Source organism: Triticum urartu, chromosome 7 (genome assembly GCF_003073215.2).
Source record: "Triticum urartu cultivar G1812 chromosome 7, Tu2.1, whole genome shotgun sequence".
NCBI lineage: Eukaryota > Viridiplantae > Streptophyta > Magnoliopsida > Poales > Poaceae > Triticum > Triticum urartu.
The window spans coordinates 8,793,865-8,861,032 of record NC_053028.1 but is presented as its reverse complement, the minus strand read 5'-3'; the positions used below and the strand labels follow the sequence as shown (position 1 = coordinate 8,861,032).

At 44.3% G+C, this 67,168-nt stretch overlaps 2 protein-coding genes and 1 pseudogene across 2 annotated transcripts in view; all 3 read right to left on the bottom strand.

The window, feature by feature from the left end:
- Positions 1-7,736: 7,736 nt before the first annotated feature.
- Positions 7,737-35,722, bottom strand: LOC125518073 (annotated as a pseudogene).
- Positions 35,723-60,437: 24,715 nt separating this feature from the next.
- Positions 60,438-62,051, bottom strand: LOC125518240 (receptor-like protein 52). Its single transcript, XM_048683151.1, is given in 5 exon segments — positions 60,438-60,706; positions 60,850-61,032; positions 61,035-61,551; positions 61,656-61,700; positions 61,824-62,051. Coding segments are annotated over 5 exon segments (1,242 nt in total).
- Positions 62,052-64,531: 2,480 nt separating this feature from the next.
- LOC125525281 (G-type lectin S-receptor-like serine/threonine-protein kinase At2g19130) overlaps positions 64,532-67,168 on the bottom strand; it is a 3,295-nt gene continuing 658 nt past the window's right edge. The window contains exon 1 of the mRNA XM_048690280.1: positions 64,532-67,168. This exon is cut by the window's right edge and continues 658 nt beyond it. Coding sequence (XP_048546237.1) covers positions 65,722-67,168 — 1,447 coding nt within the window. The 3' untranslated portion in view covers positions 64,532-65,721.

The window sequence follows — 67,168 nt, the reverse complement described above, 5'->3', positions numbered from 1 at the left end:
CGAACTATCAAGGGGTTCCCATTATAACCCAACCGCGTAAGGAACGCAAAATCCGGGAACATAACACCGATATGACGGAAACTAGGACGGCAAGAGTGGAACAAAACGCTAGGCGAGAGGCCGAACCTTCCACCCTTTACCAAGTATATAGATGCATTAAGATAACAAGATAATATAATGATATCCCGACAAGTAAATAGTGTTCACTACAAGAAAACTGTTAATACGTGACGGTACTAGTCCGTCACAGGCCAGGCAAAATCCTTCATGGGTGCCCATCCTTGACGGATTTGGAATCCGTCATGTATATCGCGTCATAATTTGAGATGGTGCTGTCCATGACGATTTTCGACCGTCAAGGATCTACCCCAGGCCCGCCCGAGGCCCAAACCATTGTGACGGAACAGACCGTCATGGACCAACGCCACGTAGAGTTTTCATGGACACGATTTTTCGTCACAGAAATCATCATGAATATCCTACATGGGGTAGCCCATTAGTTCGACCCGTTAGCCTATTTCATTCAGCCCAACTTTCAACAATTACATTTTAAAGCATGATTCGTTATGCAAATGGTAATGCTAAGACAAGGTATTTCCAAAGTGCCTCACGTGCACATATGAATAAATATATGCAGTCATCTATAACATAGCAGTTTACAAAATCCTCCACGAGATGATAATTTACAACATAGATTAATAAAATATATCACTCAGCAAAGTTAGGAAACAGTACAATCCAGTTCACACAAACAGAACATTTAAACTAGTGAAGTTGTTATTCAAGTTCTTGCCATCGGCCCTCCTGATGGAAACTATCATGTCGTGCGAATTTTGATGGGCAGCACCAAGTAGCCTGGTACGCAATCATACCTAGCATATTTACAAGACCATTAGATATTTGTAGATATGCATAGATTGTAAAATATGAGAATTATCAAAGTAAAAATTAATAACTCATGCTCTCCAAAATTCTTAAATCTTGTAGTGCTACAAACGAGAATAACATAGTATCCACTACATATATAAGTTTCATGTAGATCCATATTAATTAAGACAACCAAGTTGTGGGTAAAAAATTTAAATGTTACATACTTGTGCATATCATCCAAACAAGAAAAAGAAAAAAAACTGGTCTAACAAAGGGGGACAATACATACAACAGTGCACAAGATTTGTTCAATTATCATATGTCCAGTGATCCTTGATGATAATAAAAGAAGGGATAGTTATGTGTTGAGAAAACAAACATCTACATACTTCTACAGTTGTGTCCAGTAATACATTTTTTTTCCAGCCTTATAAGTAGGCATGAATCAACTTGTCAATATTGACAGAATGGCACCTTTGGGTACCAACAATTTGCATAAATGAGGTTAACCAACCCCAGAACCTACCCTATTAGAGCATTAAGAAATTGGATATCCCTGAATAACAATATCCACATATTGTTAACACTTGACAGTTGAAACTTAGAACAAAAAAAGGTATATAGTGAAAATAATAAAACCAAAAGGCTATGAAGGAGATAGTAATGGACCTATCTAAGAATGTGGACATTTTGCCCAAGGATACATTTCACTTGTAACGCTAAGAGATCATCAACAATTATCAAGCGTACAGCTGAAGAATTAGTATTTGACAGTAACAATAATAAAAGAAAATAAGTGGCGATGCAAAATTACCACCATCAGTGAGGTAACGTGATGGTGTTGAGAAAATTGCGTACAAAATCTGGGTGTCCATGAGATAGACCTGGGCAAAGCATTAGCATACTGTTAAACAACTTTTGGCAGAGAATTAGGATTGACACGTACAAGAATTTCATTGGAGCCCAAAGTCAATGATAACAGTAATATTATTATTTGCTACAAACCAAGATCAAATAAGAACACCAACATTTTCAAAGCTGTAGATTGTTACACTATTTCATTATTTGTGTGTGGCTCTAAATCTCTAAAGCTGCAGATTGTTAAACTTTCATTTTAGGGCCTCAATCATGTTGAATGGAGCAGCGTATTTAGTGGTAAATGTTGTGCCCCTCACTCTAGCTCAGGGAGTAGCTTATTCAATGGTAAAACTATGTGCCCCTCCCTCTGCCTCTCAGCTTTTGTATATGGAAGAAAGTTACTTCTGAAGCTTTAGAGAGTAGCTTATTCAATGGTAAAACTATGTGCCCCTCCCTCTGCCTCTCAGCTTTTGTAGATGGAAGAAAGTTACTTCTGAAGCTTGCCATGGTATGTTCAATCGTATAAGTTTCATAGCACCATATACTAACATATATTGCAAAAATGTGCCTCGAATGTCACATGCACACACCAAAATACATCCAACATTAATTCAGATAGGAAAATGTATGAACATATGCAGGATTTTTTTTCAAGAATACCGATCAGTCCTTAAGCTAGGCATGGTCAGAACTAACAAGTACTACCTCAGTCTCAAAATATATATACGTTTTTGTAGGCTAGTTTAGCCTATAAAAACATTTTATATTTCAAGATGGCAGGTAGTATGTCTGAACTAGCATTGATATTTGATCCTAATAGCAACAAACATGAGTACATCTAACTTAGACAACTTCTGCTACAAATAAAAATGCACGCTGGTATACTATACCAAACAACCACTTCTCGGTGTAGAAGTAGTTTGCAACTATGCCAGGGAGTAAAGTGGTAGATAATATAAAAATATAGGGATATGCCAGACTAATAATAATAGAAAGGAAAAGAACAGTAATATGGGCATGGCCTAATTTTTGGTTAGGGACTAAACGTGAACCACCACACAGCTTGTCTAACTAGTACGGTAGTTACTTAATTAACTAGCAGATTACACAAACTCTACACTGCAAATGCTCGCACGGTGAGAGAAGAAAAGGAAATAGCCAACAGTGCTAGTATATTGTTGGCTGTAACTTGCGAGTATCAGGAAATAAAGCGGCCACGTTTTCTGCATCAGGTTCAGTCCAAGAAAATTGGAGAGTCCCTGGAGAACTATACTAAAGAAGAGCAGCAGTCACTTGGAAAGAAAAGAAAAAACCAGAGTGAGAGGGTCGACCTTCTTGTTCTCTGGGGAATCATGGTTGTCGGGGCTGCTAGCCATCGAGCTCATCTAGCTCGAGCTTGGGGTCCCGGTCGTTCCCATCCATCAAACTGGAGAGGCAGAGAGCTCCTGCTGTTCTGAATCAAAGCAAAACAAAAATTTGATTGGGGATGGGAGAGAAGAGGAAGTAATGGATAGAGGAGACGACCGGGGGGGGGGGGGGGGGGGGGGGGGGGGGGCAGGGATGGACCTTGTGAGGGGTGTCGACGTTGCCGGCAAGGTCGAGCTCGGGCCTGCCGCAGGTCACGGTCGTCGTCCTCTCCTCATCCGTCCCTTGCTGCTCCAAATCTCCAGATGGCGAGGCAGTTGTGCGGCCTGTGAGACGGAGGAGGGAGGTCCCTGCCGTAGATCCATGGCCCAGGTCATGGGTTGTGAGCAGTTGAGGCACGCCACGGCGGCTAGGGTTGGCCGCGACTTCCATCGGGCCGCTGCAGCCGCTGTCGCCATGGATCTCAGGCCGTCATCATCGCTTGGAGGCAGGGAGGTTGAGACAGAGGACGGGGGCGAGGAGAGGAGAGGAGAGGCGAGGCGTGGTGGCGGCGGATGTAGAAAGGGATTGGGGACGGGATTCTCTTAGGGTTTGCTTTTATACGGGGAAAGGTTTAGGGCTTTAGGCGGGCTTTGGTGGGCTTGCGGGTCTGTACTAGGCCGTTCATGACGAATTTCGAAACTGTCATCAGAAATCCGTCATGTATTAACAAGTTTCTTGTAGTGTTCAAGGATAGCAATGGGGTGCTCACGATAGGAGAGATCTTCTTGGAGCTCAATGTCCTCGAAGTTGACGGTGCGGTCAGGCGTCTTGAAGCACTTTCAGAGCTAAGAGACATGGAACACATCATGAACATTTGCAAAGTTTGAAGGAAGCTCGAGTTGATAGGCGAGGTCGCCTCTCTTGCTGACAATCTTGAAAGGTCCCACGTATCTAGGGGCAAGCTTCCCTTTGATACCGAAGCGACGAGTCCCTTTCATAGGAGAGACGCGGAGGTAAACATGATCTCCGATCTCGAAAGCCAAATCACGGTGCTTACTATCATAGTAGCTCTTCTGGCGGGATTAGGCTGCTTTGAGGTTATCTCGAATGATTTTGCACATTTCTTCTGCCTCTGTGATTAAGTCATTACCCAGCAGCTGACGTTCACCGGTTTCAGACCAGTTGAGAGGGGTACGGCACTTCCTGCCATACAGAATTTCAAATGGGGCCTTGCCCGAACTTGCTTGAAAACTATTGTTGTAGGAGAATTCAGCATAAGGAAGACAATCCCCCCACTTCATGCCGAAGGAGATCACACAAGCCCTGAGCATATCTTCAAGAATCTGGTTGACACGCTCGACTTGACCGCTTGTTTGAGGATGGAAAGCTGTGCTGAAGCGGATGTTGGTGCCCATGGCCTTCTGAAAAGAATCCCAAAACTTGGAGGTAAAGATGCTGCCACGGTCTGAAGAGATCACTTGTGGAATACCATGCAGAGAGACAATTCGAGAGGTATAGAGTTCCGCCAATTGAGCTGCAGTGATCGACTCTTTGATAGGCAGAAAGTGAGCCACTTTGGTGAGTTTGTCAATGACAACGAATATAGCATCATTGCCACGCTTGGACTTCGGAAACCCAGTCACGAAGTCCATTTCAATGTGGTCAAACTTCCATTCTGGAATGGCAAGAGGTTGGAGGAGACCAGCTGGCCTTTGGTGTTCTGCCTTCACTCTTCTGCAGACATCACATTCATTCACGAATTGAGCAATCTCGCACTTCATATGAGTCCACCAATAAGTCTGCTTGAGGTCCTGATACATCTTCGTACTCCCAGGGTGGATGGAGAGGAGAGAATTGTGAGCCTCGTTCATGATCACTTTACGAAGTTCACCTTTGGGCACAACAATACGATCCTCGAAGAAGAGAATGTCCTTGTCATCAAGGCGGTAGCACTTGTACTTGGGTTGACTCTTGGCAATCCCAATCTTCACCTTCTTCACCATAGCATCAAGAAGCTGGGCTAGGCGAATCTGGTCTTCCAAGGTAGGAGAGACTTGAAGGTTGGCGAGGAAACCTTGAGGAACAACTTGCAGATTAAGTTTGCGGAAAGCTTCACAAAGCTCGGGTTGATAAGGCTTAAGAATCAGACTGTTGCAGTAGGCCTTTCTGCTCAATGCGTCAGCAATCACATTGTCCTTGCCAGGAGTATACTCGATACTTGGATTATACTCTTGAATCATTTCGACCCATCGAGTTTGCCTGAGGTTGAGATTAGGCTGAGTGCAGATGTACTTGAGACTCTTGTGATCAGTGAAAATGTCCACTTTTCTTCCCAATAAGAGATGTCTCCAAGTCAAAAGAGCATGCACAACTGCCGCCAACTCGAGATCATGAGTGGGGTAGTTCTTCTCATTGGGCTTCAACTGGCGAGAGGTATAAGCAACAACTTTCTTCTCTTGCATCAACACTGCACCAAGACCTTGGAGAGAGGCATCACAAAAGACCTCGTACGGCTTGGATTCATCAGGCGGAGTCAGAACTGGAGCAGTGATCAATTTCTCTTTCAAAGTGTTGAAAGCAATATCACACTCCGGAGACCAAACGTACTTGACGTGCTTCTGGAGAAGATTTGAGAGAGGCTTCGCGATCTTAGAAAAGTTTTCAACGAATCTTCGGCAGTAGCTTGCGAGACCGAGGAAGCTACGGAGTTGCTTCACGTTCTGAGGAGGTTCCCAATTCACAATTGCAGACACCTTCTCAGGATTCACGGCAATGCCCTTGGCAGAGATGATATGACCAAGATAAAGAACCTCATCGAGCCAAAATTCACACTTGGAGAACTTGGCGTAGAACTGGTGTTCCCTCAGCTTATCAAGAACCAAACGCAAGTGCTTGGCATGATCTTCCTTGTTCTTCGAGAAAACCAGAATGTCGTCGAGATAGACCAACACGAAGTCATTGGTGTAGGCGTTGAAGATGAAGTTCATCATGCGAGAGAACGTCGGAGGAGCGTTGACGAGGCCAAAAGACATGACAGTGTATTCATATGAACCATAGCTTGTCCTGAAGGCCGTCTTGGGAATATCTTGCTCACGGATTCGAATCTGATGATAACCCATACGGAGATCAAGCTTGGAGAATACTTGGGCACCTTTGAGTTGTTCGAACAGCTCATTGATGTTGGGAAGTGGGTATTTGTTCTTGATGGTCTTCTTGTTCAATGGACGGTAATCAACACAAAGTCGGTCCGTTCCATCCTTCTTCTTCACAAAAAGAAAACCACAACCCCACGGAGAAGAACTAGGACGGATGAGACCCATTCTTTCTTGAACATCGAGTTGCTTCTTCAGCTCCTTCAACTCTTCAGGTCCGAGCTTGTAAGGACGCTTGCACACAGGTTCCGTACCGGGCTCAAGATCAATAACGAATTCGACTGGCCGGTGCGGAGGCATTCCTGGAAGCTCTTCTGGAAAGACGTCTTGATATTCGCAAACGACTGGAATCTGCGAGATAGCATCCAGTTCACCCTTCTCATTGAGAGAAAACAGACGCATGGTATCATCACAAGCGGCAAAGACAATTACATCCTCAGACGAATGAGTCAATTGAATCTGCCTGGCAGCACAATCAAGATGTGCCTTGTGCTTAGAAAGCCAATCCATTCCGAGAATAAGATCAATATCCGAGTCGCCCAGAACAATAGGAGAAGCTAGAAATTTGTAGTCGCCCAACGTGATAGTAATATCCGGCAAGCAGAAATTAGTTGTCATTTGCTTGCCCGGTGACACAATTTGCAAAGAATTTTGCAGATGCTGATAATCGCACTCATACTTAGATGCAAAAGGTTTGGAAATGAAGCAATGTGATGCACCAGTGTCAAAAAGAACTTTAGCAGGAATATCATTAACAGGAAGGTTACCCATGATCACATCTGGCGAGTCCTCTGCCTGAGCTGCATTCAGCAAGTTGACCTTGGCAGACTTGGGGTTATGCTTGACCACAGCTGTACTTGCCGATCTCACAGGAGTAGGAGGAGGAAGACGCCTCTGGTTGAAACACTTGTTGGCATAGTGACCCTTCTGTTGGCACTTGTTGCACGTAACCTCTGAAAGCGGACGGTGGTACGGAGCACTCGATCTTGGAGCTTGAGACGAAGTCTTGTTCTGAAAGCCAGGGTGGGGTGGGGGGGAAGAACCACTGCCACCTTTGCTTTTCTGCTGATACGGCTGACGGAACGGAGGAGGAGGCAGCCAATACTTCTGCTGCTTGGCCACTTGAGTAGAGGAAGAAGGCGTAGTGTCTCTGACTCGCTTCTTGGAAGCATCACACCTCAACTGAGCAGCCTCTTGCTTCAGTGGCATGTTGTAGAACTCATCGTACCTCAACGGCTCAAAGAGAACAAGAGTGAGCTGAATTTCTTCTCTGAGACCACCCTTGAACTGGTATATCATGCTCTTCTCATCAGGTACGTCCTGCTTGGCAAAGCGGGCGAGCTTCTGGAACAACTTGTTGTAGTCATAGACAGACAAAGAGCCTTGCTTCAAGTTTCGGAATTCCTCACGCTTACTTTCAGTCACACTCTGAGGGATGTGATGAGCTCGAAAATCTTGACGGAATTCATCCCAAGTGATCAGACGTCCACCTCTGGAGTCCTTGTACTGCTAGAACCACTCTGTAGCTTGATCTTTGAGCTGGAAGGAAGCGAACTTGACAAAATCTTCAGGCCTGGCGTTGCTGCACTAAAAATGCTTACACAGATCCACAAGCCAATCATCAGCATCGGTTGCCTCAACACAATTGCTGAACGTCTTTGGCCCATTAGCAAGGAACTGGTTCAGTGTAGCAAAGTGGTTCTGATTGTTGCCGTGATTCCCTTGATTGTCTTGATTGCGCTCTTGGAGAATTTGCATGATCAACTGCGTGTTTGCATTGGTTGCGGCCATCACAGCTTGCCATGCCTCCGGAGGAGGTGGAGGTGGTGGCGAATCTTGATTTTGGTTCTGACTGGTGCTCTTAGCGGGAGCCATCCTGAAGAGGTTGACCACCGTTAGCACATAGACAGATAAATGAAGCTGAAACCAACGGAATGAAAATTGCAACATAAAGTCTTCACATCCGAACAAAATGAACGAATGTAATCCTCTTGAAATGGTCACATATCCATAAATTGTGAAGCCACGTAGAATTAGGTAGAAGAAAATAAATCAACAAGGTACAGATGAAGAACGAATAATTGGTAAGAAATCCCAATCTCAAACCAATATCCGTGGAGGAAGAACTAGAGCTACAAGAATTCCCACCTATGAAACTGCCGAACCTTTCCAGTTATGCAATCTGGTGTTCGGGATACAAGGGAAGCATAATATCTCACCCAAACTAGCAAATCCTACATCCAGTTGTATCCATCCTTCAACACATAACCAAGAAAAACTTCGGAAACCATCTACCTCAACCTTCGAAAAGCATCCGTTATACAAGTTATGCCGATACTCCCGAACTCCCGCCCCAGTACTGGGTGGCGTCGAGGTTATCTCACCAACGAACTGCATAAAAGAGATTTTCGATGTCGGCATACTAAACTCAGGTATTCCAGAACTACAACGATAAAATATGATGACAACACCTCAGAGCTCAACTCCCCGGCACACTTCCACTAAATCCCTGACAGGAGGCACCAAGACAATGTTCTCATCATAAAACCATCAGAACGATTTCAAGATACCCGCGTGATCCTAAAAAAAATTTAGTGAAATTTGAGAAGAGGAGAGTCAAAACTCTACGTCAGGATGCCTTACCAGAGCGATGAGGAGACTGGGAAGTAAAATGAATTTCTAAACTCTCCGATATATAATTCCTAATTGACTCAAAACATTTTTCTAGACACAACTCGGTCGCTAAAAACGATCAATCAGTGGGGGCTCCTAAGGTCGGGGAAGGCTCTAATTACCAACTTGTAACACCCTCGATGCGACTATATCTCCCACGTGTCGAGGCACGACTTAGAGGCATAATCGCATTGAAGGCATATGTCGCAAGTCAGGTAATCATCACAAACATCCCATGTAATATAGATAAATAAAAGGGGTAACATAGTTGGCTTACACTCGCCACGTCAATCAAGTACATAAATAACATGCATCATCCAAACACTCATGGCCCGACTATGGTGCAAAAATAAAAGATAACCCAACAAGCGACTTGGTCCTGATCACCCCAACTGGGCACCACTACTGATCATCAGGAAAAGAAACATAGTAACGCTGAGAGTCCTCGTCGAACTCCCACTTGAGCTCAAGCGCGCCATCTGGAGCTGTAACATCTGGTCCTGCATCTGGTGTAATAGTAATTTGTGAGCCACAGGGACTCAGTAATCTCGCACCCTCGCGATCAAGACTATTTAAGCTAAATAGGTGGGGTAAGGTAAATATATGTGGAGCTACAGCAAGCGACTAGCATATATGGTGGCTAAATTATTCGCAAAAGAGAGCGAGAAGAGGAGGCAAAGCGCGAGCGAGAAACTAGAGGACAACCTGCGCAAGCATTACTCCAACACCGTGTCCACTTCCTGGACTCCGCCGAGAAGAGGCCATCACGGTAACTCACACAGTTGATTAATTTTAATTAAGTTAATGTTTAAGTTATCTACAACCGGACATTAACAAATTCCCATCTGCCCACAACAGCGGGCACGGCTTTCGAAAGTTCAAATCCCTGCAGGGGAGTCCCAACTTAGCCCATGACAAGCTCTCGCGGTCAACGAAGGAATAGACCTCCACCCGAGACATTCCGATCAGACTCGGTATCCCGGTACAAGAAGACATTTCGACAGGTTAAAACAAGACCAGCAACACCGCCCGAATGTGCCGACAAATCCCGATAGGAGCTACACATATCTCGTTCTCAGGGCACACTCAGATGAGCTCTCCATACAACTAAAACCAAACCTCGAGTTTCCCCGAGGGGGCGCTGCACAGGACTCTAGTTTGGACCAACACTCAGAGTAGCACTGGCCCGGGGGGGTTCAAAATAAGATGACCCTCGGGCTCCGGAAACCCAAGGGAAAAAGAGGCTAGGTGGCAAATGGTAAAACTAAGGTTGGGCATTGCTGGAAAAGCTTTAATCAAGACGAACTATCAAGGGGTTCCCATTATAACCCAACCGCGTAAGGAACGCAAAATCCGGGAACATAACACCGATATGACGGAAACTAGGCAAGAGTGGAACAAAACACTAGGCGAGAGGCCGAGCCTTCCACCCTTTACCAAGTATATAGATTCATTAAGATAACATGGCAATATAATGATATCCCAACAAGTAAATAATGTTCCAACAAGGAACGGTCTCCAATCTTCACCTGCAACTAGCAACGCTATAAGAGGGGCTGAGCAAAGCGGTAACAGAGCCAATCAACGGTTTGCTAGGACAATGGTGGGTTAGAGGCTGAACATGGCAATTTGGGAGGCTTGAAAGCAAGTGGTAGGCATCGTAGCATTGGCATAGCAAAAGAGCGAGCAAACTAGCATAGCAAAGATAGTAGTGATTTCGAGGGTATGATCATCTTGCCTACAAAGTTGTCAGAGTTGACTGGATCCTCGAAAGCAAACTCAACGGGCTCCTCGTTAGCGAACTCGTCTCCCGGATCTACCCAAACAAGACAAACAAGCAACAAGAACACAATCAACCAAGTGCAAGGACCAAACAAGATGATGCAAACATGGTATGCTATGCGGGATGCATATGCAAGATATGACAGGAAATGCATGAACCTGGCCTCAACTTGGAAAACCAAGTGTGCCACTGGAAAGATGAGATGAAATCGCTTGAAAACGATATAAGATCACCGGAATCGGAGTTATGGTTTGGAAATGGCAAGCGATTTAAATATGACACGGTTCTGTGATTTACAGCAAGTAGGCATCTAAATGCAATGAGATGAACATGCTACAGCACTCAAATATGGCAACAAAATACATGGCAGGGATGCATTCAAGATGCTTAACAAAAGTCTAGCACTGAGCTACGGCCAATTCATCCATTAACAGGTTCAAACAAGCAAGGAAAAAACGCAAATGGTAAACAGATCTCAGACTTAGTGAAATTAACACTTGTCTGAAATTTCAGATCATATAGCCCTCTTCGGAGCACCAAAACAACATGCTACAGGACCTGAACATGACAAAGTAAAGCATGGCATGGAGCTACTCAAAGATCTTAACGAAAGTCCCTTAGTCACCTTGAGCCAAAGGGGATCACAAAATACATTTGCAAGCATGTGAACATGGAAAAAACATAATCAGTTTTCAGACTTAGTGAAAACTGGAGCATGCTGAAACATAACTCAAGTAGGCATGTTTACGAGATCGATGCACTCACTACGGTGCAAGTCGTGGCAAGACAAGCATACATCCATTAAGAAGGCACAAAATGCAAGCTAGACATGGCAAGAACAATGGCATATATAGCATGCACAGATCAACTACAACATCACCGGCAAAATTGCAAACAAGTTGACAATCTGCCCAGATTCACAACAAAGCAAAAGTAGAGCTCGATTGACTCAAGCTAGGGTGCTCCATATATGCAAACACAGACATGGATGGATAGAGCACTACAATATTAACAAAACTCCTTTACTGATCATCCTCAAAAGAGGCACGGATCACTAGGAAACATCATGAACATATGGCATCATGAACTATACAATCCCAGGACTTGGTGGAAATGCTAAGTCCCTGAAAACAGAATTACCAAGTGCCTCACTTTGCAAGCTTGCACTAGGCACCAAACACATCACAAAAATACAAGGGTTGCACCTCTGGAAAGATATAAAACCCTTAAAAAACCATATGTAGAGCTCATGGGCATATCATGCACACAATAATCATGGCAAAAATGACAAATGTCTAAGATGGAGTAGCAGATCTGACAATTAACTCAAGTAGCCCTCTTCTAACAGCATTTCTGGCATCAAGATGAACTCAAATGAAAATGGTGCAATGGAATGAAATGATGTACTCTCTGAGACGAACATTTTGATATGCTATATGCATGAACCGGAGCTACGGATGCGGAGATATAGGAAGTTGAACATGGGCACATGGACTGAAAATATCAGGGACTTAGACGAATTTAACCTAGGGTTTCACTGTTCACCGGATCTAGATCTCGCGCATGCAGATCGAGGATGGCCGGATCCTTCGCCGGAGTTCGTCGGGGATCGCCGGAGTTGGGACGCCGGCGAGGTGGCGGAGTCGGCATGGAGGAGGCGAGGCCGAGGCGGCGGACGGCGGGCGAGGCGGCGCGGGTGTCGGCGTGGAGGCGCGGTGGACGAGGCGGTGGAGGCGCTGGGCAGCGGCGCGCGCCGGCGTGGAGAGAGGCGGCGGCGGGCGAGGCGCGGGCGCGGCCCGGTTGGAGCGGGGAGGGGGGCCGGCGGTCCTCGGCGGCGGCGCGGGCGAGAGCCGCCACGTGGCAGCGTGGGAGTGGGCGCGGCGGCGGCGGGTGATATGTCCGGCCCGGACGGACAATGTCCGGCGCGCGCGGGGTGAATTTAGGGTTTCGGGGAGGAAGGAGATCCGAAAACGGAGGGGACCTATTTATAGGCATAGAGGGAGTTAGGAGAGTCCAAATGAGGTGCGGTTTTTGGCCACGCGATCGTGATCAAACGCTCTAGATGATGGAGAGGGTTTTGGTGGGTTTTGGGCCAAATTGGAGGGGTGTTGGGCTGCAACACACACGAGGCCTTTTCGGTCCCTCGGTTAACCATTGGAGTATCAAACGAAGTCCAAATGGTACGAAACTTGACAGGCGGTCTACCGGTAGTAAACCAAGACCGCTTGGGAAGTCTCGGTCCAATCCGGAACTGTTTAATGCCCACACACGAAAGAAAGGTAGAATTGACCACTGGAGGAGAACGAAGCGCCGGAATGTAAAACGGACAACGGGGAAATGCTCGAATGCATGAGATGAACACTTATGCAAATGCAATGCACATGATGACATGATATGGGATGCATGAAAACGATAACAACACACGGAGACACAGACCCGAACCCGAGAAAATAAATTAAACTTAAAGCCGGAAACAGCAAGAGTTGGATTACAAATTGGGAAAGTCATATCCGGGGTGTTACAGGACTGGAGTGGGGGAGAAGAGGAGCAGAGTGGGGATGAGGAGCTGCAGGATGACGATGGGCATCAGGCTGAGGATGACCTAGCGCTGGTGGTGGCTGACCAAGGGCAAGAGATGGTGGTGGCTGACCAGGTGCAAGAGATGGTGGTGGCTGACCATGGGCAAGAGATGGTGGTGGCTGACCATGGGCAAGAGATGGTGGTGGCTGAGGGTGGCCTCGCGATGGTGGTGGTGCCTGACAATTACCACGCATCGGTGGTGGCGCCGGCGATCCCACAGCTGGGCGACATGACCACGCCAATTGTGGTAGAAGACTACATCCCACAGCTGCCTCCACCGCCTCGCCGCTTTTGGCACATCAGGCTGAGGAAGGAGAAGGAGAAGAACAATGAGAACTGAACTATGTCAGGTATGTCAGATCTCCAAAATGATATATATATATATATATATATATATATACTTAGTTACCTATTTATCTCTAATATGCTTAGTTTTCTATAGGTTAGCTCCAAAATTACTTATGTTAGCACAAAATGATCAAGTTTACATAATAAGCTTATAGTCTTCTTCTTACTCTTCTTCTTATCCAAAATGACATAGGTTAGCTTCATTTTACCTAAGTTGGCTCTAATATGCTAACTTAGAGCTTATATGCTTAGTTTCCTATAGGTTAGCTCCAAAATTACTTATGTTAGCACAAAATGATCAAGTTTACATAATAAGCTTATAGTCTTCTCTTATTCTTCTTCTTATTCTTCTTCTAGTCTTCTTCTTCTTCTTCTCTTCTTCTTCTTCTTCTAACTTCTTGTTTATCATTTTGCAGATTTGATTTAATTCACGGAAGCTTGCATGGATGGAGTGCTTCTTTTCCATTTGTGTTTTTATTTTGTATCAATGTGAAACTTTTGTGAATTGATGGATAACGGTGTTGAATGAACATTGTGAAACTTTTGTAATATGTAACGATGGAACTATGTGTTGGCTATGTATGTATATATGATGAAACTTGTGTGTTGGATATGATCTGGTGGACGCAGGTAACATCGTCACATATGGCCCCCCTGTATGTAAGCTAAGCAGATCTGTGTTGTATATTATCCTTAATATTTTTTAATCTGTGAAAATATCATAAATGAAAAAAAAATCCTTAATATTCATACTAGTGGCGCACCACACAAGACACTAATGGCGCACTGTGATAATCACACTAATGGCGCATCACCCAACAGTGCGCCATTAGTATGCCAAAGCACATGGTTAAATATGGCCCCCTGGAAGGCATACTAATGGCGCATGGTGTTCTATACTAATGGCGCACTGCTTTTTGCGTCATTAGTATACCAGATACTAATGGCGCACCGATGGTGCGCCATTAGTAAGAAATACTAGTGGCGTGATACTAATGGCGCACCAGTAGTGCGCCATTAGTAGGCAAAACTAGTGCGCCATTAGTAGGCATTTTCCTAGTAGTGTCTACATCTGCCTGGCCTCCCAACCTACTGTCAAGCAGACACATAGCATCTCCTTTATTCACCTTGATTGCAGCAAGTACGGGAAAGTAAGTAAACATCACATCCTTGATTTTCTCTGCATTCCTTCGACCCGATATGACTTCAAGAAGCATCATACCATACCTGTAAACATCAGTCTTAATGTGTGATCAGTAGCCCCGATATCCAGTCCGGTGCAAGATATCCAATGGTCCCTCGCATTATTGTCAAAGCCTTGCTATTTTTTTTTTCTCGAATACGCACAAGTGTGCGTATCATTCATTATAGAAGAAGGGGGGTGGGGAGACCCAATCCACTGGTACATCCAGGTTTTATTTACATGCGGATCTTATCTGACCTACCCTCTACTTACATGGAGTGCAACTACTCATGCCCTGCCCGCTCCACCAGAGCGGACTCCTCACCTATGGTCGCTTCACTAAGTAAGCCTGCCTTCACCCAAAGCGCTCCCTCTTCTCGTAGCCTGCTCAACACCCTTGGCAATGACGGCGTGGTGCCATTGAAGACGATATCGTTCCTATGCTTCCACAGTATCCACATTGCAGCAAACAGAGTGCATGCGTGGCCTTCTGGTGCTCCCTGCTATCTTCATGTCTTTCGCACCATCCACTCAATGTCTCCTCTGGCCTAGGTATGAACTTCGCCCTCCCAGCCAGGGTGGAGCACCACTGCCAGCCAGGGTGGTCCTGAGTAAGTGTTGTATGGTCTCGTCATGTTGGTTGCATAGCGGGCAAGTGTCTTGATGAGGCAGTCCTCTTCGCGCCAATCTGTCCGAGGTCCAACATCGGTTCCTGATTGCCAGCCCGGAGAAAAAGCGGCATCCCAACAGAGCCCCCGACTTCCAGGTAAACGCCGCCGTGGGTGAGAGTTGTCGTCCCATATACTTGGCCGCGTATGCCGACCTTGCTGAAAACATACCATTTCCTTCCCAGGACCACCGAACCCTATCATCCAGCCCTTCTGCCAGACGAAACTCCTCTAGGCTCGTCGATAACCGTAAGAATTCCTCCAACTCTGGCAGAGATAGATTAGGGCCAACATCGCTAGCCCAAGTACCGTTGGATAGCGCATCTGATACCATCGTTGTCCTCCTAGTTCTTGGTGGTATTCTGCTGTATAGCGCCGGTGCAAGCTCACAAATCCTAGCTCCGTCGACCCTATGGTCCTCCCAGAACATAGTGGTTGTACCGTTTCCCACCATCGTGCGCGTTGCTGCCTGAACCAAAGCCATAGACTCTGATGGCATTATAATGGAGAATTCAGCCCATGACCGTTCCTTCTCCACACTTTGAAGCCAAGGCCAACGAGCCTGAAGTGCCTTTTTTAGCCATTGCAAATCGGGGATCCCCAGGCCACCAGCCCACTTAGGAGAACACACTTCCTCCCAAGCCACCGAGCAGTTTCCACCATTTGCCTCCTTCTTGCTGCACCAAAGGAAGCTCCGACAAATCTTGATCAGTGCGGTAATGGTTTTTGCCGGAAGGTTTAACGCAAGCTTGTCATGCACGGCTATATATAGCGCAGAGTACAAACTGTATGAGGATCAGCCGCCCACTCTTCGGCATGAGTGCCTCCTTCCAAAGCTGCAAGCAGTCCTGAACCTTATCCACGCCCGACTGTTTTCTGAGTGTTAAGGGCAGCCCCAGGTAGGTGCAAGGAAAGGCCAATGTCGAGCAACCCAGGATTGAAGTTACCATGTCCTCCTCCTCTTGCGAGCACCTGATCGGCCAAACAACACTCTTGTTCATATTCACCAGCAGCCCCGAGGCCTGCGCGAAGACACGCAAGAGCGCGGCACAAGTCGATGCCTCTATCCTCGTCGGCTTGAAGAAGACCACCACATCATCCGCGAAAATAGAAGTTCTTTGCCGCAGACCCGTCCTCGCTAGCTGTGCCAGTAGTCCTCTCCTTGTTGCATGCTCAAATAGGGCTCGTAAGGGATCCATACAGAGTATGAATAGCATTGGTGAAAGTGGGTCGCCCTGTCGGAGGCCCTGACAAGAGAGAATTGTCTTGCCCGGCGTGCCATTAACCATAATCCGCGTAGATGAAGTTGCGAGCAAACCAAAAATCCACGAGATCCATCTGTCTCCGAAACCCATCCGCTTCAAAACCTCGAGAATGAACAGCCATTGTATTGTATCGAACGCCTTGGTTATGTCCAACTTGAGCATGACCGTAGGGCTTCTTAGCGCATGCAACCTTCGAGCTGTGCACTGAACTAGCATGTAGTTATCATGTAGGGAGCGACCTCTGACAAACGCGGTTTGCTGCAGCCCCACTAGATTTGGCAGTTCGTCTGCCAGCCTAGTAGCCAGGATCTGTTCAAAGATCTTAATCGGTCCGCTTACAAGGCTGACCGGCCTGAAGTCTCTTACGTCCACCGCTCCAGTCTTCTTTGGCAACAAGGTTACTATCGCCTTGTTGATCGCAACCATGCCCCTCACATCTCCTCTATAGAATTGATCGAGTGCCCTCATAAAATCGTTCTTGATGACGTGCCAGCAGGTGGTATAGAATCTACCCGTAAAACGGTCCGGACCTGGTGCCTTGTTCATCAGCATGGCCTTGATCACTTTGTACACCTCTTCATCGAACGGCGCCTCCAAGCTAGCTAGGTCGAGGCATGGCTGATACGTCTCCAACGTATCTATAATTATTGATTGCTCCATGCTATATTATCTACTGTTTTGGACTATATTGGGCTTTATTTTCCATTTTTATATTATTTTTAGGACTAACCTATTAACCGGAGTCCCAGCCCAGAATTGTTGTTTTTTGCCTATTTCAGTGTTTCGAAGAAACAGAATATCAAACGGAGTCCAAAAAGAAAAATCCTTTTGGGAACATGATTTTCTTCTCGGATAAGACCCAGGAGACTTGGACCCTACTCCAAGAAGTACCGGAGGCGGTCACGAGGGTAGGGGGCGCCCCCCCCCTACAGGGCGCGCCCCCTGCCTCGTGGGCCCCTCGGTGCTCCACCAACGTACTCCTTCCTCCTATATATACCCACGTACCCCCAAACGATCAGAAAAGGAGCCACAAATCTAATTCCACCGCCGCAACTTTCTGTATCCACGAGATCCCATCTTGGGGCCTGTTCCGGAGCTCCGCCGGAGAGGGCCGTCATCACGGAGGGCGTCTACATCATCATAGCCCCTCCGATGAAGTGCGATTAGTTTACCTCAGACCTTCGGGTCCATAGTTATTAGCTAGATGGCTTCTTCTCTCTTTTTGGATCTCAATACAATGTTCTCCCCCTCTCTTGTGGAGATCTATTCGATGCAATCTTCTTCTTTTGTGGTTTGTTTGTTGAGACCAATAAATTGTGGGTTTAGATCAAGTCTATCTATGAACAATATTTGAATCTTCTCTGAATTCTTTTATGTATGATTGGTTATCTTTGCAAGTCTCTTCGAATTATCCGTTTGGTTTGGCCAACTAGATTTGTAGTTCCTGCCATGGGAGAAGTGCTTAGCTTTGGGTTCGATCTTGCGATGTTCTTTCCCAGTGACAGAACGGGCAGCAAGACATGTATTGTATCGTTGCCATCGAGGATAACAAGATGGGGTTTATTTCATATTGCATGAATTTATCTGTCTACATCATGTCATCTTGCTTAAAGTGTTACTCTGTTTTTAACTTAATACTCTCGATGCATGCTGGATAGCGGTCGATGAGTGGAGTAATAGTAGTAGATGCAGAATCATTTTGATCTACTTGTCACGGACGTGATGCCTATATACGTGATCATGCCTAGATATTCTCATAACTATGCTCAATTCTGTCAATTGCTCAACAGTAATTTGTTCACCCACCGTACAAAACTTATGCTCTTGAGAGAAGCCACTAGTGAAACATATGGCCCCCGGGTCTATTCTCATCATATCAATCTCCATCACTTTAATCTTGCTTTGTTTTTACTTTGCCTTTTACTTTTCACTTTGCATCTTTATATTAAAAATACCAAAAATATTATCTATCGGATCTCACTTCCATAAGTGACCGTGAAGGGATTGACAACCCCTAATCGCGTTGGTTGCGTTGAGCTCTTTGTGTTGTGTAGATACGAGGGACTTGCGCGTGGCCTCCTACTGGATTGATACCTTGGTTCTCAAAAACTAAGGGAAATACTTACGCTACTCTGCTGCATCATCCTTTCCTCTTCGGAGAAAACCAACGCAAGCTCAAGAGGTAGCAAGAAGAGTTTCTGGCGCCGTTGCCGGGGAGTCTATGCAAAAAGTCAACATACCAAGTACCCATCACAATCCCTATCTCCCGCATTACATTAGTTGCCATTTGCCTCTCGTTTTCCTCTCCCCCACTTCACCCTTGCCGTTTTATTCGCCCTCTCTTTCTCCTTCCCCTTCTCTTTCTCTGTTTGCCTTTTTCTCGCTTGCTTGTCGTTATGTCTGAAATTGGGGAAATTATTGCCGATATGGACAACAATAATATCATGGAGAACTCTGATGCTCCTACTGAAGAACCCCCTACCTTGCATACAAAAAAAATTCGTGTTGGTAGTGGTAATATTATTGCAAAAGGAGTTATCCAAGATTTCTTTACTTGTGTCGGTACTTTGCCCTCTATGGGCGGTTCTATTCTTCATAGAACTAGTAGTCTTGAGGACGCTATTGCCATGCTTATAGTTGAACTTGAAAGACAATTTATGCACATGCATCCTTGCATCCAACGAATCTTCTTAGAATTCTCTAATATTGAGCATTCTTCTGTTAAGCATGCCGCTACTATCTTTTTGGCTCATGAGCTTAGATTTATAATAAAAGAGGCCAAAGAAATCTTTGCGCATTATAGGGTGGATGCTAGTCATCCTCCCATTGAAGCTATCCTTTTTAATCAAAAAGGTTCCTGCCGATGTTCTAGTTGATAAAATTTCGAGCTTAATGATGATTTTGCTATTCAGAATAATGGACTGGGTTTTCCTCTCGAACTAAGGCTTGTAGATTTTTGCCAAAAGAATGCTCTTAATGATGAATTGATTGTGCAATACAAAGGGCCTAGGGAGGCACCCATACCTCTCGAGATTGATCTTGGGGACTTTTGTCCCATTAAATTTAGCCCTTTTGATTACTTTTGCTTTCCTCAAAGAAAACTTGCTGCTGAACGTAGAGAATATGAAAGATGTTTCCATGATTTGCCATACCACTATTATGGCAATACCTAGATCTATCCTCGCTTTTATGCCTAGCTAGGGGCGTAAAACGGTAGCGCTTATTGGGAGGCAACCCAATTTTATTATTTTTGTTTTTTTGTGTTTTTCTTCTGTTAGGGAATAAATAACCCATCTACCCTCTTTTTGGATGTGGTTTTGTGTTTTAATTAGTGTTTGTGCCAAGCTAGACCTATTGGATTTCTTGGATGATAGTTATTTGATCTTGCTGTAATTTCCAGAAACTTTGCGTTCAGAGACCGAATTACTAAAAATCATCAGAACGTGATAAAATACTGATTCCAATTGCTGCTGATCAATAGACAAATTATCTAGTTCTTCTAATTTTGGTAGATTTTTTGGAGTTCCAGGAATTTGCGTTAATTACAGATTACTACAAACTGTTCTGTTTTTGACAGATTCTGTTTTTCGTGTGTTGTTTGCTTATTTTGATGAATCTATGGTTAGTAAAATAGTTTATAATCCATAGAGAAGTTGGAATACAGTAGGCTTAACACCAAAATAAATAAAGAATGAGTTCATTACAGTACCTTGAAGTGGTTTTATGTTTTCTTTCTCTAACGGAGCTCACGAGATTTCTATTGAGTTTTGTGTTGTGAATTTTTCAAGTTTTGGGTGAGTTCTTTTGATGGATTGTGGAACAAGGAGTGGCAAGAGCCTAAGCTTGGGGATGCCCATGGCACCCCCAAGATAATCCAACGACACCAAAAAGTCAAAGCTTGGTAATGCCCCGGAAGGCATCCCCTCTTTCGTCCACTTCCATCGGTAATTTACTTGGAGCTATATTTTTATTCACCAACATGATATGTGTTTTTCTTGGAGCGTCTTGTATTATTTGTGTCTTTGTTTGTTAGTGTGCCACAATCATCCTTGCTGTACACACCTTTTGAGAGAGTCATCTATGAATTAAAATTTGATAGAATACTCTATGTGCTTCACTTATATCTTTTGAGCTATGTAGTTTTGCTCTATGTGCTTCACTTATATCTTTTGAGCGTTGAAATTTTGCTCTATGTGCTTCACTTAGATCTTTTAGAGCACGGTGGTGGTTTGTTTTAAAGAAACTATGATCTCTCATGCTTCACTTAAATTATTTTGAGAGTCGTAATAGCATGGTAATTTGCTTAATAATAACTTGCCTGGTATTCAAGATTTGTGAAACTTTCTTTTGAGTGCGTTGAATACTAAGAAAAGTTGGATGATTGATAATTGTTTTGAGATATGGAGGTAGTAATATCAAAGTCATGCTAGTAGAGTAATTGTGAGTTTGAGAAGTGCTTGAGTTAAAGTTTGCAAGTCCCGTAGCATGCACGTATGGTTAAAATTATGCAACAAATTTGAAACATGAGGTGTTATTTGATTGTCCTCCTTATGAGTGGCGGTCGGGGACGAGCGATGGTCTTTTCCTACCAATCTATCCCCCTAGGAGCATGCGCGTAATACTTTGGTTTTTGATGGCTTGTAGATTTTTGCAATAAGTATATGAGTTCTTTATGACTAATGTTGAGTCCATGGATTATACGCACTCTCACCCTTCCATCATTGCTAGACTCTACGGTACCGTGCATTGCCCTTTCTCACATTGAGAGTTGGTGCAAACTTCGCCGGTGCATCCAAACCCCGTGATATGATACGCTCTTTCACACATAAACCTCCTTATATCTTCCTCAAAATAGCCACCATACCTACCTATTATGGCATTTCCATAGCCATTCCGAGATATATTGCCATGCAACTTTCCACCATCCAGTTTATCATGACACATTCATCATTGTCATATTGCTTAGCATGATCATGTAGTTGACATAGTATTTTTGGCAAAGCCACCGTTCATAATTTTTCATACTTGTCACTCTTGATTCATTGCATATCCCGGTACACCGCCGGAGGCATTCATATAGAGTCATACTTTGTTCTAGTATCGAGTTGTAATCATTGAGTTGTAAATAAATAGAAGTGTGATGATCATCATTCAATAGAGCATTGTCCCAAAAAAAGGCCAAAGAAAAAAAGAAGGCCCAAAAAAACAAAAAGGGGCAATGTTACTATCATTTTTTCCACACTTGTGATTCAAAGTAGCACCATGATATAGCGAGTCTCATATATTGTGCTTCAAAGTAGCACCATGTTCTTCATATAGAGAGTCTCTTGAGTTATCACTTTCATATACTAGTGGGAATTTTTCATTATAGAACTTGGCTTGTATATTCCAACAATGGGCCTCCTCAAGTGCCCTAGGTCTTCATGAGCAAGCAAGTTGGATGCACACCCACTTAGTTTCTTTTGTTGAGCTTTCATACATTTATAGCTCTAGTGCATCCGTTGCATGGCAATCCCTAATCCTCGCATTAACATCAATCGATGGGCATCTCCCTAGCCCATTGATTAGCCTCGTTGATGTGAGACTTTCTCCTTTTTTGTCTTCTCCACACAACCCCCATCATTATATTCTATTCCACCCATAGTGCTATATCCTTGGCTCACGCTCATGTATTGCGTGAAATTTATGAGTTTGAAATTATTAAGGTATGAAACAATTGCTTGGCTTGTCATCGGGGTTGTGCATGATGAGAGCATTCTTGTGTGACGAAAATGGAGCATGACTAAACTATATGATTTTGTAGGGATGAACTTTCTTTGGCCATGTTACTTTGAGAAAACATAATTGCTTTGTTAGTTTGCTTGAAGTGTTATTATTCTTTATGTCAATATGAACTTTTGTCTTGAATCTTCTAATCTAAATATTCATACCACAATTAAGAAATTTTGCATTGAAATTATGCCAAGTAGCACTCCGCATCAAAAATTCTCTTTTTATCATTGACCTACTCGAGGACGAGTAGGAATTAAGCTTGGGGATGCCTGATACGTCTCCAACGTATCTATAATTTTTGATTGCTCCATGCTATATTATCTACTGTTTTGGACTATATTGGGCTTTATTTTCCACTTTTACATTACTTTTGGGACTAACCTATTAACCGGAGGCCCAGCCCAGAATTGCTGTTTTTTGCCTATTTCAGTGTTTCGAAGAAACAGAATATCAAACGGAGTCCAAACAGCAAAATCCTTTTTGGAACGTGATTTTCTTCTCAGATAAGACCCAGGAGACTTGTACCCTACTCCAAGAAGTACTGGAGGCGGTCACGAGCGTAGGGGGCGCGCCCCCCTGCCTCGTGGGCGCCTCGGTGCTCCATTGATGTACTCCTTCCTCCTATATATACCCACGTACCCCCAAACGATCAGAAAAGGAACCAAAAACCTAATTCCACCGCCGCAACTTTCTGTATCCACGAGATCCCATCTCGGGGCCTGTTCCGGAGCTCCGCCGGAGAGGGCCGTCATCACGGAGGGCTTCTACATCATCATAGCCCCTCCAATGAAGTGTGAGTAGTTTACCTCATACCTTCGGGTCCATAGTCATTAGCTAGATGGCTTCTTCTCTCTTTTTGGATCTCAATACAATGTTCTCCCCCTCTTTTGTGGAGATCTATTCGATGTAATCTTCTTCTTTTGCGGTGTGTTTGTTGAGATCGATGAATTGTGGGTTTATGATCAAGTCTATCTATGAACAATATTTGAATCTTCTCTGAATTCTTTTATGTATGATTGGTTATCTTTGCATGTCTCTTCGAATTATCCGTTTGGTTTGGCTAACTAGATTGGTAGTTCTTGCCATGGGAGAAGTGCTTAGCATTGGGTTCGATCTTGCGGTGTTCTTTCCCAGTGACAGAAGGGACAGCAAGACACGTATTGTATCGTTGCCATCGAGGATAACAAGATGGAGTTTATTTCATATTGCATGAATTTATCTCTCTACATCATGTCATCTTGCTTAAAGTGTTACTCTGTTTTTAACTTAATACTCTAGATGCATGTCGGATAGCGGTCGATGAGTGGAGTAATAGTACTAGATCCAAAATCGTCTCAATCTACTTGTCACAGACGTGATGCCTATATACATGATCATGCCTAGATATTCTCATAACTATGCTCAATTCTGTCAATTGCTCAACAGTAATTTGTTCACCCACCGTAGAAAACTTATGCTCTTGAGAGAAGCCACTAGTGAAACCTATGGCCCCCGGGTCTATTCTCATCATATCAATCTCCATCACTTTAATCTTGCTTTGTTTTTACTTTGCCTTTTACTTTTCACTTTGCATCTTCATATCAAAAATACCAAAAATATTATCTATCGGATCTCACTTCCGTAAGTGACCTGAAGGGATTGACAACCCCTAATCGCGTTGGTTGCGTTGAGCTCTTTGTGTTGTGTAGGTACGAGGGACTTGCGCGTGGCATCCTACTGAATTGATACCTAGGTTCTCAAAAACTGAGGGAAATACTTACGCTACTCTGCTGCATCATCCTTTCCTCTTCGGGGAAAACCAACGCAAGCTCAAGAGGTAGCAATGGCAGATCCAGCATGTCCATATTAATCGAAGCCTCCCGGGTCTTGGCGGAGCCAAAGAGCTGCCCATAGTATTCATCCACGACCTTGGCCACCTCCTCTTGACCCGTGTGCATCACCCCATTATGCTGCATGGACATGATAATGTTCTTGCGGGGCCTATGAGACGCCTGCCTCTAAAACAACTTTGTGTTTGCATCCCCATCTCGCAGTTGCAGCAACTTTGATCTTTGGTGTGCAATAGTCCTCTCCAACGAGCAAAGTCCCAAAAGATTCCGCTTGAGCAACTTGCGCAAAGCATGCTCCTAGTCAGACAATGCTCGCTTTTTCCATGTCACATCTAATCTTGCAATGATCTCCATGGCAATGGAAATTTGCAGTCGTGTGTTGCCATTCCACGACCGCTCCAAGCTTGCAAAGCCTTCGCGGTAGCGTGCAGTTTGTTGTCAAGTACAATGAACGTGTTGTTGGGGAATGTAGTAATTTCAAAAAATTTCCTACGCACACGCAAGATCATGGTGATGTATCGCTACGAGAGGGGAGAGTGTGATCTACGTACCCTTGTAGATCGACAACGGAAGCGTTAACTTGGTTGATGTAGTCGTACGTCTTCACGGCCCGGCCGATCAAGCACCGAAACTACGGCACCTCCGAGTTCAAGCACACGTTCAGCTCGATGACGATCCCCGTCCTCCGATCCAGCAAAGTGTCGGGGAAGAGTTCCGTCAGCACGATGGCGTGGTGACGATCTTGATGTACTAATGTCGCAGGGCTTCGCCTAAGCACTGCTACAATATTATCGAGGACTATGGTGGAAGGGGGCACCGCACACGGCTAAGAATATGATCACGTGGATCAACTTGTGTCTCTAGGGGGTGCTCCTGCCTCCATATATAAAGGCTCAAAGGGGGGGTGCGACCGGCCAGGAGAGGCGCGCCAGGAGGAGTCCTACTCCCTCTGGGAGTAGGACTCCCCCCCTTTTCCTAGTTGGAATAGGATTCACGGAGGGGGGGAAAGAGGAAGGGGGGCCGGCCCCCTCTCCTTGTCCTATTCGGACCAAGGGAGGGGAGGGGCGCGCGGCCCATCTCTGGCTACCTCTCCTCTCTTCCACTAAGGCCCATATATCTCCCGAGGGGTTCCGGTAACCTCCCGGTACTCCGGTAAAATCCCGATTTCACCCGGAACACTTCCGATATCCAAACATAGGCTTCCAATATATCAATCTTTATGTCTCGACCAATTGGAGACTCCTCGTCATGTCCGTGATCACATCCGGGACTCCGAACAACCTTCGATACATCAAAACGCATAAACTCATAATATAACTGTCATCGAAACCTTAAGCGTGCGGACCCTACGGATTCGAGAACAATGTAGACATGACCGAGACACGTCTCTGGTCAATAACCAATAGCGGGACCTGGATGCCCATATTGGTTCCTACATATTCTACGAAGATCTTTTATCGGTCAGACCGCATAACAACATACGTTGTTCCCTTTGTCATCGGTATGTTACTTGCCCGAGAATCGATCATCGGTATCCAATACCTAGTTCAATCTCGTTACCGGCAAGTCTCTTTACTCGTTCCATAATACATCATCCCGCAACTAACTCATTAGTTGCAATGCTTGCAAGGCTTAAGTGATGTGCATTACCGAGAGGGCCCAGAGATACCTCTCCGACGATCGGAGTGACAAATCCTAATCTCAAAATACGTCAACCCAACATGTACCTTTGGAGACACCTGTAGAGCACCTTTATAATCACCTAGTTACGTTGTGACGTTTGGTAGCACACAAAGTGTTCCTCCGGCACACGGGAGTTACATAATCTCATAGTCATAGGAACATGTATAAGTCATGAAGAAAGCAATAGCAACATACTAAACGATCGGGTGCTAAGCTAATGGAATGGGTCATGTCAATCAGATCATTCAACTAATGATGTGATCCCGTTAATCAAATGACAACTCTTTGTCCATGGTTAGGAAACATAACCATCTTTGATTAACGAGTTAGTCAAGTAGAGGCATACTAGTGACACTCTGTTTGTCTATGTATTCACACATGTATTATGTTTCCGGTTAATACAATTCTAGCATGAATAATAAACTTTTATCATGATATAAGGAAATAAATAATAACATTATTATTGCCTCTAGGGCATATTTCCTTCAGTCTCCCACTTTCACTAGAGTCAATAATATAGATTAAACAGTAATGATTCTAACACCCATGGAGCCTTGGTGCTGATCATGTTTTGCTCGTGCAAAAGGCTTAGTCAACGGGTCTGCTACATTCAGATCCGTATGTATCTTGCAAATCTCTATGTCTCCCACCTGGACCAGATCCCGGATGGAATTGACGCGTCTCTTGATGTGCTTGGTCCTTTTGTGAAATCTGGATTCCTTTGCCAAGGCAATTGCACCAGTATTGTCACAAAAGATTTTCATTGGACCCGATGCACTAGGTATGACACCTAGATTGGATATGAACTCCTTCATCCAGACTCCTTCGTTTGCTGCTTCCGAAGCAGCTATGTACTCCGCTTCACATGTAGGTCCCGCTACGACGCTTTGTTTAGAACTGCACCAACTGACAGCTCCACCGTTTAATGTAAACACGTATCTGGTTTGCGATTTAGAATCGTCCGGATCAGTGTCAAAGCTTGCATCAACGTAACCGTTTACGATGAGCTCTTTGTCACCTCCATATACGAGAAACATATCCTTAGTCCTTTTCAGGTACTTCAGGATGTTCTTGACCGCTGTCCAGTGATCCACTCCTGGATTACTTTGGTACCTCCCTGCTAGACTTATAGCAAGGCACACATCAGGTCTGGTACACAGCATTGCATACATGATAGAGCCTATGGATGAAGCATAGGGAACATCTTTCATTTTCTCTCTATCTTCTGCAGTGGTCGGGCATTGAGTCTGACTCAACTTCACACCTTGTAACACAGGAAAGAACCCTTTCTTTGCTTGATCCATTTTGAACTTCTTCAAAATCTTGTCAAGGTATGTGCTTTGTGAAAGTCCAATTAAGCGTCTTGATCTATCTCTATAGATCTTTATGCCTAATATGTAAGCAGCTTCACCGAGGTCTTTCATTGAAAAACTCTTATTCAAGTATCCCTTTATGCTATCCAGAAATTCTATATCATTTCCAATTAGTAATATGTCATCCACACAAAATATCAGAAATGCTACAGAGCTCCCACTCACTTTCTTGTAAATACAGGCTTCTCCGAAAGTCTGTATAAAACGAAATGCTTTGATCACACTATCAAAGCATTTATTCCAACTCCAAGAGGCTTGCACTAGTCCATAAATGGATCGCTGGAGCTTGCACACTTTATTAGCTCCCTTTGGATCGACAAAACCTTCCGGTTGCATCATATACAACTCTTCTTCCAGAAATCCATTCAGAAATGCTGTTTTGACATCCATCTGCCAAATTTCATAATCATAAAATGCGGCAATTGCTAACATGATTCGGACAGACTTAAGCATCGCTACGGGTGACAAGGTCTCATCGTTGCCAACCCCTTGAACTTGCCGAAACCCTTTTGCGACAAGTCGAGCTTTGTAGACAGTAATATTACCGTCAGCGTCAGTCTTCTTCTTGAAGATCCATTTATTCTCAATTGCTTGCCGATGATCGGGCATATCAACCAAAGTCCACACTTGGTGCTCATACATGGATCCCATCTCAGATTTCATGGCTTCAAGCCATTTTGCGGAATCTGGGCTCACCATCGCTTCTTCATAGTTCGTAGGTTCATCATGATCTAGCAGCATGACTTCCAGAACAGGATTACCGTACCACTCTGGCGCGGATCTCAATCTGGTTGATCTACGAGTTTCAGTAGTATCTTGTCCTGAAGTTTCATGATCATTATCATTAGCTTCCTCACTAATTGGTGTAGGTGTCGCAGAAACAGGTTTCTGTGATGTACTACTTTCCAATAAGGGAGCAGGTACAGTTACCTCGTCAAGTTCTACTTCCCTCCCACTCACATCTTTTGAGAGAAATTCCTTCTCCAGAAAGTTTTTGAACTTAGCAACAAAAGTCTTGCCTTCGGATCTGTGATAGAAGGTGTATCCAATAGTCTCCTTTTGATATCCTATGAAGACACATTTCTCCGATTTGGGTTCGAGCTTATCAGGTTGAAGCTTTTTCACATAAGCATCGCAGCCCCAAACTTTCAGAAACGACAACTTTGGTTGCTTGCCAAACCATAGTTCATAAGGCGTCGTCCCAGAGGATTTTGATGGTGCCCTATTTAACGTGAATGCGGCCGTCTCTAAAGCATAACCCCAAAATGATAGCGGTAAATTAGTAAGAGACATCATAGATCGCACCATATCTAGTAAAGTACGATTACGACGTTCGGACACACCATTACGCTGTGGTGTTCCGGGTGGCGTGAGTTGCGAAACTATTCCGCATTGTTTCAAATGTACACCAAACTCGTAACTCAAATATTCTCCTCCACGATCAGATCGTAGAAACTTTATTTTCTTGTTACGATGATTTTCAACTTCACTCTGAAATTCTTTGAACTTTTCAAATGTTTCAGACTTATGTTTCATTAAGTAGATATACCCATATCCGCTTAAGTCATTTGTGAAGGTGAGAAAATAACGATATCCTCCACGAGCCTCAATATTCATCGGACCACATACATCTGTATGTATGATTTCCAACAAATCTGTTGCTCTCTCCATTGTACCGGAGAACGGTGTTTTAATCATCTTGCCCATGAGGCACGGTTCGCAAGTACCAAGTGATTCATAATCAAGTGGTTCCAAAAGTCCATCAGTATGGAGTTTCTTCATGCGCTTTACACCGATATGACCTAAACGGCAGTGCCACAAATAAGTTGCACCATCATTATCAACTCTGTGTCTTTTGGCTTCAACATTATGAATATGTGTGTCACTACTATCGAGATTCAATAGAGTAGACCACTCTTCAAGGGTGCATGACCATAAAAGATATTACTCATATAAATAGAACAACCATTATTCTCTGATTTAAATGAATAACCGTCTTGCATCAAACAAGATCCAGATATAATGTTCATGCTTAACGCTGGCACCAAATAACAATTATTTAGGTCTAATATTAATCTCGAAGGTAGATGTAGAGGTAGCGTGCCGACTGCGATCACATCGACTTTGGAACCGTTTCCCACTCGCATCGTCACCTCGTCCTTAGCCAATCTTCGCTTAATCCGTAGTCCCTGTTTCGAGTTGCAGATATTAGCAACAGAACCAGTATCAAATACCCAGGTGCTACTGCGAGCATTAGTAAGGTACACATCAATAACATGTATATCACATATACCTTTGTTCACCTTGCCATCCTTCTTATCCGCCAAATACTTGGGGAAGTTCCGCTTCCAGTGACCAGTCTGCTTGCAGTAGAAGCACTCAGTTTCAGGCTTAGGTCCAGACTTGGGTTTCTTCTCTTGAGCAGCAACTTTCTTGTTTTTCTTCTTGAAGTTCCCCTTCTTCTTCCCTTTGCCCTTTTTCTTGAAACTAGTGGTCTTGTTGACCATCAACACTTGATGCTCCTTCTTGATTTCTACTTCCGCAGCTTTTAGCATTGCGAAGAGCTCGGGAATAGTCTTATTCATCCCTTGCATATTATAGTTCATCACGAAGCTCTTGTAGCTTGGTGGCAGTGATTGGAGAATTCTGTCAATGACGCAATCATCTGGAAGATTAACTCCCATTTGAATCAAGTGATTATTATACCCAGACATTTTGAGTATATGCTCACTGACAGAACTGTTCTCCTCCATCTTGCAGCTATAGAACTTATTGGAGACTTCATATCTCTCAATCCGGGCATTTGCTTGAAATATTAACTTCAACTCCTGGAACATCTCATATGCCCCATGACATTCAAAACGTCGTTGAAGTCCCGGTTCTAAGCCATAAAGCATGGCACATTGAACTATCGAGTAGTCATCAGCTTTGCTCTGCCAGACGTTCATAACATCTGGTGTTGCTCCAGCAGCAGGCCTGGCACCCAGCGGTGCTTCCAGGACGTAATTCTTCTGTGCAGCAATGAGGATAATCCTCAAGTTACAGACCCAGTCCGTGTAATTGCTACCATCATCTTTCAACTTTGCTTTCTCAAGGAACGTATTAAAATTCAACGGAACAACAACACGGGCCATCTATCTACAATCAAACATACATAAGCAAGATACTATTAGGTACTAAGTTCATGATAAATTTAGGTTCAATTAATCATATTACTTAAGAACTCCCACTTAGATAGACATTCCTCTAATCTTCTAAGTGATTACGTGATCCAAATCAACTAAACCATGTCCGATCATCACGTGAGATGGAGTAGTTTCATTGGTGAGCATCACTATGTTGATCATATCTACTATATGATTCACGCTCGACCTTTCGGTCTCTGTGTTCCGAGGCCATATCTGTATATGCTTGGCTCGTCAAGTATAACCTGAGTATTCCGCGTGTGCAACTGTTTTGCACCCGTTGTATTTGAACGTAGAACCTATCACACCCGATCATCACGTGGTGTCTCAGCACGAATAACTATCGCAATGGTGCATACTCAGGGAGAACACTTCTTGATAATTTAGTGAGAGATCATCTTATAATGCTACCGTCAATCAAAGCAAGATAAGATGCATAAAAGATAAACATCACATGCAATCAATATAAGTGATATGATATGGCCATCATCATCTTGTGCATGTGATCTCCATCTCCGAAGCACCGTCATGATCACCATCGTCACCGGCGCGACACCTTGATCTCCATCGTAGCATCGTTGTCGTCTCGCCAATCTTATGCTTCCACGACTATCGCTACCGCTTAGTGATAAAGTAAAGCATTACAGCGCGATTGCATTGCATACAATAAAGCGACAACCATATGGCTCCTGCCAGTTGCTGATAACTCGGTTACAAAACATGATCATCTCATACAATAAAATTTAGCATCATGTCTTGACCATATCACATCACAACATGCCCTGCAAAAACAAGTTAGATGTCCTCTACTTTGTTGTTGCAAGTTTTACGTGGCTGCTACGGGCTTAAGCAAGAACCAATCTTACCTACGCATCAAAACCACAACGATAGTTTGTCAAGTTGGTGTTGTTTTAACCTTCGCAAGAACCGGGCGTAGCCACACTCGGTTCAACTAAAGTTGGAGAAACTGTCACCCGCAAGCCACCTATGTGCAAAGCACGTCGGGAGAACCGGTCTCGCGTAAGCATACGCGTAATGTCGGTCCGGGCCGCTTCGTCTAACAATACCGCCAAACCAAAGTATGACATGCTGGTAAGCAGTATGACTTATATCGCCCACAACTCACTTTGTTCTACTCGTGCATATAACATCAACACATAAAACCTAGGCTCGGATGCCACTGTTGGGGAACGTAGTAATTTCAAAAAATTTCCTACGCACACGCAAGATCATGGTGATGTATCGCTACGAGAGGGGAGAGTGTGATCTACATACCCTTGTATATCGACAACGGAAGCGTTAACTTGGTTGATGTAGTCGTACGTCTTCACGGCCCGACCGATCAAGCACCGAAACTACGGCACCTCCGAGTTCAAGCACACGTTCAGCTCGATGACGATCCCCGGACTCCGATCCAGCAAAGTGTCGGGGAAGAGTTCCGTCAGCACGACGGTGTGGTGACGATCTTTATGTACTAATGTCGTAGGGCTTCGCCTAAGCACTACTACAATATTATCGAGGACTATGGTGGAAGGGGGCACCGCACACGGCTAAGAATATGATCACGTGGATCAACTTGTGTCTCTAGGTGGTGCTCCTGCCTCCGTATATAAAGGCTCAAAGGGGGGGTGCGGCCGGCCAGGAGAGGCGCGCCAGGAGGAGTCCTACTCCCTCTGGGAGTAGGACTCCCCCCTTTTCCTAGTTGGAATAGGATTCATGGAGGGGGGAAAAGAGGAAGGGGGGCCGGCCCCCTCTCCTTGTCCTATTCGGACCAAGGGAGGGGAGGGGCGTGCGGCCCATCTCTGGCTACCTATCCTCTCTTCCACTAAGGCCCACTAAGGCCCATATATCTCCCGGGGGGTTCCGGTAACCTCCCGGTACTCCGGTAAAATCCCGATTTCACCCGGAACACTTCCGATATCCAAACATAGGCTTCCAATATATCAATCTTTATGTCTCGACCATTTCGAGACTCCTTGTCATGTCCGTGATCACATCCGGGACTCTGAACAACCTTCGGTACATCAAAACGCATAAACTCATAATATAACTATCATCGAAACCTTAAGCGTGCGGACCCTACGGGTTCGAGAACAATGTAGACATGACCGAGACACGTCTCTGGTCAATAACCAATAGCGGGACCTGGATGCCCATATTGGTTCCTACATATTCTACGAAGATCTTTTATCGGTCAAACCGCATAACAACATACGTTGTTCCCTTTGTCATCGGTATGTTACTTGCCCGAGATTCGATCGTCGGTATCCAATACCTAGTTCAATCTCGTTACCGGCAAGTCTCTTTACTCGTTCCGTAATACATCATCCTGCAACTAACTCATTAGTTGCAATGCTTGCAAGGCTTAAGTGATGTGCATTACCGAGAGGGCCCAGAGATACCTCTCCGACGATCGGAGTGACAAATCCTAATCTCGAAATACGTCAACCCAACATGTACCTTTGGAGACACCTGTAGAGCACCTTTATAATCACCCAGTTACGTTGTGACGTTTGGTAGCACACAAAGTGTTCCTCCGGCACACGGGAGTTACATAATCTCATAGTCATAGGAACATGTATAAGTCATGAAGAGAAAGCAATAGCAACATACTAAACGATCGGGTGCTAAGCTAATGGAATGGGTCATGTCAATCAGATCATTCAACTAATGATGTGATCCCGTTAATCAAATGACAACTCTTTGTCCATGGTTAGGAAACATAACCATCTTTGATTAACGAGTTAGTCAAGTAGAGGCATACTAGTGACACTCTGTTTGTCTATTTATTCACACATGTATTGTGTTTCCGGTTAATACAATTCTAGCATGAATAATAAACTTTTATCATGATATAAGGAAATAAATAATAACTTTATTATTGCCTCTAGGGCATATTTCCTTCACGTGTTGCCCTCCACAGCAATAGAATCCCTAGCTTCCACTACAACCTCAAAGAAACCCCCCCCCCCCACTTTAGGCCAGAAGCTCTCAAATTTGAAGCGCTTGCCAAGGTGCAACTCTGCATCCAGATCTATCAAAAGCGGGTAATGATCAGACACTGTGCAACCCAAAGTTGTGAGCAAGTTCCTTGGGTAGATATCCTCCCAAGTGTTTGTGACAAAGACATGGTCTATCTTCTCCAAGGTGGGATCCCTCTGCTCATTACTCCAGGTGTAACGATGTCCATTAAGATACATCTCTTTTAGCTCCAGCCTATTGAGCAAAGCGCGGAAGCACGCCATCATCCCTCTATTCGTGTTAGGCCTGTTCTTGTCTTCCTGAGAGACCAAAAGGTTGATGTCACCCAGCAAGGCCCACGGCCCCACATGTAGGTCCCTTATATCCGCAAGTTCCGTGAGGAACTCAACTTTGTCCGCGTCACTTTGCGGCCCATAGACCCCAGTTAACCACCAGTGTGCCACTCCTTCTTACAACACCAGCGTCGTTAACGTGTTTGTCGTCATGTACCGGTTAGAGAGCAAGACCACTAAACTATCCCAAGCAAGCAGGATTCCACCACGCGTGCCAACTGCAGGGACGTAATAGAAGTTTCTGAATTTATTACCCGAGCATTGCCAAACCACCTCATCCGAGATCAACTCCATTTTGGTTTCCTGGAGGCACACAATACTCACATTCGCTGCCACTACTACTTGGTACACGTCACTTCTTCGGGCTGGCGAATTTAACCCTCTAACATTCCACACTAGGATTTTGGGTGGATGTGGCGTCATTGACAATACCCACAGGATCCACCATCGGCCCTGATTGATCTACCGGGCATCCACCCACACCTCCTCCTCGCTCTGCAAGGGAAGGATCGACCCGTCCCAACCAAACAAGGCCAAGATTGCCTTCACATGACAGTCAAGTAGCGGCTTGTCGAAAAGCTTCACATATGCTTGGAGCACCTCATCATCGATTTGATTTCCTTCATTCGCCAAGCATAATTTCCTGATGAGAACTGCATGCTACTTCGAGGCTTTTGAGCCACGACCGCCCTTGGCCAGCCGCACACTCCGGCGTGGGGAAGACACAGGTGGCCTTTTCTGCCGCGGCATGCGCTGCTTCTTGGGAAACTCCCTCACTGTAGGTTGAGCTAGCATCGGTGAGAGGGCCCGACGCAGCTCAGAGCAGAGCTGCAAGACCTATTCCTGGGGCGACGGTCTAGCGGGGGGGCCTCCGTGGCGTCTCCCCCTGCTCATGGGCCTGCCCAGGCGAAGGGGTTGAAGCATTTCCTCCCTGTTCCTCCGAAAGTCTCACCAAGAACCACTGGCCTCTCGATGTGCATGGCTGCATCCCGCCCGCATGCAAAGTGGGGCCCAAAGGATCCTCCCGCGCTCCCATATTAATCCGCGTGGATCCATCCAAACGGACACAATCCACCTCGGTCCATGCGTGAATCCCACACAGCGACAAGCCTAGGGAGCCGAGCGAATCTCCTGCACCGGCCTGAAGCTCCCACTGCCCAATCCTAATCGACTGCAAGGGCGATTGGTCCCCCGCCGCAGGTTCAAGCTGTCCTGATCTGACCAACCCACCATCCTGCCACGGACGCGACCCGTCTTCTGATTGATTCACCGAGCGCGGCGAATTCGCTGCACCCGGCTGCGGGGTCTCCAATTTTCTCGAACCACACCTTTCCTGGCCCTCTTGCAACTCGCCACGCGTCTCAGCTGCCCTACTTTCCATCGCCTCCATGTGGCGACAAGAGGCTGCCACCGGGCCCTCCACGCTTTCTGCACCAGACAGGCCGACCGGATTCGGCCCTATCCGGACCGCAAAGGCTGTCCCACTGCCACCTGCCAGCTCACATTGACCTACCCGCGTTTGAACTGACCGTTGGCCATCGGGGAACGGAGCCGACGCCAACGAAGAAGCCGGCGAGCGTGGCGGCGGCGGTGGACCGTCCCGGCCCCCGAGACTGAAATCTCGACCAAGAAGCTTGGCCATGCCAAAGTCCGCAATCTTGGGGCAAAACTCTGCATCAAGAAGTACATTGTCTGGCTTAATGTCACAGTGTATAATGCATCCTCATGGAGATAAGCCAAGCCTCTTGCGGTTCCAACTGCTATATGGTAACGGAGATCCCAGGTCAATATAGCCGGACTCTTCGAAAACAAATGAGAACTCAAAGAACCGTTCTCCATGTACTCATATACCATCAACCTTTTTCGCCCTTCGGCACGAGAACCTAATAACCGGACAAGATTCATGTGGTGTATTATGCCAATTGTCGCTCGGAATTGCTTTTCCGCTTGTCCGATGCTTTTTAGCCATTTGACTGCCACTAGAGAGAAACATGTCAATGGCCCCTTATAAACACAACCGAAACCACCTTTTCCAAGTTTTTCAGAGAAATTCTTCATTCCCTTCTTTATTTGCATGTTTGAAAAGATATTGAGGCCGCTATTGGAACTCATTGGTAGTTCCAGGGATGGCTTGTACTTCCTCCTTCTCCAGAAAAGGACAAGACAACCAAGCATAATGGTTAACACACCCATCACTGTAAATAGAACAACAATTTTAATCTTTGTATATGACTTTTCTTTCTTGGAATCCAATATTTCTTCAGGGCGAAAACCTAGAATCTAACTTTTACTGGTCGGATCCGGTGACGAAGGTGCTTTAGCGCCGTTCCCTTCATGAAGGCGTTTCCGTTGAAGAATCTCGTTGTCCTTCTATTGTCAAAAGATGGTTCGTGCAGATATATATGGTCATTGTCATAGTTTGTCGATCACTTTCGGGGTTTTTTTCCTTGCTTCTGCATAGCTTCGGTCTTGTATGACTTTACATTTTGCCGGCGAGTTTTTTAGTGTGCGTGCGTTGGTGTTGGCTGTGTGCATCCTAGCTATGCAGAGGCCGGGTGTGTACTCATTGTGTTTGTATCCACTTGATGCTTCATTTTGAGTCAATAAAATCCACCCTTTGTTGAAAAGTTATGCCTTGCACTCTTTAGTTTTTAATGCAACACAATATGTGACATGTGATGCCATATTTCTATTCATTTTGTTGTTTCTGGGTGCTATAGTTTTGTTGTAAGATAATTTAAAATTAGACTTCACACTTCACATATTTGTACCAAGTTCTCATAATGAGTCATGGATGAGTGGATCACACGTTACTTCCTTGGATGTTTTAAGGTTATTATATCCTTCTCCCCTTTTTGTCGGCAATCATTCTCATCTTCTGCTAACTTGAGTAAGATGCAACACACTAATGCTATCTTAGTCTAGTTTGTTCTTTCAGAAAATAACTGACGTGCGTAGACAGGCAGCATGGAAACACTAAAGAGAATTTTCGTATGTACTAATTTGTATATAGCTAGAGTGATTTCATACTCAGAGTAACCATCTTACAATAAATGAGTTACAGCTATTTCTAAAGATATTAGATCATAAGTGTACTAATGTGTACTCCTATACGGCTGTAGTGGTTCCAGATTTGTTACAAGCTCCTTATGTTGAGTAATGTCAATAAAGATATTAGATCATAAGTGTACTAATGTGTACTCCTATACGGCTGTAGTGGTTCCAGATTTGTTACAAGCTCCTTATGTTGAGGAATGTCAAAATGGTAAAGTTTCTATTATATTGATTCAAGTGCTAAAGTGTAATGTACCATATCCCTAAGACGGAACATATACATTGTACTGCACATTCACTAATCCTATGTTATCAAGTTTTATGTTGGTTCCAGTGTATCAGCAATGTTTACAACTATCCAAGTCATATGTTTCAAAAATAGAAGCAATGTGGCTTACACTAATCAGTCACATGTTTTATCTTGAGGGATCTTTTTTAATTTTGACATTTTATTTCTTACACGGCTACATTTGGTACAAAATACTTCTTATTACGTCACACCTTTATTTGCAAATAACTTATGCTCTTAAATGGGACCTTGCGCGATTTGGAGCAACATGTCATCTAGTGTTATAATAGTTTCAGTGCAAATATAGACAAGTATTTTATTGCTGGGTCTTTTACTCTTTTAGCTAATTGGTTTGATATCTACTTTTTGTTTTGTACCTCTAGACGTATAATTGTTTCATTGTTCCTTTTTTGTTTCCTACTAAAAATAATGGAATATTTGCGGGCTTCAATGGAAGGTTGTTGTAGTAGAAGAAACATTTTTAATGAAACTTATTATGATTAACGGACTACTTTTCTCTGTCTAGACAGTACTTCCAGGTGGAGTATATAGATGAAAAACTCCAGAGGTACATTTGTGAAGACAATGACAACCTCGCACTCAAGACGGCTGATGGCACCGTGAGCTACGACACCTGATTTATACTTGGAACCGACAAGAGGGCCACTATCACGACGAATTGGTCATGCTTTCGTCGTCATGCCAACATCCATGAGTGTGACATCCATGACTTTCATTCCAAGAACAACGAAGGGTGCTGCCTTGCGCTGATGGTTCATCACCTCTAGACACAAAGCCGCTAGCGCCTTTTGGACATTAACGTCTTTTGGAGCATCTTAGGCTTCGATCTAATTGGAACATATTAGGCTTCAATTTCATTAGATGGTTGTGCTCTGGCATTCACCATGTAAGACTATGAAATACCAACTAATATAGATCTCCTGCCTTGGTCTGCTTAATATGCCACATGAATGCACACTAATAATTTGTTTCTCTCAAGTGCACTTTGTTCTTCAACATTTGTAGCTTATTTATGCTGGTTGTGCTTCTCCAGATCGAATAAGCACGTTCATAACTACGCAAGCTTGATTGTTACGCACAGGTATGCCTAGGAGGAGCGCTCAGGGCGTGCCCCGGAGTCTAATTATTATTAAGACTTTTTGAAGCTTCTTTTAGGCACGTTTAATATTTATACTAATTTTGTATACTTCTAAAACTCAATGTTACAAAAGTAAAACCATCATTACCAAAAATTTTATATTACTACGCTAGCATTGACCCCATAATAGTTTTGTCACATGTAAATTATGGTGAGCTTTGCTACATATTTTTGTGTGTGTTCACATATATTTTAATATCTTTGAATATTGTCTGATCTCCCTAAATTTGTAAGATCTAATGAAAATGTTGACAGAAATTTATTTTATTTGTTAGATATATACCAGTAGAATATTGTAGAGTATACAAGGTATTTACGAGAAGCTTCCATTGAATAACTAGCAATGCTATTTTACAGCTTTTCAGTCAAATGTGGTTAAATGTTCCATTGCATTATCACTTGATTTGTGATTGTTAACTTGCTATTAAAATAACAACATTTAAAATAATCACCAAAAATATAAATATTTTGTGGATTCTACAACTTTGCGCAAATATGATTTGATTATTTGATATTTACATCACAAGTGCATGGGTGTCATCATTTGAAACACATCCTGCCATGCTCCAATATGTGAACTCACAAATTTGGCCAGTCGCCGCTGTGAGTTGAACCACCGACTCAATGCTTTGTAATAGTCCACACACTCATAGTTGAAATGAAGTTCACTAACATGCATGTGCACTGTCGGCAAAGAATCCTCTCCCTCCATTGCCACATCCCAAGCAAGTTGCTTCTCGTGGTCTCTCCCTACAGAGATGTCGTCGACAAGGAGATAGATGGATTATGATATGGGAATTGATGGTGGACCGGAAAGGACAAGGAAGGGCCATGCATGCAGCAAACCAGGATATTGATAGTGATAAGGGGAATGCGTGTGTGCAGATCTAACCCAAATTATTTTGCCAAAAATTATTATACAAAGTAATACTTGTAAAACTAGATGGAAGCGTTGAACCCATTGCTCGGGTCGTGGTTGTATATATATCATGGGTGCCATGGCTTACAAGAAGAGATCGATCGTTATAGAAGGTTGGTAGAGAAATCAGAACAGAAGAGGAGATAGAAAGAGATTACAAGTTAAACTCATTTCCTATCTCTATACAACATATCCTAACACTCCCCCTCAATCTAAACCTCAAGAAACTTACCCAAGGTTGAGATTGTACTTGAACTCATCCAACCTCCTCGTAGTGAGAGGTTTTGGGAAGCCATCAGCAAGTTGATCTCCAGTAGGTATAAACCGAATATCAAGTAGATTTTGAGCTACCCTTTCTTTGACAAAGTGGAAATCAACCTCAATGTGTTTAGTGCGTGCATGAAAAACAGGATTAGCTCAAAGATAGGCTACACCAATATTATCACACCATAATCTAGCAGCATGTGGAGCCTTAATTCCAAGTTCATAGAGCAACGTCTCTATCCACATTACTTCTGATGTAGCATTTGCCAAAGCTTTATATTAAGCCTCTGTACTTGACCTTGACACAATAGCCTATTTTCTTGCACTCCATGATACAAGATTAGTTCCCAGAAACATAGCAAAACAACTTGCAGATCTTCTATCATTAGCACACCCTGCCTAGTCTGCATCAGAATATGAAGTAACAAGCATAGTTGGAGACTTGGTAATCTGAAGTCCAAGTCCTTCTGAAAACTTAAGATAACTTAAAATCCTCTTGACTGCGGTCCAGTGAGTTATCCTAGGTGCATGTAAATATTGGCATACCTTGTTCACAGAGTAAGAAATATTAGGACGTGTAAGAGTCAGATATCGTAAATCACCCACAACACTTCTGTAATTAGTTGCATCCTCTGGTCCAAGTGCTTCTCCACTCTCAATTGTAAGCTTTTCAGAAGTTGAAATTGGTGTACTCACAGGTTTGTAATTGTCTAGTCCTACTCTCCTGAGTATATCAATAGTGTACTTTTCCCGTGTGAGAAGTATACCATCCTTGACCTGCTTGACCTCTATGCCAAGAAAAAGTAGTGAAGATCTCCCAAATCTTTGAGAGCAAACTCGAACTTTAGATCTTTAAACAAACAAGTGTTAGCATCTGAACTTGAACTAGCAACAATTATATCATCAACATAAACAAGCACAAATATAGTGATATTGTCTTTATCATAAAAGAACAATGAGGTATCTACTTTAGATGGTGTAAACCCAAGTTGTTGTAACTGCATGCTCAACCCTGAGCACCAAGCTCTTGGGGCTTGTTTCAAACTATAGAAAGCTTTATCCAACTTACAAACATAATGTGGTGTGCTTTGATTCTCATATCCAGGTGGCTGCCGCATGAACACTTCTTCCCCAAGAACACCATGAAGAAATGTGTTCTGAACATCTAGCTGTTGCAAACTCCAACCTCTGGAAATAGAAATAGACAATACAAGTTGAATGGTAGCTGCCTTAACAACAGTACTAAATGTATCCTCATAAATAATACCAAACCTCTTCTTACACCCTTTGGCAACTAGTCTAGCGTTGTATGTGTCTATACTTCCATCAAATTTTCTCTTTATCTTGTATACCCATTTACAATCTATAATATTGCTACCTTTTCTTGATGGTACTAGATGCCAGGTTTTATTTTTCATGAGTGCATCATATTCATTATCCATAGCATCCTTCCATTCTTTATGAGCTAGAGCACTACGCAAATGAGTTGGTTCTCCAATACTACTAAGAAAAGCACGTTTGATTCTGTCATATCATACTATACCATCAGTATATTCTTTATCTTTGACAATACCTAACTGTGAACTGGTGTGCCAACGAGGAACCTGGGGCAGAGCTACTGATGGAGGCACAGAAGATCCCAATGCAGGAGACGCATGATTTGACACAGAAGATCCAGGCTCTAGAGCTGAACCTACTAAACCTAAAGCCTCTGATGCCTCAGGTGTTCCCCTGTCGCCAGCCGCTTTGACTGCCGTGTCGACTCGCGGACATGTGGCACACGGTGATAAGTCCCCCGCTCGGGCCTGCGCTGGCGGGCTCCACCATGTGGGTGCTGTCGGCCACGCGCGCGCATGTGTTGTCTGCACCCTTGCCTGGGCTGGCGAACTCAGCCGACCGCGCATCGTGATAGGCAGGGTCCACCAGGCCAGCCACCCGCGCGCGACTGGATGCATGCAGGGGGAGCGATACTCCTTGGATCGCGCGCTGACAGGGACAGAAGGGCTGGCGCGGGAATCAACATGGGATCTAGCGCCGCTGCCAGCCGAATCAGTGTGGGATCCCGTGCATGTTTCGTCCATATCTGCACACATAAAATGATGGCCAAAATCTACAGAATTACAACTTTCTATGGAATTTTTCACATGGTCAGTTTTATTTGAAGAGCTATTTCAGCACGGAGAAGGGCTCCTGCATTGGGATGAAGTTCAACAAAAGGAAAAAGAGTTTCATCAAAAATAACATCTCGAGAAATATAAATACGTCCAGTAGCAATTTCTAGGCACTTATACCCTTTGTGAAGATTACTATAGCCAAGAAAAACACATTGAGTAGAACAAAACTCAAGTTTATGACGATTGTATGGACGAAGAATGGGATAACAAGCAAACCCAAAAATTTTGAGAGAGTTGTAATATGGTTTTTGATGATAGAGACGTTCCAATGGAGTAGTATTGCCAATGACTTTGCTAGGCAAACGATTAATAAGATATGTGGTAGTAATAAAGGCTTCGTCCCAATATTTGAGAGGCATGGAGGCATGAGCAAGTAGAGAGAGACCAACTTCAACAATGTGGCGATGTTTACGCTCGGCAGAGCCGTTTTGTTGGTGAGCATGAGGACAAGACACATGGTGTTCAATGCCTATGCTACGAAAGAAGGAGTTGAGCTTCTCATACTCCCCTTCCCAGTCACTTTGGACTGTTAAAATTTTCTTGTCAAAGTGTCTTTCGACAAGTTTTTTGAAACTCTCGGAACACAGAAAAAAAAACTTCAGATTTATACTTGAGCAAATAAATCCAAGTAAACTTGCTATAGCCATCAATGAAACTGACATAATATTTTTTTCTTCCAAAATAATCTCTGGCATGACCCCATACATCACTAAAAATAAGCTCTAAAGGAGCATGAGAAACACTACTTGACCTAGGATAGGGAATTTGGTGACTCTTGGCAGATTGACAAGCTTCACAAACAGAATCACTAATTGGGCTATGTGACAGAAATATTGCCTTTACTGACTACTTGCTTAACTATGACTGAAGACAGATATTCTAATCTTTGATGCCACCTTGCCAAAGAGGGCTTGATGGAAGAGTAGACTTGACGACGCTTGCGACTAAGTGCTTCGGATGTGATGGGGTAGGATATGGGAATTAATAAAAAGCTTGACCAGTGTGTCGAATATCCATACCTCCACTGCTTGCGGTGTGAATTTGATCATTGTCGTGGTACTTTTCACATAGAGCAAGTTGCTCTAGTTCACTTGTGACATGATCCGTTGCACCGGAGTTAGCATACCACACTCCATCTCATCCTTGCTCACGCATAGCTACAGCAACATGGCGAGCATCAGGGATGTAGTCTTCATCAAAGCTGTGCCAGCAGTCCATAACCTCATGGCTGGCCTTCTTGCAAAGTTGGTAGCGAGGGCGACCATGGGAGGAGGAGGAGGAGGGGTGGCGGCTGGTGTTGTTGTTGAAGTCGCCACCCTCTGATCTATTGCCGGTGTTGTTGTAGCTGCTATTGTAGCCGCCGTCGCCCTGGTTGTTGCCGCGCCAACGCCCACCGCCGTGATGCGCATGGTGACCGCGCCCACGGCCGCGTCCATGCGAGACAGAGTTGGCGGAGGATTGGCAAAGGTTGGCGCCCTGAAGGCGACTGAGGCAGGCGTCAAAGCTCAGGAGCTTGCTGTATAGCTCCTGAACGGTGATCGGCTCCACCCCAGCAGCAAGAGCCGAGACCACTGGATTTTATCCATGTCCAGCCCGACCAAGATCTTGGACACGATCTCTGGAAGAGAGCACGGTGGCGGTGCAGGCTACTTTGTTGGTGAGACTCTTAATCTTTCCAAGATACTCAGCCATGGTCATATTACCTTTTTGAAGGTTCATGAGCTCCATGCGGATGTTGATTGCTTGATCTTGACTCTGGACGGCGAACATGTAATGGATGGAGTGCCAGACATTGGTCGGCGTCTGGAGCGTGGCAACTTCTGCAAGGACGTCGCGGGAGAGAGAGCCCATCAAGTAACCTTGGAGTTGTTGCTTCTGTGCGTACCAGAGGGGTCTCGCAAAGTTTATCACATGTTCTTCTTTGTCATCCTTGGTAATGGTGAGGGTGGCCAGCGGTGCCTGGCTCGTCGCGTCAAGATGATGCTTCATCTGCACGCCCTTGATCTGAGGTAGGACGACGGCCTTCCATAGCAGGAAGTTGCCCCTCTCTAGCTTCTCTTGCGGCGGCGATCCGAGGAAGGAATTGGTGGAGGTGGATGATGACGAAAAGCGGAGGAGGAGGTGGTGGTGAGTGCACTCATGGTGCTGAATGTCATGGCGGCGGAGGTGGTGGACATAGTTGCGGCCGCCTGGGTAGCTAGATGCGATCTCTATCCAATCTATCGAGGAAGAGGCTCTGTTACCATGTAAAACTTGATGGAAGCATTGAACCCTCTGGGTGTCTTCCTCAGTTGGTGCTCTCAGGTACTCTAGGCCAAAGACAACGATCATTGCTTTAGAGAACCTTCGAACAGGCTCCATGATTGTGTCTTCACCAATGTAGTATATCATCAATTGCATCGGCCAAATACCCGTATGCTAAGAATCGAGTAGCCGCAATGCACTTCATCAGAGGGCATGCACTTATCTCTCCACATGCATTTCTCTAGAGCTTGAACCAGCCAACATATTTCTGAGCGGCTTTTGCAATGGCTAGTAAAATACTTGTGTGCATCCGAAAGCACCGGCGGAAGTACTGAAGGAAATATGCCCTAGAGGCAATAATAAAGTTATTATTTGTTTCCTTATTTCATGATAAATGTTTATTATTCATGCTAGAATTGTATTAACCGGAAACATAATACATGTGTGAATCAATAGACAAACAGAGTGTCACTAGTATGCCTCTACTTGACTAGCTCGTTAATCAAAGATGGTTATGTTTCCTAACCATGGACAAAGAGTTGTTATTTGATTAACGAGATCACATCATTAGGTGAATGATCTGATTGACATGACCCATTCCATTAGCTTAGCACCCGATCGTTTAGTATGTTGCTATTGCTTTCTTCATGACTTATACATGTTCCTATGACTATGAGATTATGCAACTCCCGTTTGCCGGAGGAACACTTTGTGTGCTACCAAACGTCACAACGTAACTGGGTGATTATAAAGGTGATCTACAGGTGTCTCCAAAGGTACATGTTGGGTTGGCGTATTTCGAGATTAAGATTTGTCACTCCGATTGTCAGAGAGGTATCTCTGGGCCCTCTCAGTAATGCACATCACATAAGCCTTGCAAGCATTGCAACTAATGAGTTAGTTGCGAGATGATGTATTACGGAACGAGTAAAGAGACTTGCCGGTAACGAGATTGAACTAGGTATTGAGATACCGACGATCGAATCTCGGGCAAGTAACATACCGATGACAAAGGGAACAACGTATGTTGTTATGCGGTCTGACTGATAAAGATCTTTGTAGAATATGTGGGAATCAATATGAGCATCCAGGTTCCGCTATTGGTTATTGACCGGAGACGTGTCTCCGTCATGTCTACATTGTTCTCGAACCCGTAGGGTCCGCATGCTTAAGGTTTCGATGACAGTTATATTATGAGTTTATGAGTTTTGATGTACCGAAGGAGTTCGGAGTCCCGGATGAGATCGGGGACATGACGAGGAGTCTCGAAATGGTCGAGACGTAAAGATCGATATATTGGACGACTATATTCGGACATCGGAAAGGTTCCGAGTGGTTCGGGTATTTTTCGGAGTACCGGGGAGTTACGGGAATACGGGAGAAGAAGTATATGGGCCTTATTGGGCTTTAGGGGAGAGGGAGAGGCAGGCCGCGCGCCCCCCCAAGGCCTAGTCCGAATTGGACTAGGGGGAGGGGCTGCGCCCCCTCCTTCCTTCTCTTCCCTCTTCCCCTTCCTTGTCTCCTACTCCTAATACTTGGAAGGACTCCTAGTTGGACTAGGAAAGGGGGAATCCTACTCCCGGTGGGAGTAGGACTCCCCTAGGGCGCGCCATAGAGAGGGCCGGCCCTCCCCTCCTCCACTCCTTTATATACGGGGGCAGGGGGCACCCCATAGACACACAAGTTGATCTTCGTGATCGCTCTCTTAGCCGTGTGCGGTGCCCCCTTCCACCATAATCCTCGATAATATTGTAGCGGTGCTTAGGCGAAGCCCTGCGACGGTAGAACATCAAGATCGTCACCACGCCGTCGTGCTGACGGAACTCTTCCCCGACACTTTGCTGGATCGGAGTCCGGGGATCGTCATCGAGCTGAACGTGTGCTAGAACTCGGAGGTGCCGTAGTTTCGGTGCTTGGATCGGTCGGATCGTGAAGACGTACGACTACATCAACCGCGTTCATATAACGCTTCCGCTTTCGGTCTACGAGGGTACGTGGACAACACTCTCCCCTCTCGTTTCTATGCATCACCATGATCTTGCGTGTGCGTAGGAAATTTTTGAAATTACTACATAACCCGACAGTGGCATCCGAGCCTAGGTTTTATGTGTTGATGTTATATGCACGAGTAGAACACAAGTGAGTTGTGGGCGATATAAGTCATACTGCTTACCAGCATGTCATACTTTGGTTCGGCGGTATTGTTGGATGAAGCGGCCCGGACCGACATTACGCGTACGCTTACGCGAGACTGGTTTTACCGCCGTGCTATGCACACAGGTGACTAGCGGGTGTCAGTTTCTCCAACTTTAGTTGAACCGAGTGTGGCTACGCCCGGTCCTTGCGAAGGTTAAAACAGCACCAACTTGATAAACTATCGTTGTGGTTTTGATGCGTAGGTAAGATTGGTTCTTGCTTAAGCCCGTAGCAGCCACATAAAACTTGCAACAAACAAAGTAGAGGACGTCTAACTTGTTTTTGCAGGGCATGTTGTGATGTGATATGGTCAAGACGTGATGAGATATAAGTTGTTGTATGAGATGATCATGTTTTGTGGAAGTTATCGGCAACTGGCAAATGCCTTATGGTCATCTCTCTATTGCATAAGATGCAAGCGCCAAACAATTGCTTTACTTTATCGCTATGCGATAGCAATAGTTGCAAGAGAAATAGTTGGCGAGACGTCCACGTGACGACACATTGATATAGATCAAGATGATGCAGATCATGGTGTCATGCCGGTGACGATAGAGATCATGACGGTACTTTGGAGATGGAGATCAAAAGCACAAGATGATCATGGCCATATCATGTAACATATTTTGATTGCATGTGATGTTTATCTTGTATACATCTTATTTTGCTTATTTCGACGGTAGCTTTATAAGATGATCTCTCACTAAATTTCAAGATAAAAGTGTTCTCCCTGAGTATGCACCGTTGCCAAAGTTCGTCGTGCCCAGACACCACGTGATGATCGGGTGTGATAAGCTCTACGTCCATCTACAACGGGTGCAAGACAGTTTTGCACACGCGGAATACTCAGGTTAAACTTGACGAGCCTAGCATATGCAGATATGGCCTCGGAACACTGGAGACCGAAAGGTCGAGCGTGAATCATATAGTAGATATGATCAACATAGTGATGTTCTGTTGGGTATGTTGGGTTTCATAGTAATTTCAAAAAAATTCCTACGCACACGCAAGATCATGTGATGCATAGCAACGAGAGGGGAGAGTGTTGTCTACGTACCCAACGCAGACCGACTGCGGAAGCGCTGACACAACGTAGAGGAAGTAGTCGTACGTCTTCACGATCCAACCGATCAAGCACCGAAACTACGGCACCTCCGAGTTCGAGCACACGTTCAGCTCGATGACGATCCCCGGACTCCGATCCAGCAAAGTGTCGGGGAAGAGTTCCGTCAGCACGACGGCGTGGTGACGATCTTGATGCACTACAGCAGCAGGGCTTCGCCTAAACTCCGCTACAGTATTATCGAGGACTATGGTGGCTGGGGGCACCGCACACGGCTAAGGAATAGATCACGTGGATCAACTTGTGTGTTCTAGGGTGCCTCTGCCTCAGTATATAAAGGACTAGAGGGGGGAGGCTGGCCGGCCAAGTGGCGCGCCAGGAGAGTCCTACTCCCTCTGGGAGTAGGATTCCCCCCCCCCAATCCTAGTTGGAATAGGATTCGCGGAGGGGGAAGAAGAGAGAGGGGGCCGGCCACCTCTCCTAGTCCTAATAGGACTAGGGGAGGGGGAGGCGCACGCCACCTTGGGCTGCCCCTTTCTCCTTTCCACTAAAGGCCCACTAAGGCCCATATAGTCCGGGGGTTCCGGTAACCTCCCGGTACTCCGGTAAAATCCCGATTTCACCCGGAACACTTCCGATATCCAAACATAGGCTTCCAATATATCAATCTTTATGTCTCGACCATTTCGAGACTCCTCGTCATGTCCGTGATCACATCCGGGACTCGAACAACCTTCGGTACATCAAAATGCATAAACTCATAATATAACTGTCATCGCAACCTTAAGCGTGCGGACCCTACGGGTTCGAGAACAATGTAGACATGACCGAGACACGTCTCCGGTCAATAACCAATAGCGGGACCTGGATGCCCATATTGGCTCCTACATATTCTACGAAGATCTTTATCGGTCAGACCGCATAACAACATACGTTGTTCCCTTTGTTCCCTTTGTCATCGGTATGTTACTTGCCCGAGATTCGATCGTCGGTATTCCAATACCTAGTTCAATCTCGTTACCGGCAAGTCTCTTTACTCGTTCTGTAATGCATCATCCCGCAACTAACTCATTTAGTTGCAATGCTTGCAAGGCTTAAGTGATGTGCATTACCGAGAGGGCCCAGAGATACCTCTCCGACAATCGGAGTGACAAATCCTAATCTCGAAATACGCCAACCCAACATCTACCTTTGGAGACACCTGTAATGCTCCTTTATAATCACCCAGTTACGTTGTGACGTTTGGTAGCACCCAAAGTGTTCCTCCGGCAAACGGGAGTTGCATAATCTCATAGTCATAGGAACATGTATAAGTCATGAAGAAAGCAATAGCAACATACTAAACGATCGGGTGCTAAGCTAATGGAATGGGTCATGTCAATCAGATCATTCTCTTAATGATGTGATCCCATTAATAAAATAACAACTCATTGTTCATGGTCAGGAAACATAACCATCTTTGACTAACGAGCTAGTCAAGTAGAGGCATACTAGTGACACTTTGTTTGTCTATGTATTCACACATGTATTATGTTTCCGGTTAATACAATTCTGGCATGAATAATAAACATTTATCATGATTATAAGGAAATAAATAATAACTTTATTATTGCCTCTAGGGCATATTTCCTTCATGTTCACCATTGAAAACTACTCCATCTCACGTGATGATCGGACATGGTTTAGTTGATTTGGATCACGTGATCACTTAGATGATTAGAGGGATGTCTATCTGAGTGGGAGTTCTTAAGTAATATGATTAATTGAACTTAAATTTATCATGAACTTAGTCCTAGTAGTATTAGCATATCTATGCTGTAGATCAATAGCTCGCGTTGTTGCTTCCCTATGTTTGTTTTGATATGTTCCTAGAGAAAAACTATGTTGAAAGATGTTAGTAGCAATGATGCGGATTGGATCCGTGATATGAGGTTTATCCTCATTGCTGCACAGAAAAATTATGTCCTTGATGCACCGCTAGGTGACAGACCTATTGCAGGAGCAGATGCAGACGTTATGAACGTTTGGCTAGCTCAATATGATGACTACTTGATAGTTTAGTGCACCATGCTTAACGGCTTAGAATCGGGACTTCAAAGAAATTTTGAATGTCATGGACCATATGAGATGTTCCAGGAGTTGAAGTTAATATTTCAAGCAAATACCCGAGTTGGGAGATATGAAGTCTCCAACAAGTTCTAAAGCTACAAGATGGAGGAGAATCGCTCAAGCAGTGAGCATGTACTCAGATTGTCTGGGTACTACAATCGCTTGAATCAAGTGGGATTTAATCTTCCAGATAAGATAGTGATTGACAGAATTCTCTAGTCACCATCACCAAGTTAGTAGAACTTCGCGATGAAGTATAGTATGCAAGGGATAACGGAAACGATTCCCAAGCTCTTCGTGATGCTAAAATCGACGAAGGTAGAAATCAAGAAAAACATCAAGTGTTGATGGTAGACAAGACCACTAGTTTCAAGAAAAGGGCAAAAGGAAGAAGGGGAACTTCAAGAAGAACGGCAAGCAAGTTGCTGCTCAAGTGAAGAAACCCAAGTCTGGTCCTAAGCCTGAGACTAAGTGCTTCTACTGCAAAGGGATTGGTCACTGGAAGCGTAACTACCCCAAGTATTTGGTGGATAAGAAAGGATGGCAAAGTAAACAAAGGTATATTTGATATACATGTTATTGATGTGTACTTTACTAGTGTTCATAGCAACCCCTCAGTATTTGGTACTAGTTCAGTTGCTAAGATTAGTAACTCGAAACGGGAGTTGCAGAATAAACAGAGACTAGTTAAGGGTGAAGTGACGATGTGTATTGGAAGTGGTTCCAAGATTGATATGATCATCATCGCACAGTCCCTATACTTTCGGGATTAATGTTGAACCTAAATAAGTGTTATTTGGTGTTTGCGTTGAGCATAAATATGATTTGATCATGTTTATTGCAATACGGTTATTCATTTAAGTTAGAGAACAATTGTTGTTCTGTTTACATGAATAAAACCTTCTATGGTCATACACACCAACGAAAATGGTTTGTTGGATCTCGATTGTAATGATACACATATTCATAATATTGAAGCCAAAAGATGCAAAGTTAATAATGATAGTGCAACTTGTTTGTGGCACTGCCGTTTAGGTCATATTGGTGTAAAGCGCATGAAGAAACTCCATGCTGATGGGATTTTGGAATCACTTGATTATGAATCACTTGATGCTTGCGAACCATGTCTCTTGGGCAAGATGACTAAAACGCCGTTCTCCGGAACAATGGAGCAAGCAACAGATTTGTTGGAAATCATACATACTGATGTATGTGGTCCGATGAATATCAAGGCTTGCAGCGGGTATCATTATTTTCTGACCTTCACAGATGATTTGAGCAGATATGGGTATATCTACTTGATGAAACATAAGTCTGAAACATTTGAAAAGTTCAAATAATTTCAGAGTGAAGTGGAAAATCATCGTGACAAGAAAATAAGGTTTCTACGATCTGATCGCGGAAACAAATATCTGAGTTACGAGTTTGGTCTTCAATTAAAACAATGTGGAATTGTTTCACAAATTCGTGCCACCTGGAACACCACAGCATAATGGTGTGTCCGAACGTCATAGCCGTACTTTATTAGATATAGTGCAAATCTATGATGTTTCTTACCGATTTACCACTATCGTTTTTGAGGTTATGCATTAAAGACAGCTGCATTCACGTTAAAAAGGGGCACCATCTAAGTCCGTTGAGACGACACAATCTGAACTGTGGTTTGGCAAGAAACCAAAGTTGTCGTTTCTTAAAGTTTGGGGTTGTGATGCTTATATGAAAAAGTTTCATCCTGATAAGCTCAAACCCAAATCGAAGAAATATGTCTTCATAGGATACCCAAAGGAGACTGTTGGGTACACCTTCTATCACAGATCCGAAGGCAAGACATTCGTTGCTGAGAATGGATACTTTCTAGAGAAGGAGTTTCTCTCGAAAGAAGTGAGTGGGAGGAAAGTAGAAAACTTGATAAGGTAATTGTACCATCTCCCTTATTGGAAAGTAGTTCATCACAGAAATCTGTTCTTGTGACTACTACACCAATTAGTGAGGAAGCTAATGATGATGATCATGTAACCTCAGATCAAGTTACTACCGAATCTCGTAGGTAAACCAGAGTGAGATCCGCACCAGAGTGGTACGGTGATCCTGTTCTGGAAGTCATGTTACTAGACCATGACGAACTTGTGAACTATGAGGAAGCGATGATGAGCCCAGATTCCGCAAAATGGCTTGAGGCCATGAAATCTGAGATGGGATCCACGTATGAGAACAAAGTGTAGACTTTGGTTGACTTGCCTGATGATCGGCAAGCCATAGAAAATAAATGGATCTTCAAGAGGAAGACGGACGCTGATAGTAGTGTTACTATCTACAAAGCTAGAATTGTCGCAAAAAAATTTCGACAAGTTTAAAGGTGTTGACTACGATGAGAGTTTCTCACTCGTATCTATGCTTAAGTCTGTCCGAATCATGTTAGCAATTGCCGCATTTTATGAAATCTGGCAAATGGATAAACAAAACTGCATTCCATAATGGATTTATTAAAGAAGAGTTGTATATGATGCAACCAGAAGGTTTTGTCAATCCTAAAGGTTCTAACAAAATATGCAAGATCCAGCGATTCATCTATGGACTGGTGCAAGCATCTCGGAGTTGGAATACACGCTTTGATAAGTTGATCAAAGCATATAGTTTTATACAGACTTGCGGTGAAGCCTGTATTTACAAGAAAGTGAGTGGGAGCACTACAGCATTTCTGATAAGTATATGTGAATGACATATTGTTGATCGGAAATAATGTAGAATTATTCTGCAAAGCATAAAGGAGTATTTGAAAGGAGTTTTTCAAAGAAAGACCTCGGTGAAGCTACTTACATATTGAGCATCAAGATCTATAGACATAGATCAAAACGCTTGATAAGTTTTTTCAATGAGTACATACCTTGACAAGATTTTGAAGTAGTTCAAAATGGAACAGTCAAAGAAAGAGTTCTTGCCTGTGTTACAAGGTGTGAAATTGAGCAAGACTCAAAACACGACCACGACAGAAGATAGAAAGAGAATGAAAGTCATTCCCTATGCCTTGGCCATAGGTTCTATAAAGTATGCCATGCTGTGTACTAGATCTATTGTATACCCTACACTGATTTTGGCAAGGGAGTACAATAGTGATCTAGGAGTAGATCACTGGATAGTGGTCAAAATTATCCTTAGTGGAATAAGGATATGTTTCTCAATTATGGATGTGACAAAAAGGGTTCGTCGTAAAGGGTTACGTCGATGCAAATTTTGACACTAATCTAGATGACTCTAAGTCTCAATCTGGATATATATTGAAAGTGGGAGAAATTAGCTAAGAGTAGCTCCGTGCAGAGCATTGTTGACATAGAAATTTGCAAAATACATACAGATCTGAATATGGCAGACCCGTTGACTAAACTTCTCTCACAAGCAAAACATGATCACACCTTAGTACTCTTTGGGTGTTAATCACATAAGCGATGTGAACTAGATTACTGAATCTAGTAAACCCTTTGGGTGTTGGTCACATGGCGATGTGAACTATGGGTGTTAATCACATGATGATGTGAACTATCGATGTTAATCACATGGTGATGTGATCTAGATTATTGACTCTAGTGCAAGTGGGAGACTGAAGGAAATATGCCCTAGAGGCAATAATAAAGTTATTATTTATTTCCTTATTTCATGATAAATGTTTATTGTTCATGCTAGAATTGTATTAACCGGAAACATAATACATGTGTGAATACATAGACAAACAGAGTGTCACTAGTATGCCTCTACTTGACTAGCTCGTTAATCAAAGATGGTTATGTTTCCTAACCATGGACAAAGAGTTGTTATTTGATTAACGAGATCACATCATTAGGTGAACGATCTGATTAACATGACCCATTCCATTAGCTTAGCACCCGATCGTTTAGTATGTTTCTATTGCTTTCTTCATGACTTATACATGTTCCTATGACTATGAGATTATGCAACTCCCGTTTGCCGGAGGAACACTTTGTGTGCTACCAAACGTCACAACGTAACTAGGTGATTATAAAGGTGCTCTACAGGTGTCTCCAAAGGTACATGTTGGGTTGGCGTATTTCGAGATTAAGATTTGTCACTCCGATTGTCGGAGAGGTATCTCTAGGCCCTCTCGGTAATGCACATCACATAAGCCTTGCAAGCGTTGCAACTAATGAGTTAGTTGCGAGATGATGTATTACGGAACGAGTAAAGAGACTTGCCGTTAACGAGATTGAACTAGGTATTGAGATACCGACGATCGAATCTCGGGCAAGTAACATACCGATGACAAAGGGAACAACGTATGTTGTTATGCGGTCTGACTGATAAAGATCTTCGTAGAATATGTGGGAATCAATATGAGCATCCAGGTTCCGCTATTGGTTATTGACCGGAGACGTGTCTCGGTCAGGTCTACATTGTTCTCGAACCCGTAGGGTCCGCACGCTTAAGGTTTCGATGACAGTTATATTATGAGTTTATGAGTTTTGATGTACCGAAGGAGTTCGGAGTCCCGGATGAGATCGGGGACATGACGAGGAGTCTCGAAATGGTCGAGACGTAAAGATCGATATATTGGACGACTATATTGGACTAGGGGGAGGGGCTGCACCCCCTCCTTCCTTCTCTTCTCTCTCCCCTTTCCTTGACTCCTACTCCTACTACTTGGAAGGGGGGGGGAATCCTACTCCCGGTGGGAGTAGGACTCCTCCTAGGGCGCGCCATAGAGAGGGCCAGCCCTCCCCTCCTCCACTCCTTTATATATGGGGGCAGGGGGCACCCCATAGACACACAAGTTGATCTTCATGATCGTTCTCTTAGCCGTGTGCGATGCCCCCTTCCACCATAATCCTCGATAATATTGTAGCGGTGCTTAGGCAAAGCCCTGCGACGGTAGAACATCAAGATCGTCACCACGCCGTCGTGCTGACGGAACTCTTCCCCGACACTTTGTTGGATCGGAGTCCGGGGATCGTCATCGAGCTGAACGTGTGCTAGAACTCGGAGGTGCCGTAGTTTCGGTGCTTGGATCGGTCGGATCATGAAGACGTACGACTACATCAACCGCGTTGATATAACGCTTCCGCTTTCGGTCTACGAGGGTACGTGGACAACACTCTCCCCTCTCGTTGCTATGCATCACCATGATCTTGCGTGTGCGTAGGAAATTTTTGAAATTACTACATAACCCAACAAGTACTTCTTCGAATAGGTTGGCTCTGGGTCAAAGTAGTCTCTTATGATCTTGGCATTACCATCCGCTCCATCATGGTTTATATGTATGTGGCCAAACTGTGATCCTCTGCTAGGCCATCAAACATCATCATCAAAAATCATGCATAAAATGGTGTCAAAGTCATCGTCGTCTTATTTCTCTTGGGGTGACGACGAGTCCTTGAAGACCATCTCCCTCAACCTCTTCATCTACAATTCGAACGGCTCAGTTCAAAAGAAATGAACAAAAAAACTAACCCAGACAATTTGTCGAACACTTGCGGTGCGGTGGTGCACTAGTAGAAAATAGGGCTTTGGTCACAACACAATATACACATTAGTCCCGGTTGCATTACGAACCGGGACTAATGTGAGCATTAGTGCCGGTTCGAGCGGCTAAAGGCATTAGTCCCGGTTCAAATGGCTCTTTAGTCCCGGTTTGAGACACGAACCGGGACTAAAGGGTGCGATGCCCTCTAGTCCCGGTTCGTGTCTCAAACCTGGACTAGAGATTAGACCTTTAGTCCCGGTTTGAGATACGAACCGGGACTAAAGGGTGCGACCGTTAGTCCCGGTTCGTGTCTCAAACCGGGACTAAAGGGTCCATTTCTCAAACTCTACCACCCCCCCCCCCCCCCCCCCCCCCCCGTGTATCGCCATTTCAGTTTTGAAAAAAAATGATAACAACTTCAAAAAATAAAATCCTTCGAGATGTAGTTATATTACTACATCTACTAGTTAGGAAAATTAAAAAACTTAAACTTGGACATGTTTTGCAAAAAAATGTTATGAAAAAGTAAACCGGCTATAACTTTTGCATACGATGTCGGAAAAAACGTATAATATATCAAAATGTTCAACACGAAAATGTATAAAGGGGGGGGGGGACGGTGACGCGAGCGAATGACCTGCAGCTCAAGATGGCAACGGGGATGAAACCCACCAGGTTTTGCTTGCCCAAACCCATCCCCACGAGAAAATCGCAAACCCGTCCCCTCCCCATCAACATGCGCGGGGTTAAATTTTTGCCCGTCCCCTAAACCCATCGGGTTTTCAAAACCCACGGGGAACCCGTCCCCATGAGCAGTCAATGAAAACATCGACATTTGGAAGAAAAACCGGAGCATATTACAGCAGCAGGCGACGGCTGGGGGACCTAGGTTTAGGTTTAGGTGTCATGTTGTGCGGGAGAGAGAGTCCTAAAGAGCGAGCAACACTGCAGCGACCGAGTGAGGGGTTGGTTTGTACTCCAGGGCCTCGATGTTGTGGGGCTCGGCTCCTCGGGCACTGTGGCTCTGGGCCACTTGAGTCAAGATGGATCGGTGCATGCTAAATAATGTATTTTGACGAGTTTTGTCGGGTTTCAGGTTCGGGTAGTACTCAAACGGGTTTAAACCCGTGAAACATGTCGGGTTTAATAATGTATCCATGAACAGCCCCGCAGGGATAGAAAGTCGCCCATCCCCGTCCCCTAATAGGGTAAAAACCCGCGGGGACGCGGGTTTCGGGGCCCCATTGCCATCTTGACCTGCAGCGGTGTGCAAGCAATATGAGATTCGGCAGCCGACAGAAAAAGAATAAGCCACGAAGCAATCCAACGAATCAACAATGGCGACGGCAGTGACGTTTCACCTTGATTTCGGCGATGGCGATGGGGGCCGAATGGGCTCGACATCTAGCAGAAGGGTGGCAGGGGGCAAGTGAAGCACCGAGGTAGTGGCGAGGCCAGCGCGCGGTCGCCACGAGGCGCGCCGAGAAGATGCAGGGGAGGTGGGCGACTCGAGGGAGAGGCGCGTCTTTTACTCAGCTGCCGAGCAGTGGATTATATTTAGGGAGATGGTTGATGCCGGAGTATAATTTTTACTTCTTACAGCCTACTGGGGAACGGTTTGGTGGCGTTAGAGGAGTAAAACTGGTTTTTTACTCCTCTAACGCCGGATAGGGGATCGGTAAGAAATACCCTAAACGCACGCATGTCTCGAAACCCCATACCCCCTTTGAACTTTGGTAGTCTCATCTTTTCCCAACACAACCAGACCATCCTTCTTTTACCATTCTCCACTCCCCATCAATATTGGCGTATTGGCCTAGTCAGATCATCACAAACTGAGGCTGATAGCCTTGCCGGAACACACTCATCACATATTTGGGGATGGCTTAAGCTACAGATTTAGTGTTTGTTCGGAAATGCTCTTGCTCCTTAGAATCCTCAACTCCCGCTTCTCCACCAGAAATGCCGCTCCTTGTAGAAAAAATACCGCTAGTACAAAGCTGTTCGGCATGGAACGTTGCTCCTGATTCACGTGGAGCTGGGCGAGGAAAAAGGAGCGAGTGAGCACGCAAACAGTTTTCACTTGACGGTAGCAATTTCTTCATAAATCTCATCAACTCTTTGATTTAAGTATCGGAGATCTCAGAAAATGCAGCTCCGCATTTTTCACCTGGAACCAGCTTCACTCCCCATTTTCTACTCCACGCAGTTTACCCGTTCGGCGTCACTCCACCAACTCCGGGAGCGGAGCTGTGGAGCGGAGAGCATCCGAACACGCCCTTAATCAGGAATTCCTTACTAAATTCATGTGTCATATAGGTCTGTTTGTGTTGCTGAGGTCAACCCGTGCAAGTACGTACGGGCAAAGCTTGTGTTCATATTTTTACAGTACTAGCAAAATGGCCCGTGCGTTGCAATGGGTAAAAGAATTATGTATTTAACCACTTATCACAATGGCTGTTGAATGTGTGCAGATTTCGACCGTGTTGCCACTGGTTGGTGTACGATTGTTAGATAACAAAAGGATGTACCTAGGTCTAAGTTGACTGATATTTAATCAAGTCTCAGTCAAATGACATAACATGTAAGAGAGAAAAAGAACAAAACTGATTTTTTTTGCACGAATCTCAATGTAAGATCTCACGGATATAGCATCGACTGAGACTTCACTAAGTCTCAGTCAACTGAGACTTAGCAAGACTAAAGTTTGAGTGGACTGAGACTTAGCAAGACTGCAATGTAGAACTTCATGAGGCAATTCCACTTAAATGATTATAAGTCTAATGCATAGACTAACTCTCACATGGTAAATTGTTCTAAGAAGAACATATAACCATCTAGGTGAACTTGCTACTGGGCTCTAGTTATGAATGGAGTAGCACCGTCCAGAAATTTCATTTCATTCAAATAAACGTGAAGATATTTATCTAACCTTGATTGCTTGGAAGAAGAAATAAAAAACATTATCGTGCTTGTCAATGTCTAGCCATCCTCTATGTAGCTGCAAACCACCGCAGATGCAATCTCTTAATTTATTAGACACATATCAGGCAATATTCTTCAAAAACACGAGACAAAAGTAAATGCATTAGAAACCAAACAAATATATGAGCCTACAAATCTAACATACTTTTCGGCATACGACCGACATGGTTATTGATCCAGCTGCCAAAAATGAACGACTACGCCTCCCGTGCAGAAGGTCTGTGAACTCAAGAGAGAACAGGGCAGCAATCTCCTAAATCCAGTAAGCTATCTTCCGAAGTAGCAGATTCCTGTAAGATATTTTGATTAACCTACGTAGCTGTGTCCATTTGGTAGTATGCTGCTAGATGAACTGTACTTATTTTTCTTCACTACTAATTCAGAAAGGGATCTCTTTCAGAAAACAACTCCTTTAGTGTAATGGCTGAAGGACATCAACGTTTGGGAAAATTGCAGCTACCACCGCTATCTCCATGTGACCATGTCCACGTCTTCACAACATTCAATTGAAGCTCTCTGTTCACCATCTGTATGAACGACATTGGAGCTCGTACACATCTGTAAATCAACCAGCACACCAGCCCCAAGCACTGATCCAATTTCTATAATAAATCAACCATGAAGAGCAACCCCACTCTCTCTTAAAAATCCCCAATTTATCTGCTCTCCTTCCCCATCCATCCCAATCTCCTTTTCCTTAAAAAAAAAGACTACCATATTTGAAATACTTGTCATGTATTATTTACTTATTTTAATTCAGGGTAGAACAACACATTCTGCGATTGTTAGTTTTCAGTAACAAATAAGGTATTCTAGGCATGAAATAAAAGAATAATTAGATTATAGTTTATTTGGTATGTTTTGTTCTATCTGTAACCATGAAAATTCAATATATTTCTTATGTTCGTGTTAAACATAATCATGCATGTATATAAGATGCTTGTAATAAGTTATATCAGTATGGAATATTGCACTGAAAATGATGTTTCCAATAGTTACTCTCCTTCTTAGAAGGCAAATCATAAAATATAGACATGCATATTGGTAGCTATCTCCTGTTCTATAGTACTATATAGCTACTTGGTGCAATAGATACAGACTTAACTCTTCATATTTGACGGATACTGCGGCAACATTGGACCATGTTGGCTATAATAAAAAGTAAATTTAAGCATGAGACCAAATCTTATCGTTCATGTATAACTTCTGTAGTCTAGCCTCTGCATGCTCTTCCCCTTCGCCATAATCAAGTCATCTAGTTCAGTTGTAAGCGTAAAATAAATATTACCGAGCAAAACAAAGACCAATGAACAATTGGATGTTTAGTCGGTTTTCTAGTGGTCTTTTTTTGGAATCGTCATTGGCCTAAAAAAGATCAAATAAGGCGATGAAAATTAAAATTAACACAGGGAGAAAGAACAAAAGAAATTGAGAAAACTTACAGTACATAGATCCGTTTCTTCGACGGATTCAGATGGAATTGTTACTGTCCTGAAAAGGAAATAAACCAATTTATAGAAAAAGAAAAATCAAGGGATGTACAGGAAAATTTCTTTTTTCGTACAGGATATTGAGGATTGAGTAGAGGTCACTTACGTGTTAGCAAAAGGAGGCACAACGTGATGGAAAGCCATCAGTAGATGGAGGAGAAGTACATGTCTTTGCACACGCATTGATTGGTACGTCCGGAAAAACTGGAACACGGAGCTAGAGCGTCTCACCGGCGGCGGCCAAGTGTGTGATGATCATCATCATGTTGCCGAACACATCTACACACACGGGCACCAACTCACGTCTCCTTTGCGCTGCTGCTAGACAGGTTTGTGTACGTACACAACGCACCAGCAGTTCGTGGCGCACTCCACGGCGTTCCGCTGCCGGCGTCAAGCGGGAGCTTTTCTGGCACATTCACGCTCGGGATCATCAAGGAACTCTCCCCGCAGCCACTAACACAAGCCGATGCACCCATGGTCGGCTCTCCACCAGCACCCAAGATCGGCTCTCCACCCCGCCGCTCTGCGCTCTAAGCTGTCGAGTCACTTGCACTCTGGGACGGGCGCTGCTGTGATGTCGATGCGCTTCATGCAATCAACGGCCATGAGTGCAGGGTGATCTCTCTGTCGTTGTCGACGATCGTCGTCTTGATTACCGTGTCGGCGCAGCGGAGCTGATGAGCCAGAAACCTCTTCCGAGGTATTGCACGATTGGGAGGGGCGGCGGGCTCCTCATTTTTAGGTGCGTTGGATAGGTGCATCGATCAGAGTTTGTACTGGACACAGTTTCCTATCCTAGCGGGGTGTGATTTTTTGCTGGACTATTGGTTATAAGATTGGGCCAAACATGCGTTAGCAGACAGACAATAAAGCCCACCGGGTCGCTTCATGCGATCTATTTTGATTTTTTTTTTGAACCAAACGAACGATAGGAGGACGGACGAAAGGTTTTTGACGTAAGGAAAACAATGGTGGTAAGAAGCAATAGCCCCTTTATTATTAGGTAAAGATAAAGATAAAGATAATAACATACATCAACAGTTTGGTTGCAACTTGCTCCCACTAAGAACTCCATATCCTATAGAGCATAAAATGGGAATACCGAGCTGCTACAAGAAATTGACTCATGTTGGTATCATGGTATGAAACCAGTTAGCTGGTTGCCGCGCAACACCAAACGTGTGAGGTTGGCAAATTTGTTCATGTCAGCCGGTAGCTGGCCGGAGAGCAGGTTGTTTGCTGCCCTGAATACCCGCAGCCCGGTTGCCGATGTTGGGAGGGGGCCATTGAATTTGTTGTCCCCCATATCAATGTGATAGATGTTCTCAGGTATCGTGTTTGGTAAAACCCCGGTGAAACTATTGTTCTGTATCATCACGTTGTTGAACATCGGCAATGACCATATCTTCGCCAGGAATATGCCAGAAAAGTTATTGTTGAAGACGACGAGGTCGGAGAGCTTCCCGTTGGCGCAAAGTGATTCTGGGAGCGGGCTAGAGAGGTTTTTGCTAGAAACCTCGAGGTTGCTGAGAGGGAGTGCTTCCCGAGCTCCGCCGGCAGCTCGCCCGAGAGATTGTTTTCAAATAGCCTGATGTCCCTAAGATTGGGGAGCATCGCTATGCTTGTTGGAATGGTGCCGGCGAGCTGATTGGTGTACAGGAACAGTATGCTCAGGTTCTTGAGGTTAACAACCTCTTCTGGGATTTCTCCGGTAAGCTGGTTATCCACTTATCCTACACATCAACCGCCGTGATTTTGCGCGGCAGTTCGCCAGTGAGTCCACTGGTGTACAGGTACACGTACTCAAGCCTTTCGTGCTGCCAAACCCACGCGGGGATCTCGCCGGTGAGCTTGTTCCCGGTTATAGCGATTAGCTGGAGATTAGCTAGGTTCGAGTATGCTTTCGGGATCTCACCGGTCATGTTCATGTTAGACATCCAGAGGTAGCTCAGGTTCGTCAGCTTGGCGAACTCTGGGGGCGCAGGCGCCGGTGCGAACGGGTTCCAGGCAAGCGTCAGCTGCTCGAGCCTGGTGAGCTTGCTTATCTCGGCTGCTGGGTACGCTCCGGTGAACTGGTTGGTGTCAAGAAGCAGCGACCTCAGCGCCGGAAGCCCGGCCAGCGCGGCCGGCATGGTGCCACCGAAGTAATTTGCCGACAGGTTGAGGTGCTCCATGGCCGGTGACAGGCGGCTGATGTCATGCGGAAGGACCCCGTGGAAGGCGTTGTAGGAGAGGTCGAGGAAGCGGAGCTGGGAGCAGTTGTAAGCGGGCCACGGGGGAAGCCGCCGGTGAGGTTGTTGTAGGAGAGGTCGAGGCGGCTAAGGCTCGGCAGGTCGCATAGAAGCTCGGGTACCTTGCCGGTGATGTTCAGCCCCCGCAAGGATATCCCTGTCACGGCCTCGGCGCGTCCACCACCGCACGAGATTGAAAAGCTGCGAATTTGGGCAGCACCAAAAACCATCGTCTCGGTCCTTATTTTCCTAAGCTAGCTACTTCACGTTTTGATCTGGGAACTAACAGCCTCGGCGCGTCCACCACCGCAGATCACGCCGGTCCATTTACAGTGGTCGGCGTTGGCGACGGGGTCCCATGATACAAGCTGCCAGGGGTTTCCCCACTGTTTCTTGATAGCTAGGAGGGTGGCTTGGTCGACGGAGCTGCATTGGAAGCTCGATGTGCCGGCCAGCAGGAGGACGCCGAGGAGCACAAGGTGGATGGTCGACAATATTAATTTTGTGGTAAGTACCATGGCGCTTTCCTGTCCGTCGATCGACAGTACTGGGGAGTGACCAACGGAGCTGGGCTCATAAATATACTCTTGAGTCAAGCAGGTCGTCGGCTATTGAGGTAGACATATGCTTAATATCTTAGTTGGAAGGAAGTAGTTATATTCTGTGGCAATTTCTACCACCACAATAAAAGTAAGTAACTGATCGACAATATAAAAGTAAGTAAGTAACTGATAGCAGAGAGATCACATCATCCACTAATAGTCTAATGTACGCGCATTTTAATAGCTAGCAAATGTGTAATAACTCTTTATGTTTTTATTTACGAGCGGAGCTCTCGCCTAGTCAAACAGACCCTAGAGTCATCGTCGGCCACGAGTGGACGACAGTGGTTGACGTTAACTAAATGAGGTAGACACACGCTAATATCTTTAGATGGCAGATCCATCCATGAAGTTCCCTTGGCAGTTTAGAGCTTACAACCCAGCAAAACAATTGTTCACAATTCAACCACTATGCCCTGGCGGGAACTTCGTTCACAACTCAACAAATATATATTCTTTGCTTGTGTTTTGCAAATTCAGTTGTAACAACGCAAAATGATTGCTCTTCCATAGCTACATCGACTGAATTTTAGGATCAGCAGAGCGTCAACACTACTACTACCAGATAAATAGCTCTCTAGTCTCCAAAAAACCTGGAAAGATACATAGCATCTAAAATTGAAGAGATGCTGGGTACTACTCGCTCCTTTCCAAAATAAGTGTCGTGATTTTAGTTCATTTTGAAACGGATGGACCAGGCCCGGGCCTGAAGAGGGGGGGGGGAAGGCCTACGTGGGAATATGTATTAGATAGCACTGTGTAGCTCTGAAGAAAATGTGAGGTATTATTGGATCCTTTGGCTGGTATAAATTGCCAAGTAATTACAATTACCACACAATCGTGATTGATGAACAATCAAATTTTGACCCGCTGTTTTTTCAGAAATGATAACCCCATTCGCCCTTTGCTACTCCGGCTGTGTGTGATGTTTGATCTCCAGCATCTAAGATCTACTACGCATGGATCTCCCATCACCGGTCCACACATGACCACATCAAGAGGTTAGGAGTCCGAGTCACCGAGAGAAGACCACGCCTTGTCCACTGGCGACCGAGATGACGCAATTACATAAGGTATTTCTGTATTTCATATGGATATTCTTTCTCATGCGCTTCAGAGTGGTTATTAGCAAGATTTCACATACATATTGGTAATTATTTTGTCGTTTATATTAAAAGGGCCTCGGGTTGTATCTTTGCTCCGGGCCCCCAAAATCTCATGACCGGCCCTGGGATGGACTATATTCTTAGTGCGTCTCTTTACTGCTAATATTATATGTATTTACTATGAAAATGAATGTTCAGGCATCTTCTTGCCTCAACATGCAGAAGTTGTCACTTGCCTTTTTTTGTTTCTTTTTGCAAGGATACTACTTCATGGGGGTGAACCTACTGCTTGCAAAATCTTTGGTGGCAGAAAGCTTCTGACCTGACTCTGCATCCAATCAACTTTGGGAGCGGTAGCTTCCTGATCAGTTTCAGGCCTGTCTTTTATGTTCCAAGAGATCAAAAATACCACTGTATGCTCATTGGATCGATGTTGTGTCCATCCAGTGGAACACACTCTCGGTATTCTTCGGAGACAATCTCTCGGCTCGGTATTTTTTACTGCTTTAAACAGAAGTAGAATGATTCTGGTGACATTTAAACAGAACCAGCTGCTCCCATTATCAAAAATATGACATTTTACTAGCTAGTAGCCTACCAAAACGTCATATATTTTGGAACGGAGGTAGTAGAATGCATCAGGAGGATGCCAAGGAGCAGGATGTGGATGGTCGACATTATTATTTTTGTGGGAAGTTCCATGGCGCTGTCCTGTCCATCGACAGTACTGGGGAGTGACTAGCGGAGCTGGGCTCATAAATGTACTCTTTGAGTCAAGCAGGTCGTCGGCTATTGAGGTAGACATATGCTTAATATCTTAGTTGGAAGGAAGTAGTTATATTTTGTGGCAATTTCTACTAGTACCACAATAAATAAAAGCAAGTAACCGATCGACAACACGGTTCAGGATAGCATAGAGATCACATCATCCACTAATATATGCGCATTTAAATAGCAAATGTGTAATAACTCTATGTTTTTTCACCCTAAAAAAACTCTATGCTTTTATTTACGAGTGAGCTCTCGCCTAGTCAAACAGACTCTAGAGTCGTCGGTCATCGGTCGTCGGCGATTGGTGGAAGACAACAGTTGACGTTAACTAAGTGAGTTAGTCATACGCTCATATCTTGCAATGGCAGATCCATCCGTGAAGTTCCCCTGGCGATTTAGAGCTTACAACCCAGCAAAACAATTGTTTACAATTCAACAATTATGCCTTGGTAGGAACTTTGTTCACAACTCAACAAATATATATTCTTCACTTGTCTTTTGCAAGTTCAGTTGTAACAAGACAAAATGATTGATCTTCCATACCTACATAGATTGAATTTTAGAATCAGCAGAGCGTCCACTGTACTACTACCACATAGATAGCTCTCTACTGCCAAAATAAAAAGAGATACTAAAACTGAATGCTAGCTACTATATTCTTAGTGCATCACTTTACTGCTGATGGGGCTGAACATGAAGGAGTTGTCGCTTGCTCCTTTTAGATAAGCTTAGGTGCACAGCTTGCCAAAAATATATTTTGAGGTACAAAATCTTTGGTAGCAGAAAGCGCTTCTTCATCCAATCATCATTGGCAGCCGTAACTTCCTCATACGCTTCATCAGGCCTGTCTCCTATGTTCCAAGAGATCAAAATACCGCCGCATATGCTCAGCGGATCGATGCTGCGTCCATCCAGTTGAACAAATTCTCGTTATTCTTCGGACATAATGTCCATACTCCTCTAGCTTCTGCATAAGGCTTCCCTCACAGGTCACCAGAATGATTCAGGTGACATATAAACAGACCCAGCAGCTCCCATGATCAGCAGTAAGCTCCATCGCCTCTTTTGCACTTTCACACTGACGATACCTGGAAAATAATACCTGGAAAGCTTACGCCCTGAATCTTGCAGAATTACATGCCCTTTAACATGAACATACTAGTCTGCAGATTTTTATGTACAAAAATTATAATGATTCAGTTGACATATAAACAGAATGCCCAAATGAAGTTTGCTTAGCTCCGGCGGCCTTCTTGAGCAGCTATTTGCCAAAAAGTTGAAGCATACTTATTTCTGCACTATGTACAATTCTTTCTTAGAGGTCACTGTGCAAACTTAGGTATCCTTCTAAAGGTTAACAGCAGAGAGTCACAAGAGAGCTGGAACTCCAAAAACAGAGTGCTCTGCTTTTCAAAAGTAGAGTACACAGTCATTCAGATGAAATTCAGAAGAAGAAGGCAGACAATGATGCACATCTCAACCTCGTAATCAGGTGGATAACATAGATACATACAAACAAACCTCAAATCCTTTTAAAAGGAAAACATAAATACAAACAAACCTCCAAGCCTCGGAAATAAGTTATTCAACAAACTGTAAAGTGAAGACATGTGCTACAGGACACACCGCATATTTATTCCTGTCTTTCACATTAACTACTGGGTCTATCCAACAAACATGTAGAATTACCCGCAAAAAAAGAGTAGAATTTACAACAAGTTATCTGGTTCCACAGAGTAAGAGCAATCCTCCATTCCAATATAGTTTTCAAGTGACCTTGGAATAGGAGGAATTTCGACATCCATAACATTCCCCAGCATGTGAACAACTTGTCCCATCATCGGCCTGTGATCCTCGGCATCTTGAATGCACCAGCATGCAATTCTGCAAGCTCTGCTCAGCTGCTCTACATCTGCCTGTCCTTCCAACCTACTGTCCAGCAGACACATAGCATCTCCCTCATTCACCTTGATTGCCGCAAATATGGGAAAGTATGTAAACTTTCCTTCCTTAATTTTCTCTGAGTTCCTTCGACCAGATATGATTTCAAGAAGCATCATGCCATAGCTGTAAACATCGGTCTTATGTGTGATCGGTAACCCCGATATCCACTCCGGTGCAAGATATCCAATGGTCCCTCGCATTGTTGTCAAAGCCCTGCTGAAATCTCGACCAAGAAGCTTCGCCATGCCGAAGTCTGCAATCTTGGGGCAGAACTTTGCATCAAGAAGTACATTGTCCGGCTTCATGTCACAGTGCATAATGCATTCTTTGCATTCCTCGTGCAGATAAGCCAAGCCTCTTGCAGTTCCGAGTGCTATCTGGTACCGGAGATCCCAGGACAATATGGTCGAACTCTTCGAAAACAGATGAGAACTCAAAGAACCGTTCTCCATGTACTCATATACCAACAACCTTTTACGCCCTTTGGCACAAAAACCAAATAATCGGACAAGATTGATGTGGTTAATTATGCCAATTGTTTGTACTTCTGCTCGGAATTGTTTTTCCCCTTGTCCAATGCATTTTAGCCTTTTGACTGCCACTAGCGAGAAACCTGCCAATGCCCCCTTGTAAAAACAACCGAAACCTCCTTCTCCGATTTTTTCAGAGAAATTTTTCGTTGCCTTCTTTATTTGCATGTTTGAAAATATCTTGAGGCTGCTATCGGACCTCAATGGTAGTTCCTGGGATAGCTTATTTCTGCTTCTCCATAAAAGAACAAGATAAACAAAGATAGCAGTTAAAACTCCCATCGCTATAATTAGATCATCGATTTTAATCTTTGGATATGACTTTTCTTTCTTGGAATCCAACATTTGTTGGTTGCATTCTGGTTTTTCCTGCCTGGAATCTTGAGCAGACCACAACACAGTTCCACAACCCCATAGTTTAGCAGCAGTAACAGTACCATCAGAATGCAACCGTACATAGACATCCGACTTGTTGGACAAAAACGTAGAGTCTTCATCTTCATGATTATCCATCCAGCTCGGGAAAGTGTCAGAATAATTGGTACTGCTGTAACCATAAGCGCTGCTGTAATAAGTGATGACCTTAAACAACCGCCCTATGTATTGATCTGTCCACAGTTTAGAATAAATTGCACAAGAAACATTACTGGTAGCCCCCCTATTACTAATCAATCTAAATCCC